Source organism: Adiantum capillus-veneris, chromosome 19 (assembly GCF_014529385.1).
Source record: "Adiantum capillus-veneris isolate H3 chromosome 19, ASM1452938v2, whole genome shotgun sequence".
Lineage (NCBI taxonomy): Eukaryota > Viridiplantae > Streptophyta > Polypodiopsida > Polypodiales > Pteridaceae > Adiantum > Adiantum capillus-veneris.
Window position 1 is genome coordinate 60,101,382 of NC_140949.1, and position 72,089 is coordinate 60,173,470.

The 72,089-nt window shown below is 41.2% G+C and overlaps 1 protein-coding gene and 3 pseudogenes across 2 annotated transcripts; 1 reads left to right on the plus strand and 3 right to left on the minus strand.

The window, feature by feature from the left end:
- Nucleotides 1-5,301: 5,301 nt before the first annotated feature.
- Nucleotides 5,302-5,849, minus strand: LOC147434098 (uncharacterized; annotated as a pseudogene).
- An 81-nt stretch (nucleotides 5,850-5,930) lies between these two features.
- Nucleotides 5,931-6,281, minus strand: LOC147434099 (oxygen-evolving enhancer protein 3, chloroplastic-like). Its single transcript, XM_086489886.1, has one exon. The coding sequence runs from the start codon at nucleotides 6,276-6,278 to the stop codon at nucleotides 5,931-5,933; it is 348 nt and encodes a 115-aa protein (XP_086346012.1). The 5' UTR covers nucleotides 6,279-6,281.
- Nucleotides 6,282-34,268: 27,987 nt separating this feature from the next.
- On the minus strand, nucleotides 34,269-36,464 carry LOC147434100 (desmethyl-deoxy-podophyllotoxin synthase-like; annotated as a pseudogene). Its single transcript, XR_015185237.1, has 3 exons — nucleotides 35,580-36,464; nucleotides 35,390-35,461; nucleotides 34,269-35,307 (listed from the first exon to the last, which is right to left on the minus strand). The product of XR_015185237.1 is annotated as a desmethyl-deoxy-podophyllotoxin synthase-like (transcript).
- A 1,764-nt stretch (nucleotides 36,465-38,228) lies between these two features.
- On the plus strand, nucleotides 38,229-39,346 carry LOC147434101 (uncharacterized; annotated as a pseudogene).
- The last annotated feature ends 32,743 nt before the right edge of the window (nucleotides 39,347-72,089 follow it).

Here is a 72,089-nt window from a genome sequence, read left to right on the forward strand (position 1 = left end):
TAGATAAATTACCATGGAAAATCAACTCTCCACATGTCTTTACCAAAGACTATGGTCCATCTCTACAAGTCTTCTATGCCCCCTACATAGGTGGCCCAATATCTCTTAAGAATATACATATAGTTTTTCTCCTTTCAAAAAGACTCAAATTGTATATTCTTTTCACAAGCAAATAATATTGGGCCCTCCTCTATTTGTTTAAGCATCATACCCTTTTGAAAAAGCATGATTCCCTTGGATGCATACAAGCAAAGGGCCCATGCAAGAAGACTTGGAAGCAAAAGGTTCCCTAGCCTAGTGTGAACCTTCCAAACCAAACTCCTTGGTGCATGGACGTAAAGAATAGTCCAAATGTATATCAAAAATGTTGAGAAGGTCAAATTTACCTTTTGAAGCATGTCATTCCGAGCTACAGGTAAAAAGTTATGGTCAAAATAGTGTAAATCTGTCAGATTCGCAGCAAAATGGAACTGTAAATCAAGTAAATCAAGAGGGTGAGATCTTATTTTTTCCCTACTCATCTTCTAGAAGAGCAATGAGAGTTCAAGGTCACTTGCATGTGATGGGACCAACCTAAAGATGCTTTCTAAATGCCAAGACAAACAAGTTGAGATACCCCGCAGGAGCCATCCGTAGGGCCTCATGGTGGGGCCCACCTACATTATGCACCCCTATGGAGCCTTCACGGTCTAAAATGATATTTTTGGTGAATAAATAGTCTCTTTTATGTCCAATATTCAATGAGTGGTCAAAGGACACTTAATTAGGGCTAATCACTCACCCTAATTAAGTGTAGCATAATCCCACTCCTACACAACTATAAATAGCCCCCCTTGGAGAGACTTAATGATACACACCTATATTTTCAACTTCATGTTGTTTCTTGATCAATACTAGAGAAAACCCCAACTCTCCCTCTTTCACATCCTCCCTCCTAACCCTCCTCTTTGGAGGAAGTGCAACTCTATCCTCCACTCTTTCTATTCTACAATCTCTTACTCCATCAACCCAATAAATCATTTGTAGCACCTCAATAACTTGTAAATACATCATGATCTCTCTGAGGGTAATGTTAATGATCATTAAATCATCTTCAAAATTTTCAAGTGTCGCAATTCGTGATGGTTAGCCAGCGTCTGTCCTCTCCTTAAAAGGTGTGCGAGAAATCAAGTAAGTGTTCTATTCTCAATTTACCATTGGTTTATTTCTCCACACTTATTCAATTGATCTAAAGAAATTTCTCACTCCAACTCTCTTTTGCTTCATTACATATGCATGTGGCTACCTCTCATGGTGATTTTATTTGTATCACGGCATTGTATAGATGGAGATAAGCTCTCTATGCAAAGTGTGTTACTTTGATGTAAGTGATTCTCTTGTGTGTTTGAGAGGCAAGTCTTGTGCGCATGATTTTTTGATGAGTGCTTGAGAGAGGAGGAGTTTGGATGTATTATGGGTATTCTTATGGGGAGAAGGTGAATTCTATTCCACAAATTGCATATTTCATTTGATACACGGCATTGGGTTGCATAATCGTTGATGGTGTTCAAGTGTCCAAAGTGTATATAGAGTGAGGGAGGTTTTCAAAGTGTGTTTCTTGAGTGGGTGAGTGCAAGTGTTATTTTGATTGGTTTCCTTCTCCACTCCCAAAAGAAGGTGGTGCCCCAAGTAGTGTGTACCTGTTTACGAACATTTTGTGAGGGTAGTCCCATTGGTTTGGGTTTAGAGGCCCCATTTAAAAAAGCTTTCCCTCATAAAGTCTCTCCAAATATGCCTTGGTTTGCTATTATACGACCAGATCTAAGGTTCATATAAACTTATGAAGCCCTGGATAGAGTACTTACCGTCGGATTGACTTGTTATCAGTTTCTTCCACTTGACTTGAATGCAAATCCTCTCAAGCTTTCAATTGCTTGTCTGCAACCCGATTCATGTATCAATTTTAATCAAGCTAGCTATTCTTTCACAAAGTTGTACAATTTTTGCTAACTATTGTGACTGGTCTATGTACATCACTTCAATTTGAGCTAAGTGAGTCAACAATTAAGAGTTTCAGTTTCTACTTTTACAAAAAGCCAAAGGACTAATGTACAACCTGGAAACTGAGTGAACATGTACTAATTTGGATCCAATTAAAACCAAGATTGACTAGTGGCCTTGTAATATGTTTTTCTAACATTGTACAAGTTTAAAAGTTCAAAATTATGTCTCTGTGTCTCAGAAGTAAATAATCGTGATTATTTACTTTCCTCAATTTTTACACTTTTTAAACTTGTGTTGCCAAGTATTCAACTTGTTATGGTCCTTGGACAAGTTTCACTGAGTTTGAACAAAATTTGTCCAAGTTATCAACTTTTCGTGTTTTCAGACTCAGTTTTTGAAAATCTGGCTTAAGTCTCACTTTTGTGATCCAAATTTAACCAAATTTGATTTGTGGACTCTACTTGATATGCTTGTCTTTGAGGTATGTTCAAATGTGCAAAAATGTCTAATTTTGTAGTAGATGTGGATAATCGTGATTATTTACCCCGAGGGATTCACTATTAGTAATAGGGGGATGTCACCTGCATGCATAAAGATTAGAGAAACCCCCCTATGTACGGTATCTTACATGCTAACCTACCCCCCTACATACGCACAAGATACGGACGTTCTCACAATGAGCCATCCCCCCTCATACGGATTTCGTACGGAATGTAATGACTCACTCTAGTAACATAACAATTTTAGAAGCACATGCTTTTGCAAAAATACATATTGAACTACAAATGAACAGAAGTGTACATTGTATTGTGTTTTCATTTGCAATAGATGTTAAGAGAAAAAACCATGAGAAACAACAAATATAATGAATACTAAATTAAAATAAACCAATCGTTTCAATGTAATTTGTCAAAAAACGATTAACATTTGCCTTGTAAACTGATACAAATCGCAATCTCAAAACATATAATACTAGCCACTTACTTAGTAAGCTTCCCACATAAGATTTAAGACACACATATGAAATGGATTGTTCTCTAAATAACAAATAATGCATACTCTTAAACAACCATGAAAAACTTCACTTTTCAAATCCAAACACATTACAAAGCAACTCGTTAAAAGATTAATCTTTTTGAACAAAAACAATTATATGTGATATGAATGCACGTCTATGCTTAAGCAAAATGCCCTTTAAAAAGCACCATCTGTATTTAATTTTGAGTTTGTACATAAAATATAAATCTTAAAAATTTTGCCAGAGCCTCCTTTGTAAGGAGACCTCTTTCTCAAAAAAAATCAGTACACCTTTTTTTTGGACTCCCACATGGGATTTTCATCACATAATTTCTTTTTCCAAAAAAACTGTCCACCTCATTTTGGGCTCCCACGTGGGATTTAAGGATTATCTTACACATTAAAATCAAGCACATTTTCAATAGAGTCAAAGTAATCTAACTTCAAAGTGGTATTATAACCTGTATATCATAGCATATAAGAAACCTTCAATCACATAGACTAATCACACGATTACCAAAAGACCATGTCCACATCGATAGGTGATCATGTACAAAACAAACAAAAAATGAAAACATAAAAGTATACCTAGATAAATCTAGGATAAGCCCGCAGTTACAATTGCTTGAAGACCGCACTTACAATTGCTTTTTCAAGCATTTTATCCATGAGTGTCTGTCTCATTTTGCACGATACTTTTTAATTGCTTCTTTGGCAATTCACTAATCACCTTGCAGAGAGTTAACCTTAGAGACTAAAGAAATGCCTTCTTCTTACCCTCTGTCATAATGACTATATAGATATCCTATTAAAAAAAAGAAGCATTCAAGTCAAACTACATATATATAGATATTTTCGATTCTATTTCAAACTATCACATCAAAGCTCCTGCATTAACCTAATGTGACACATTGGTATACCATATTTCACTTTGAAAGCTAAAAGAACTGAAGGTGAAAATCGATAGCTCAAGATGGCACACCCGCTCAAGTCATATGACCATGTGACAAATTGAGACTACATTTGTAATTATATACAAAATAAAGACATTGTGTATGTGTGACACATAGACCCAAGGTATGCTAGACGTGTCTTGGCAAGAAACTATAGCTCAAGCCATATGACTATGTGGGAAATTGAGACTATAGAATTTGTAACTACATGGGAAAAAAAACTAACAGTCTTAAAAACTTTGACGCTTTTTATCGTAAAAAGAGGCACAACTACACGTTTGGTAAGAATGGATAACTCAAGAGACCCAGTCAAGCCATATGCATAGGTAGAAGAACTAAAGGTAAAAATCGATAGCTCAAGATGGCACACCCAGTCAAGCCATATGACCATGTGACAAATTGAGACTATAGAATTTGTAACCTGAGGAGAGCTAAACATGCTCATATGATTATCTTAACCATTATATTGTACCTGACTTATGTCCCCTTTCCTAAAACCAGTTATATAATAGTTCTTTGCCTCACCTTTACAGCGCACCTTCCAAGCAAAACTAGCATGCGAATCGAACTCTGGAATTCTCGTAAACAAATCATACTAGCTAACCGCTGCATCGAAGCGCCTAGACTATGAAGGCGCTTTGTTTGTTATTATAAAAAAAACGTTCGTCTTGTGCCATCCCTACCCGGCTCTCTGAGCCTGTCGTGCCTAGCCTCACTGCTCGCCCTATGCTCCATGGTGACGTATTCTCCTCCCCGAAACCTATGATCAGTCTCCACCTTTGCTTTAATTCTCTTTTGCTTAACACCACCAGGACATCTCCAAGGACCTACGTACTCACCTGAGAGAGCATTTTCAAAGATTCTGGAGATTTTTCAATTATCTTGCAGCTAGTACCACCTAATTCATATCTATTCCTAATGGATTCAAAAAATAAAAACCATTGATTTGTTTAGAGATTCCAATTTCAAATAAGGGGTGGCAAGCGCATACATCTTCATGCATCATGCCGCCATCGTCATCCGTTTCGAGTGCCAACCCAACCTGATCGTAATGAGCTTAGTCTGGCATTTTTATGCAGCGCAAATAGCAGTCATGCATCTTGGCCTATCCCTAGATTGCTATGGCCATCACAAGCACGACCACAAGTCATGCATCGCTTCGCTTGCAAGGTGATGGCCTCCCATTGTGAGTGTGTGTGCCCTTCCAGGTGGTTGTAATCAAGGTCCAATTTTAACAAGGCTGTACAATTGAATAATTGTGGGGGTATATAACCTGCAAGGTTGTTCATGCCTATGTCCAACTTTTGTAGCTTCACCAACATGCCCGTCTCTGTTGGTATCGATCCATTTAGCCCATTGTTCTGGCCTCAAAAACCATTAAGTGGGAGAAATTACCAATATCTGAGGGAATGCCGCCATACAAGTGGTTGTTTGATAAGGAGAGAACCATCAGCTTTTGTAGCATACCCAAGCTAGAGGGAATGGTGCCAGTCAGTCTGTTGCTCTGGAAATCAAAAACCTGGGCTATAGAAAGGCTGCTAAGAACTGAAGGGACAGAACCTATGAGAGAAATTGCAAGTTCGGCAAATAGGCAAGCTCGACCGGAATGGGCCCAGAAAGATTTTTCCCTCTCAGATCCAGAACTTGCAAGGCCAAGAGCTTCCCCAGAGATGAGGGTATCCCACCCGTGAAGTGGTTCCCAGTCAAATTTAGCACTCTTAATGAGCCAAATGAGCCTAAAAAGAAAGAAATGTTACCCGATAAATTGTTTTCTGCCAGGTCGAGGACTTGAAGATTGACGAGCTTCACCAACAGACTAGGAAGACTGCCATTGAAAGTATTTGAGGAGAGCACAAGGCTTTTCAGATTGAACCATGCAGACAAGAATTCTGGCATCGGACCAGACAAGTTGTTGCGGATGACATCCAACGATTCTAGAGAACTAATGCTTCCCAGCTCGTCAGGCATGGTGCCCTGTCAGGTGGTTGGAATCTTCTTCAATGGAAGGTCCGTGTCTCGGGCTTGATAGGCATTATCGGTACCAGGCAGGCCACCGGAGGGAGGAGGGGGACCTTCCACCTTGATGATGGTAGCAACAGCGAGAGCCTCCTTGGCGAAGATGGCAGCAGGGGTGGCGGTTGCGAGAAGAAAGAGGAGGGCACGGCGGGAGCACTGACAGGCGGGTTGGGAAGAGCTGTTGGCGCGGATGGGTAGCATAGTGGGCTTGAAGGAGGGCGCCACAGAGGTGGAGACCTTGGCGGTGGAGTTCAAGGCAGGAGTGGTGGGCGAGACAATGCCAGCCATGGCTACTGTTGTGCTTGCCATCTCCCCCCCTCTTAGGCTGTTGCAATCACTCGTCTTCTTCTTCTTCTTCTTCTTCTTCTCTCTCTCTCTCTCTCTCTCTCTCTCTCTCTCTCTCTCTCTCTCTCTCTCTCTCTCTCTCTCTCTCTCTCTCTATTGATTCGCCCAAGGAATGGGCATTCAGCAATTTACTCCTGAGTCCTGGCTCTAGCTCTAGCCTCTCAGGCTCCAGCTGAGTCTTTCTCTCTTCCTTTCCTTGGAAATTGGAAATGAGCAGCACCCCATCCATTCACTCTTTAATGAATTGGAAAGTTAGGGCCCGGCTTTTGGAAATTGGAACTCAGTTAGGCTCGTGTCACACACGTTCGCCCGTATGTGTGTGCAATTTACATGGCAAAAAAGTATTGGCTAGAGTGTGCGTCCGCTGCAACGAATGCTCACCCAGCCTAGACCCCTCGGTCATCTTCGCCTAGTAGTGGACATGAAGAGCAAAAAGGGCGCGACATGTGAAAATAGGCGACAAATTCTTGCTCGTGCTTGGAGAAGCGGAAGTGGAACCAGCTGATTTGCTGATGTAGACGTTCGAAAGGAGAGAGCCTCCGTTGTGTGTGACAGCCAAAGCACCCAAGGAGGGATTTTTGGGCCCTGTCTTGCGCCTACGTCTGACAGAGACCTTACTAGTGCCTAGGGAACAAGTGACAAAGTCACGAGGCCTACCAAGTTTAAGGTAGATTCCAAATGATATGTACAGTTGATCTCTATTCAATAGAACTTGCAGTGTTCGGGAAAAATCATTTTTCCAAACATACAAAATTTCTTTCCTTAAATTTTTCAAGAGGAGATTTTAGAAAATTAGATTTTTTCTTGGATTTTTACACTATTTTTCTCTATTTTGAGGCGGAATTTCTCCTTTTCCCCTTGCCCTTAACCGGAATTTTTGAAATTGAAAACGGCACGATATTAAGCTAACACACATCTTTCCCGAACATTGAATAGAAGAGCAAGTATATTTGCCAAGTACAACATCCATAACTGATCTCTATTAGTATGGGTATTCAAGTATGTCGTATGTGTGGTCAATTTTGAAAGTGGTTTATTAATGGTATCTAAGCAGATGCCACCAAATGGAAAAGGGGAAGGCTTCACGGAGATAGCGGGGAGCCAGTCAAGTGGACGAAGGGAGAAGAAGACACGTGGGCAGAGCAGGCAGATAGGAGTCCCAGACAAATCTGTCTCTCTCTCCTTCCTTTCAAAGCACACATAGAAGAAGATTAGTCAAGTTTATGGTAGCATTGACCCCAACAAATCTAGAAGCTTGTTGAACAAGTATTAAAGATGTTAGCTAAGGGAGAGGATAGGGAGGTACCATATTTTTTCATTGGTATAGCTCTCTTAGTTTGGTAAAGGAGTAAATTAACTCTTTGAAATACCAAGAACAACACCCTCATGTGAAAGATTCTTTAATTGGCTTGTTAGGGCATGTGTCTTATGGCATAAGCACTTAATACCCCTCCCTCCCCCCCCCCCCCCCCCCCCCCCCTCCCCGCAGGGTAGGTCCCCCCTCCCTTATGCATACGGTACGAGCATGAAATAATGGGGGGCTACCCCTATTGTATACGCTTATGTCTTACCTCTAAAAACCCCCCTCTTGTACACTCACGTGATACCATACGGAAATCCATAGTGAATCCCCCGGGTTATTTACTCCTAGTATTTTTGTGCAAATGTTTCCCACAATGTTGACTCAGAATGGGTTAGCAGCTCAACTTAAGCTCCCTAGCCAAGTTTCATTAAGTTTGGATAATCTCTATTCAATTGGTCAACTGTTTTGTGTCTGCAGATTGACTTTATAAATTTGGCCATAATTTTCACTTCAATGATCCAAATCTTACCAAATTTGATTTGTGGTCTTAATATAACATGCTAAACTAATGGTATGTTGGGTTGGTCAAGAAAGTTAAGAAATGGGACAAAAGTAAATAATCTCGATTATTTGGTTCTGGCAAATTTTTGCATCATTTTGGTCAACAAAGCATGTACACTTGTTTAACACTTCACTATAAGCATCTGAGTCAAGTTCTACTGAGTTTGAATAAGAGTTTTCCAAGTCACACTTAAGTTCTCAACAAGCAGTACAATCAATACAGATTTCAGTTTTTATCAAGGTTTTGGTCAATTTGGTGATCCAAATTCTATGGGCCTTTACAAAAGATGTCTGTACACATGCATAGAGTCTCTAATATCAACCTTGGTCACTTTTGAGCTGAAAGTCAATAATCGCGATTATTGACTTTTGGCCCAAAATGAACACTTTTTCAACTTTTTTAATGGACACTTTTTATGATCTATTTTAAGCCTCTGAGTCAAGTCAAAACTTAATTTGGCCTAAAATGACAAGAAAAAGTAAATAATCGGAGTTTTTGCAAACTCTTGAAAATTTACCTCAAATGCATCCTTAAGCTTACCCATTGGTTCATACAACTTCTATAGCATAATCTCCAACTGGATTTAGTGGTTGACAGTCTTGGTGTTGTTTTCAGTCGTAGACCTAAACTTCTGCAACTTCACATAAACAACTCACAATTGATTCTTCTGGAGAGAGCAATGTTCTAAGATTCCACCTCGGATTCTACTTACCCTACTCCTAGGTTCTCTACAGCAATGGGGTTGTGAAAAGTGTCCACAAACACTTGTTTTCTTGTTTTTTATGGTTTTTTGAGCCTTGATCTTAAGACTTGTCTCGTCCATCAATCATTCTCAAAATCCTAATCTAATCCTACAATCCTAAAAGGTACTTAGCAAGGACACTTACTTCCAAGCTACCTCTACACAGCAAAAGACGACAATCTTAAGCTATGTGGTTTTAAAGAGAACGTTTTGACTATAGGTGATCCTAGACGAAGTTAAAGGACAACTACACAAGACACTCGTGTTTTTCCTAGTTTAGGTCTCTTCGATCCTCGGCAACGGCGCCAAATGTGAGACGGATTTCTAACCTCACTCCTATCTTATTGCAGACATAGCGAGAACCACGAACATAATTGTCAATCCATGGGACGAAGCTGACTCGACTAGTGTATACAAGCTATAAGAGGTTGTCAATATCTTTTGGAAAACAACAAAAAACTCGCATCTAACTCAAGCTACACTCAATTGACCGAAATCACCAAAAGCTAGTTGCTAATCAGCAAACAAATTATAATGTTATAGCATCAAACGACATCCAAACATTATGAAACTTCTAGGACATGTTTATAAGACATAAACACACATGCTGATGGTCTCAAATCCCACTTTAAGTCAACTGCAAAAGTCACGATTATTAACAGCACAACGAGTTTTTGACCTAGTCATTTTCAACCAAGAATGCATCTAAATGCTTAGCAATGATGCCCCAATCTCCCACCTATACTTATTTTATTATTTTTTAGCTTAAATTCCTACTTATGATGAAATCAATCCGTGGACGGTGACGCCAAAAGCTACTGATTACCATGAAATGTTTATGTCAACGTGTAGAGATCTTACCTGCGGTTGCAATGCAATAGACGACACTGCAACGTGACAACCAGGGAGGAAGTAGAAAGCGTGAGAAGGAGAGAAGTGAGCATTGTTAGCTCACGCTGTGTTCCCATGGAATCGTAGGGTCCCACTCCCATGGCATCACAGGGTCCCACACCACTCCATTCAAATACTACTTCACCATAACGCTGTCGACGCACTTCTTCTAGCGACGGGCATCGACACTTCGTCTCAAGGCAATGAGCACCGAGAGAGACAAAGCGGTAGGGGATCTTGTGGCTTTGTTTGTTTTGGTAGCGGGGGGAACGGAGTCCCTTATTTCAGAGTGTGCTGCCCCTGAAGCACGGCAGAGGACAATGATACTGATGCACCCGTGCCAGACACGCATAGGCGCTACTACAGGGTAAAATATAGCGGGGAGGTGGACTTTGGTACAGCACAGGGCAGGGCATTTTGATGCCATCTTGAGATTCTTATACATTCGACGTATAAGAATTATTTTGTAAAGTTTAGAGACCAACTGTCGGATCATTCATGCTTCATCGAGGATATTTCCAAATGTCCCCGATCAATGTTTTCCACAACAGTGGTTGGAGAGCTACATAAAAACTTTTTGCAAAACAAGCATTCTAGTGTACGGCATGCAACGGCCAACCAAGTTGATATTTAGTTAGGAGCTATCGCAGTAGCAACATGGCAGACGCAGAGTGAGAATGGGCAATGCAAGAAAAGAGTAATCATGCTGCAATGGGCTCATCCTATAGACAACACAAAGTTCACGCCAGACAAACTCCCTCGCACTATGGCTCACAAGGCAAAGCAGCATTGGAAGGATAAATATGTAAGATTGATTAAATTACAACCTAAATTGGTGATTATAAACATTATAGATGATGATTTGTTATTGTTATTTGCTAACTTATAAAAATATCACTCTTAGTCGACCAACCAGAGAGATGGTCAAGTTTGGGGAGCTGCATACATAATTTGATATGAGCACTACAAGAGGCTCTTCACATTAGCGACGCTCACACAGCGACGCTCAAAAAAAAAATTCCCGGCGTCGCTATGAGCGTCGCTATAAGCGTCGCTATGAGCGTCGCAAATTTCTTTGTAAATTTGCGACGCTCATAGCGACGCTTATAGCGACGCTCATAGCGACGCCAGCTGGGGTAAAAAAAATAACCGAGCGCGCCCAAAAACTCAGATCTCAGATCTGAGTTTTTCGGCGCCCTCAAGCAAAGAGCAGGTAACGCTCTCCCTCACTCTCTCTCTCTCTCTCTCTCTCTTTTTCTTTTACACACACACACACACACACACACACACACACGCACGAGGAGAGGAAGGAGAGACAGGTATGCTCCTTCCCTCTCCTCATTCTCATGTTCCCTTCCTTTCTTTCTCTCTCCCTCGCTCTCTCTCTCACACACACACACATACACACACACATATAGTGTTTTTGAGAGAGAGAGAGAGAGAGAGAGAGAGAGAGAGAGAGAGAGAGAGTGCAAAAATGCACACACATACATAAACAAAGAATGCACACACACATTGAGAGAGAAAAAGAGAGAGAGAGCATGCATAAACAAAAAACGCACGCATTGAGAGAGGAAAAGAGAGAGAGAACATGCATAAACAAAAAACGCACACATTGAGAGAGGAAAAGAGAAAGAAAACATGCATACGATCCAAAAAAACGCACACACATTGAAAGAGAAAGAAAGAGAAACTAAAGGAGCGTCGTAGGAAACTAATTAAAATTAAAAGACCTAAAGATCTAGCCGACGAGGAGTTGAACTGAAGACCTATTATTCAAGAGAGAAATGGCATAATCAATCTATCATACTTGGCATAGGTGATAGAAAGGTTATACCATTTATCTCTTTTTATTGGCACACACATCCACACACGCGCACACACACAGGAAGAAGAGAGTTATAACGTCGTAGGAAACTATTTTAAAAGACGTTAAAGATTAGGTTATATGTAGACTTACATTAAATTAGATTTAGGTTTATTTTTAACTAGATTTACATTTATTTAAGCTAGATTTAGATTTATGTTATATTAGATTAGATGCGGGTCTCCATAGACTGCGATGCCTGCATGAAGCGGGTGAAGAAAGCCCTCAATGGAATATAGGGTATTGCTGCCTTCACTCATAGTGGGCTCCGTCGATCCAAAAGTACTGGTGAAATGTCTTCAGAAGATAGGGAAGAAGGTGGATCTTCAGGGCGGCAAGAGTCACTACATCCCCGACACAATGACCATCTAGACAACCTCTAGTCATTAGACTTACGTTAAATTAGATTTAGCTTTATTTTTAGTTAGATTTACGTTTATTTAGATTTACGCTTATTTACGTTAGATCGAGTCCACGCAAGAATTACTTACGGTTTAGGGTTTAGAGTTAGACGAACAGTGAAAAGATCTACTGTGAAAAGATGTTAAGATGAAGTGAAGTGCTACAGCTAGAGAAGAGGCAAAGGGATTTTGTCCACTACATGCAGTATCATGTAGACGTGGGTGTCTAGATTTCTTGTACCCACAAATATAGGTATTGACCAATAAAGACGAGATTATAACCCGGTGGTTCTGATCTCCGTGCACCTCTAGACCGAGGTGTGCGGGGATTGGACATGACTAGAGAATGTGAGGTAAAGAGAGAGAGAGAGAGAGAGAGAGAGATAAGACGAAGAATGCCAATAGAATATTAAATTTGTTGTCTAGGTTATAAGTTTTTTATCCTCATTATGAGTAGCGACGAGGATGTGGGACCGTCCAACCGAAACACCTATCTCTCAACGAGGGTCTTATGTCCTTGTAATCAATGCAAGCATGCTGTGCGACGGACAAGACGTGTTTCTTTGCAGCACGTTCGTGAATTTGGCGAGTTCGATCCATCTATTATAGATCGAGTTGTTGCCAATTATAACTCGTCGGACTCTGACGCTGGCCAACAAGCAGCAATCTTGCAACCCAATAGACGTATTCGCAGGCGCTTTGGTCAAGCAGCATATGTGAGGCCACAAGATGTAGCCTCTGACAGCTCGGGGGATGATCATGCAGAGCACATTCCCAACGAGGCAATGTTTGAGCCCGAGATTGATGAAATGATCGAGACGATCATGGATTCAGAAAGGCTTATCTATGATGATATGAAAAGTGAAGCCGATACATCATTGTATAATGGAGCACGTATGTCTAGATTGAAAGCACTCCTGGTTCTTCTCAACATGCAGGCAAAGTTTGGATGGAGTGACACTAGCGTCACAGCGCTTTTCAGGTGATCTATTACAATTAGTTTACTTTAATAGAACTCATGGTGTATAATGATCTGATAGATTTTTACACGACTGTATCATATTTTTATGTTGTGTAGATTGCTGAAAGAGCACATTCTACCAGCTGACAATGTGATGCCAGATTCCCGAGATGAAGCAAGAAAGATTTTGCGAAACTTGGGGATGGATTACAATTCTATCCACGCTTGTCCTAATGACTGCATTCTTTTCAGAGGGGAATACACAGACATGGAGAAGTGTCCGAAATGTGATTCCGAAAGATATCGAGTAGATCTCCACGGGACAAAAATTCCACAAAAGGTTTTGCGACATTTTCCTTTGCTTCCTCGCATCAAGCATTTCTTCGAATGTAAGTCCATGGCCGCCCTAGCATCATGGCATGAGGAGAATAAATCTTCGGATGGTGTGCTACGAATTCCTGCAGATTGCGCAGCCTGGAAACATATAGATGGAACATGGTCGGATTTTGCCAGGGAAGCTCGAAATTTGCGCTTAGGCCTGGCTATGGATGGCGTAAATCCATTTGGTCAAAGATCAACATCTTACAGTGTATGGCCCGTTGTCATCGTCAACTACAACATTCCCCCGTGGTTGACTACGAAGAAGGGGCACCTATGGCTAAGCTTGATTGTGCCAGGGCGATATAAAGTGGGGAATATGGATGTGTATCTTCGTCCACTATTGGAAGAGCTACAACAATTGTGGATTGGCATAGAGGTGGTGGATATGAGCCGACACACAGGACGACGGAATGCTTTGATCAGAGGTATTCTAATGTGGACCATGCATGACTATCCCGGGCTAACAAAATGCTCAGGTGATCTATTGACACTCCTCTCTCAGACACTGTAAATCTGGTTTTTCCCCATAGTTGATCTATTATCATGTGTATACATGCAGGGCTTCAAACAAGCGGATACAGAGCATGTGTCACATGTGGACCTAGACTGAATGCACGTAGGGCACCCTCACTGAAGAAGCAAATCTACGAAGGTCATCAAGCGTATCTTCCGGAGAATCATGTGTTACGCGACGGCTTTTTGGGAAGAGAGCCACCAAGGATGTCTGCACAAGCATGGTTAGAGCAGAAGGAGATGTGCGATGACGGATTGCCTCCAGGGATGAAGAGACTATCTCTATGGTACGAGTTACCATACTGGCCTCGACTCGTGATCAATCACTTGCTCGATCCAATGCACATATTCAAGAATGTGGGTAATCTACTATGGGACCATTTGACCGGCAAGAAAGATACTTTGGGAGCCAGAGTTGACCTTAGAAATGTGGATCGTATGGAGCAATATTGGCCGCAAACAGCGTCTGATGGATCGATAAAACTTCCTAAAGCACCATGGATTTTCACAGGAGCCCAAGAACGCAAAGTAAAAGAGGCCATTCGATCTTTGCGGACCCCCACTGGCGTAATGCACTCGCTCCGAACGTGTTTTACTAAAGAAGGAAAGCTTACCGGTTTGAAGTCACACGATTGGCATAAAATGTGTCAGGTACGTTCATAGTGGACTTTAATATCATTGCATAAAATGTGGACTTTAATATCATTGCTGCACATACTTTACAGTTTATTTTACCGGTTGCCATTGAGGGATGTTTGTCTCTCGACATCCGTAACACAATCTACAAACTTGCAAAGCTGGTGCAATGGATCTCACAAAAGGAGATCGACGTAGACTCCATACCATTCGCCAAACTAAATGCTGCGGAGCTTGTGTGCATGTTTGAGAAACATTTTCCTACTACAATGCTAACCATTCAGGTGCATCTTCTTATTCACATAGTTGATGAGGTGGAAATAGCTGGCACAGTTCATTCCAGATGGATGTTCTTCTTAGAGCGTTTCATGAAAACGCTTAAGGGATATGTGCGTCAAAAGGCACGTCCGGAGGGTAGCATGGCAGAAGGTTGGTTGGTATCAGAGTCCCTAGTGTACATTGGAGAGTGGCTAGACGGATTTGATAAATCCCGGGACACGCTATGGCGAACCATAGATGATGAGCGCATATCTGGGATTGTCATGTGCAATCTCGGTGTTGAGAAGAAGATGACGGAAGATCTTGGGATATAAGTCATACACAGCAGCATGGTGTAAAGGTCGACATTTTAGGGTGGAACGAATCGACAAAAAGCGTTTTACTCAAGATTGTGGAATCATGGCAAAATTTGAACAGTCTAGTCGACGACGTTCCTCTGATGCAGATCCCGTGGTGGCGGAACTCACTTACTTCGGCACGCTGCAAGAGATTTTGAGGATCGATTACAGAGGATTTTTTGTCGACTTGTTCGACGTGCAATGGTTCAAGATAATCATGGAGGGTCGAAACGCTACTGTGCGTAGAGGAGAGTCTGGTTTTCTTGAGGTGGATTCTACTAAGAAATGGACTGACCTAAGAGACACTTTCGTACTACCCGAGCATTGTGAACAAGTAAGTATATAAATAGTTAACATCCCCCTTTTACAAGTTATGTGCTTGAAAGCTCTCATGTAAGTTATGTGGCTTTGGCAGGTAGTATTTCATCCTACAAAGTCTACATCAAACTGGTGGTACGTCATAGAGTTAGCCCCTCGTAGTGCAAGGACGTATGAAGGCTACCATGTGCCAATCACAACGACATCAATGGAGGAGATCAGAGAAGATGCTCAATCAGAAGCCGCTGCGGTGGTGCCAGACGAGCATCAAGATGCTACTGCTCTATATGGGGTGCATGCAGAGGAGCTACAAAATGAAACAGAGGATATGTGTTTAAACGGAGAGCTCTATATAGATATAGGAAGTTATGCTGAGTTATGCGAGGATGAGAGAGAGATCTCTTAAAGCCACAAATATTGTATTTGAACAATTTTGCTCCGTGCTGTAAAAGCTCTAGCTCTCTAAGTAGCTTCCATGGTGTGTAACGCTCTTTTCTACTCGCGCTCACATCTTTTGATTGAAAATTCTGAGTTTTCGACTTGCCTCTTCTACCACTCGATTCATTGCGTCATTGTATTTATATGCGTCATTACGTCATTGTATTTAATGGTCTTTGCGTCATTGTCTACTCTATTCATTCAATATTAAGTTTAAATATTCGTGTGTTTAATGCAGGTATGGATGATGAGGAGTTTCTTTCTTCTTTGTCACCGCAGCAGAGACAGTGGTACGTGGAGCGTCATCGCTCTGGCGCATCATCGCGCGTTCCTACACCATCCGCATCTCCCTCTCTTTCGGAGCATTCGGCGCGCTCCGAAGCTTCGGCGTCGACGAGACGAGCGTCACACTCTTCTAGACACCGGCGCTCTAGTGGTGGCGGTGGCGGTTGTTGTGGGGATTCCACCACCGATGCCTCCACACCGCCTCGTGTTCGACGAGGCTCTTTACCCTCCCCTTCTTTGCCCGCCCCCACACCAGCCACAGCATCGCCGTCTACGCCAGGTTTTGCACGGCTGACTGTTCCTAGAAGCTACACACCTCTACCTACTCCGCCAGGAGCCACCCCACTCGACACTCCTCGCTTCGGGGCCCAGACGCCGGTGGAGACACCTGACGTCCGTACCCCCATCGACACGCCGCTAGAGACCCCTGCCGGGACACCCAGGTTCACGCGTCACCGGCCAGAGGGCTTGCCTTACTCCGTCGACATCAGCGGCGGCATCATCATGGATGATGACGGCAAGAAGGTGATCTCGCGCATGCGTGGTCTTTGCTCTCAGCTGTTTAGACACTATATACTAAACAAATGGAGTGAAGTACCAAGTGATTTAAAAAACAGAGTCATCAGCATACTTCATGATGAGTTTCCCGTTCCAACACGGGATCAGCGCTTCAATGAAGACCTGATGAAGATTCGAATGCGCAAATACTGCAAACACAAGCGTTCCGAAGTGCAAAAAGCAATCAAGAATGGGTGGAATAGGCCAGATTGGCTGGCCAAAGAAGATTGGAAGAATGCGAAGAAAGCAGCGCGCGAGAATCCCGACAAGTGGAAGCAACAAAAGGATGCAGCTAGAGCGCGAGTAGAGGCAGGGAGCTCGCACCACTTGGGGAGCGGTGGATGGGCATCATTTGAGGCCGATTTTGTAAGTCTTTTCACATTGCTCTTTATGCATGTTCGATAGTTTAGGGTTTATGAGTTTTTTAGTTCTAACATAATGAAATCTTTGTATGTTTTGACAGTGGTCGATGACAGGACGTGATCCCACACCGTACGAGCGCGAGTACGCAGGCAGGAAGGGCTTAAACGCCCTGATGGACATTCTCAGTTCTCGCAGCGGCATGGTTAGTATTAGGGTTTACTCTTTTTTATTTTTTGTATTGTTTTATAAATGTCGTTATATGTTTATACTTACTGAAAACTGTCTTATTGTCTTTTTTTGCAGAATCCGACAGATACGCCGCTTGGACGCGATGAGACGTCTGATTAGACGACGTCAGTTTAGCCGTATCTAGATAGCATTAGTTTAGGGTTTCTCATAGCTTATGTATCATGAGACGGATTTTATACGTCTTTTTGAACCATGTATATTATTACATTTGTCACCGCAATTCCTTTTGCCAATCAATTCTTTATGCCTATGATGTTGTACAATTGTCATTATTACATTTGCCAATCAATTCAGTTTGTCTATGATGTGTACAATTGTCAATTTTGCAAACAATGCGTCTTGTGGGTGACTATTTTGGGTCTATTATTTACCTTTGCACTTTTTTTAAAAAGTGAATCAAGTACAATATGGTTGATGGGTGGCAGGCATTCAATGCCCTGCCACCAAAAAAATATTCTCTCAGGCGTCGCTATATGCGTCGCTATTTATGGCTCTGTAGCGTCGCTATATGCGTCGCTATACTCTTCTGTGAGAGCGTCGCTATAAGCGTCGCTATAGGCGTCGCTATGAGCGTCGCTATATAGCGACGTCTATAGCGTCGCCTATAGTGACGCCTATAGCGTCGCATATAGCGACGCTCTCGTAGCGACGCTTTTAGCGACGCTTATAGCGACGCCGGGGGTTATAAAAACCCAGTGTATTTCCGTCGCTAAGAGCGTCACAAGAGCACATAACCTCTTGTAGTGGAGGCAATGGTTGTTCAAGAAAAACCACATCTCGTACGAGCAATTGGACGCAGCGGTTGGATCACTACAAGCGGTAAGTTTAAACAAATATTTTTGTATCAATTGTTTTGAGTTGTTGATCTTTGTTTAATTTGGTTTGGGTTTATGTAGAGTCAGGTGAGCAAATGTATGTGTCTTTGGACGACGACGACCAGGAGAAGGCTGCTAGCAGCGGCTAACACATGCTACACCATTTATGCACCAAGTTGTGGATGTGCCATAGTGCACAGTATTTACTTTCATTGTATAGGGCTTGGGCTCATTTAGGAGTTCCAAAGTTGTATGAGTCTAGGCTAGAGAGCTCACTTTATCCCATAGTTGAAGGGTTTGAGGCCCAAAACTATAAAAGAGCCCTATGCTTGATGGCTTAATGAGAGGTCATTCTTGAGTGGTCCTTTTGAGAACTCCCTCCCTAGAGGAGGTCTTGATGGCCTAGCCTTTGAGCTTAATGCCCATGCTTAGAAGGCTAATGCTAATCACATGTAATTAGCGTAATCCTCTCTTAATTAATATAGTCTTCATTATGTTGTCAATCATGTTTATCTACTTTCCTTCATTGTTTTGAAGTGTTGATCTTCTCTAATCTAACTCTTACTTATGCTAAGCTACTCCGATTAGTGGAGTCCTTATCTAACTCTCTCCATTAAGCGGAGTGGGCGTACTCGTGATTGAGGGATTAGAGTTGTCTTCTAATGGTGTTCTTGTGTGTGTGTAGGTTTAAGAAGCCTTGAGCTTAATTTAATTATGTGTGACTTGATTTGGACACCATGATGGGCATGGTTGGGGTGGCCGACTTGAATGTGATCTTGTGTGCTTAATTGTCAATGCATGTAATTAGAGTTGTTCTTGAGAGATTCCAAGATTAGTGTGTTTCACTTCGTTGCTTGATGTGTGTAGATGATTGCTTGAAATTGATGCTTGATGTGCGATTAGCATTAGTTGTTAACTTGTTTGGGATGATTTCTAATTTCATTGGAGGATGCACACTCTCGAATCCTCTCAATCGTTGCATCCAATGACGCTCTCGTACATTCTTTGTGTGATGCCTCCAAGCCCTAGCCGGGTCATGCTCTCCCTCTCCAGATTGATAGATTTGTGGGAGATTGCCTATGCTATGGTGAGCCTCCAACATTGGCGCCGCTGCCGGGGATGGGTTGCCTACGCTAGTGGAGTTGAGGTTGCAAAAGATAAGAGTAATTTGATTACCGATTTCTTGTAATTAGGTAGGATTTGATTTGTGTGTAGTGTAATTAGGTTTAATTAGATGTGTATAGAGTCATTTCACCCCAAAAACCCCTAAATTCTCTTTTGATTTTGCTAATTTTTCACTAACCTTCACTAGTTTTGCATCCCATTAATGTTAATTTCGTGCTAATTGTACTAATTCCATGCTAATTTCATGCTAATTGTTCTAACCTAACCACTAATTTTGATTTGGAATGTATGCTAAATCCCCTTAATTGAGGAGGATCATCACTCTTAATTGCTCTAATCTATGCCTAATCATGTGATTGAGTGTTGATTTTGGTCAATTTTTTGATCAATTTTGGACCGAATCGGAGTTGCACACATGTGTGTGCAATGGAGTGTCTACGCGAGGAGCAAGGATTAAGCGAGCAAGTAATAAATTGTAAGTCGATTGACCTACTCCGTTCAATTTTTGATTGATTATGTTGATCTCATTGAGTTGCTAAATCATTGCTAAAATTAGGTGTGTGTGCCTAATTGATGGAATTTATGCCTAATTTGATGAAATTGGATGCCTAGATGCTTGAGGAATGGTAGTTTTGCATAAATTGTGTGTGCAAATCACTAAATTGATGTGTATGTGAGGCTATTCCGGTCATAGAGTAGGCCTAATTGCCAAAGTTAGGGCAAGATTTGGATGTGTGTGCCCATTTTAAATAACTTTGATGAGAAGATTTATGGTCAAATTGAACACCTAAATGCTTGGAGATTGATGATTTTGCAAGAAATGTGTGTGCAAACATTAGGAATTGGCCTAATTTCGTTGCTAATTGAGCAAAAAATTGGATTTGTGCACCTCACAATCGTGGACAAATTCCTTGTATGCCATAGTTATGATTGAAAATTTGTATGAACATGGCAATGTGGTATTGAAATTTGGGAATTTTCGAAGATGAAATGAGCAATAATGTGGAGCTCATGTATGAATTTTGATTTTATGTTTCTTGCCAATCCACACACACGCACACACACACACGCGCCCTTCCTTGTTGTGGGAACCTCCTCTTGAGGTAATTTTTCTAAAAGAAAAATAAAAGAAAAAGGGTCTCACTCACACACACACACACACACACAAGCGGATATGCCGGCATGACAATGACGCCAAGTATACACAGGTGCATAAAGTTAAGCTTGTGGGGGCCTTCTCCTTTCAAAACCAGTGATGACGGTGATGTTGAGCGTAGCCAATTAAAGTATGTTGACTTCGATTCTGCCTTCCGCCTTGGCGTTTTTGCCACTTGACACACACACACCTCGGCAGCCCAACTCCGAACCCTGGTCCCCGACTCCTAAGCCTCAAAAGGCGCAGCCAAAGGCATCTACACCTAACCGCTATTTTGCCACTGTGCAGTCCCGGCACTTTTGCTGGCCCCGGCCATTGGCTTTGCCTGCCCTGGCCGCTTGCCTGTGTCATGGGTCTCACGCTTTCCACTTGCAGAGCCCACCTGATCGTTTAACAACTATATTCAATGTCCGCCAAGCCCTGGCTCGCAACACACAACCACTCAAACACACACAAACAATCTTCTGCAGAGCCGGTTGACTCGCTACCTACACGCACGCCGTTTCCACTCCACACACACACACACACACCATCAACTACTCCAGCCTCCAACCAGCGCACAGTTGGCACGCATCCGCTTTCTGGAGAAAAATCCAGGTCCTCTTGCAGAGCCTAGGATCTGTCCTTTTTCATACGGACTTGAGTGTGGTGTCTCTATAGTTGCTGCCATGTCTTGGACTGAACAATCCCACTCTTGTTGCTGCTCCCGGATGTTTGTTAATGCCTTCAAGATTCCTGCTCCTGCGGCGGTAGCTGAGGAAGCGTCGATGATGACTAGGAAACTATCAAAATTATGGAGTCATTCAGGATTTGCTATGACCGTAGGCCCTACCGAGTCCTCCATTGCTCTCTCTCGCTTCTCCCTCTTCTTCTCGCTCCTGAACGTTGCGGCTCTACAACACACACACACACACACACAATCAAGTTGCATGCATACACTGCCCGGCTCCATGGCCAATCACAGGTCCAAATCCTCATTCCTCACACTACCTTGCTCGTCGGGTTTGCATCTGACCACGCGATCACTTGCTTGCCTGTACGACTGTTGCTCCTTGCAATCTGCAAGTGATGGCACAGTCACTAAAATCTTGGTAGTTGATGTTACGGCTCTTGCAAAGCTGATGCATGTGCCTACACTCCTCCATGCGATCTGCCACTGAGGGCGCAAGCAAGAAATTCTTTTCGCTCTCTCTGTCTCCCAAGAGCTACCACCAAGCTCAAGAAAAAGCTTCCTTTTTTCAACAAAAAAAAGAGACATTTTTCTTCCTGTAAAAGAAAAGGGGAGGCAAGAGGATGTTCCCACACCTCTTCCCATTCAAAACTTTATAGGATGCACAATAGAGAGCAGCTTGGGAAAACATGAGAGGTTAAAACAAATTAAGTAGGATTGAAGCGAAAATCCAAGACAAATCTTGGTTCAAAGGCTTTGAGCAAGACGTAATGGGGAATTGATTTTAAGCTCTCACTTTGTACATTGCGACTTAACCTTAACTGAGCCACTATAAACTTCAAAACGAGAAGAGAATAAAAGAAAAATCTTTCTTGAACATGGCATTCTTTTTTTCTTGAGAATTGTCTTAATTTTTGAAAATTTTAAAAGAAAAATGTGAAATTTGGTATGCATGAGAGCTTCCCATTTGAAGATATCATTGACATTACAATAATGCTTGGTCGAGACTTTGAGCTTGAACTGGGTATTGTTTGTGCATTTTAGTGCTTGATTTTAATCATTGCATAGCACTACGCTTCTTGAATGGCCATGAGATAGCATTGAACATGATTTTTAGTGCTTGTGTTGTTTTGACCATATGAATGTATAGCACTAATCAATGATCTTTTTTGAAGGGATGATGGCCAATGATACAAAACAAGGTTTTTATGCCTCGAGGGAGCTTCAATTCACTTCATCTTATACTCTCTTTTTTCCTTGCTATGCATGCTGTATGAGTGCTAGTTGGATGTGATCATCGAGGGTGTGCATTGAAAGTTGGGTTTGGCAGCGATTGTACATTTTTAGTATTTGATTTAAATGGAAAATCCTTGCATAACACTAACATTGATCTTGTTTGATGGACAAAAGAGAGCACCAAAAATTTTGGGCTTGGCATTGATTATGCATGCTTTTAGTGCTTGAGTTGAATTTCCAAATGCTTGAGAAGCACTAATGATTTGAGTTGTTTGAAGGGATGAGGGCAGGTGTGTGATTCCAAATGATCCAAGAAGGGGTCATCATTGCAATATTGCAAAATTTGGCTAATTAGAGCCATTCCAAATGTGTGGATTAAAGTTGTAATGCTAGATCATAGCTTGGTCTGGAAATTCATTTTTTTCATTTGAGCTAGTGTTTAGCCAACTTTTGAGCTTTCAAGTACATACTTTGGCTAGTAAGAGCCATTCACTTTCATTTCATCAAGTTGCAGTCATCTCTAGCTCATAGATTGCACTCAAAAATGTAAAATTTCAATTAAGCTAGTTGTTAGCCAACTTTTTGAAAAGCTTAAATTGTAAAATTTGGCTATCAAGAGCCACTTCATTTCATCAAAGTTGCATTATTTTTTAGCTCTTGTCTTGTTTTAAATTCCATATTTCATTGAGCTAGAAAATAGTCAACTTTGAATCATGCATGAGAGATGATAAAAATTGCACTATTTGCTTATGTAGAATCTCATTTTATCTCTCATGGTTGTTATGTATGCATAAATTTGATATCAAAGAGCATCATGTGCATAACCAAAGGCACTTTTTTCCCTTAGGTTTTTTCCCTTTGGAAAATTCGGGTATGCAAGACCCTAGCTTTGACCCTAGCTTTAGGTTTTCATTAAAGATTTTTGTGTGGCTTTTCAATAATTGGCTTTTGTAGCTTGTGTTCACACTTGGCTTCAAAAGGCTTCTTTTTGCAAATAAAAAGGATCAAGAGGCTTCTCTACACAAAGGATGCTTGCTCATGGATGCTCAAAGAGCATGAATAGGTGTAATCCTTCCATAATTTGGCTCTCTGTTCATCTCTCCATTCTCTTGCTTGGTTTAAGTGAAATTTTGCTTCTAAGTTATGGTTTTTTTTCATCTTAGAAAACTAGGCATCGTAAAGTTTCAACACCCTACTTTGTGAAAATCAAACTCACCAAAAAATTAGGTTTTATGAATGCAAATCATAGGTAATTGGCCTTGACCTTAGGTGAATGTAGGTTCATTTCTTGCTAGTCCTAGATTCTTAGTGATAGTCGTAAAACTCCACTCATTTTTTGTCATGACCTAGGGCTATGATTAGGCTTTAATATTTTTTAGTCCAATTGCCATAAACATCTCATAAAAGAAGCAATAAAAATGTGCTAAAAAATGAACCATGAAGCAAAGAAGTGTCCAAAAAAAAGTAGCAAAAATGTTACGAAGGCACATGAAAATAAAAATTCTATGTTATGTTGTTTCTGAGTGAGGCCTAGCGCCTTATTGGCACTTGGTAGGCGAGGGTAATCACCTTGGCTCGCTTGGTCAAGGCCCGATGCCCTGGGCTGATAGGGGTTAGCCTTCGCCTTGGTAAGCTAGTAGGCTTTTGGAACACCTTCTTGAGGGTTCAAGGAGCTCAGAGTCGCACCTAGACTTGCCTTGGGGTGGTAGCCTTGTGATTGTGCTTTAATTTTAGAATGAACGACTAAATCAAATCTTCCATGAGCTTCAAAAAACTTTGACAATGTACTAATAGATTATGAGTTTTTTTATAGCCCATAGACATGATAGACTTGAATGATTTATTAAGATTGTTCACTTCACATAGTTTTTAAGCTAGTAGGTTTATGAACTTGCATTAGCCTAGGGTCATAATTAATTGCTTGTGTTTCATGCATAAAACTGAAATTTCAAGTGGTTTAATCTTCATAATAGTTTGAGTATTTTTTTGCTTTATGTTGTTTAGTTTTTGACTATGATTGACCCATCTTTTCGAAGCACAAAATCACTTTGCATGATTGTTCATTTATGCTTCATGTTTTATTCAATCTTGGTGGCCTTTGATGCCCATTACGTGTTCTTATGTTTTGCAGCTCAACATTTCTTCCTTGGACTTGCTTTCTACCATGTCACAGTGTCTTGCTTCACCGGCACACGAGGACATGCACCAAATTAGGAAGGGGGGAATGTTAGCAGCGGCTAACACAAGCCACACCATTTATGCACCAAGTTGTGGATGTGCCATAGTGCACAGTATTTACTTTTCATTGTATAGGGCTTGGGCTCATTTAGGAGTTCCAAAGTTGTATGAGTCTAGGCTAGAGAGCTCACTTTATCCCATAGTTGAAGGGTTTGAGGTGAAAAACTATAAAATATCCCTATGCTTAATGAGAGGTCATTCTTGAGTGATCCTTTTGAGAACTCTCTCCCTAGAGGAGGTCTTGATGGCCTAGCCTTTGAGCTTAATGCCCATGCTTAGAAGGCTAGTGTTAATCACATGTGATTAGCGTAATCCTCTCTTAATTAATCTATTCTTGATTATGTTGTCAATCATGTTTATCTACTTTCCTTCATTGTTTTGAAGTGTTGATCTTCTCTAATCTAACTCTTACTTATGCTAAGCTACTCCGATTAGTGGAGTCCTTATCTAACTCTCTCGATTAAGCGGAGTGGGCATACTCGTGATTGAGGGATTAGAGTTGTCCTCTAATGGTGTGCTTGTGTGTGTGTAGGTTTAAGAAGCCTTGAGCTTAATTTGATTATGTGTGACTTGATTTGCACACCATGATGGGCATGGTTAGGGTGGCCGACTTGAATGCGATTTTGTGTGCTTAATCGTCAATGCATGTAATTAGAGTTGTGCTTGAGAGATTCCAAGATTAGTGTGTTTCACTTCGTTGCTTGATGTGTGTAGATGATTGCTTGAAATTGATGCTTGATGTGCAATTAGCATTAATTGTTTGGGATGATTTTTAATTGCATTGGAGGATGCACTCTCTCGAATACTCTCAATCTTTGCATCCGATGACGCTCTCGCACATTCTTTGTGTGATGCCTCCAAGCCCTAGCCGGGTCATGCTCTCTCTCTCCGGATTGATAGATTTGTGGGAGATTGTCTATGCTATGGCGAGCCTCCAACAAAGGCTTAGGTAGACAAATATTTGACCAAACTTTCATAAAGTCCCAATGTGGCACAATTATATACAACTATTTTTATTTTATTTGTAACGTTTTTAAATAGTTGATATTTTGCACATTAAATTGTCAAGGTAAAGTAAATTCAATTTCAATTTTTATATTTTTTTTGTACACTCTTTCAAAAAACAATTGATGTTTCATTGTTTTATGCAGGTCAAAAATAAAGGTGTTGATTTGGTGGGTGGTCCAAATGAGCACCTTTATTTTTGAATAGGCCCTTAGCGAAAATATCAACGACAAGTACTGCGGTAATAGCTGCGGGTATATTCCCGCAACTATTACCGCGATTATTGCTTGTAAACCACTACCACAGTTTTAGCTGTGATTATTGCTTGGAAACCACTATCACTTTTTTTTTTTTTGTACACTGTCAAAAAATAGTTGATGTTTCATTGTTTTATGAAGGTCAAAAATAAAGGTGCTCATTTGGGCCACCCAATTTTGGGTGGTCCAAATGAGCACCTTTATTTTTGAATAGGTGCTTAGTGGAAATATCAGCGGCGACAAGTAACGCGGTAATAGCTGCGGGTATATCCCCGCAACTATTATCGCGATTATTGCTTGTAAACCACTACCACATTTTTAGCCGCGGGTATTACCGCATACGCAATATTTTTCTCTTTCTATTTTCCTTTGTTTTTTTGCGGCAATGCCAGCAGTTGTGGATTACTCCTCTTATAGTGTCAACATGCATGATGCTCCAAGCTTAAATTGTTTTTAGCAATTTCTTCACTTGCAGACAAAGGCCCTTCAATTTTGGATTTTTGTTTTTCCGCACTCCCAGAACTTGCTTAAGCACTAGCAAGGCATCACCCCTTATTGCTTTTTGCATCAAGCTTTAGGCTTTTCTTCCTAATCAAAAGTCTTTTGCGATCATAAATTACAACGCCTCCACATGTTGCATCGTGACTTTTCCTATATGAGCCATCAAAATACATCAAGCATGCATTTTCAAGCTCTTATATTCTCACCCTTTCTTGCTTCATGGCTTCTTCTTTGATCAAAATTGGACTCTCTTTATACGTAAGAAGATGTGCCAAAGTAGCTCTAGTGCTTTCTTCGACCATAAATGAGAACTGAAACTCTTGAAGCTCAATTATCCATTTCATCATTGTCTTTGACATGTTTGAGTTATTGAACAATTGAGGAAGTAGAGAATAGCTTGTCAAGAAGGTAAAAGGTTGTGGTAGTAGATAACACATGAATCTTCTACAAGCATATACAACACTAACCATAACAAGCTCCACTTCAGAATAACCTCTCTCAGTAGCATTCTTAACTCAAATGGCACAATATATGGGCCTCATATATTGTGATCCTTTCCCTTTTTGTAAAATCATGGAACCAATAGCATATTCTCCCACTGATGGGTTCACACCCTGGGGGATTCACCATGGAAAACTCATCGTACCACGTAAGTGTAGGGGAGGGTTTTTTTTGGACAAGTTACATAAGCGTATAAGTTAGGGGCTGGTATCTCCCAAGCTTAAAAACAAGGGAGGGGGTATCATATTTATGGGGGAGGGGGGGAAGAAGTGAGAAAAGGGAAAAATGAGAGGAAGTTTTTGTGTTTCAAAGTCATGGCTTCCCAAAAGAGTTTTTTCTCGAACTTGTGAATCAATAGCTACAAAGATACATGCAAGAACTAACACTGCTTTGTATCAATTGCTTATTTTGTGATTATAGTTCATTTATTTTTTGAGGGATGAAATCTATAAGGAGTTTGTGTAGATTCAAACTTATGCGGAGAACCTAACAGAACTTTATAACCATGTACTTTGAGTAATTTAAATGGGTCAAAACTAGACAAGTAGCTAGAGTGCAGGTTGAACGGGCACATAGTTTGAAAATCAAACTAAGATAGATCGAGGGTACATCTAGTTATCAATAGAAGTGGTTCCTTAGTACATTGCAAGTCACTATGCTGCACGCTCTTTGACTAGTTTTACTCATTTAGATCATGTGAGACCTAAATTTTATATGTAAAATAGGGGTATGATAGTTTTCTACATTGATTGTCATATAAGCGTATAAAGAGGGTCATATTTCCTAGTATGAGTCGTATATAGGGGTTTTATCAAAATTGTTCACTCGTAGGTGGCGTCCCGTTTTATATATAATGTGAATCCCTCGGGGTTCACACAAAACTCTTTTTCCCAATATGGAGCTTGTATAGTAGGAAGACAACCCAAATCTCTTTGACTTTCTCAAAAACCTCTTCAAAATCATTAGTCCAAATTAAGGGGTCAACCTTTGTAGCTTGCTGTAAAGGATAGAGAATTTGTGATGCTAGGGACATGAATCCACTCATATACCTAATTTTTTGGATAAAAGTGCATAATCGCTTTGTATCCTTTGGGGATGGTAGAGACACTAATGCATTGACCTTCTTACAATCTGGATCTATTCCATTCTATGATATCACATTTCCCAGAAGCTTGAATCTAGGTTGTGTCAAATGACATTTCTTTGGATTCAATTGTCCTCCACATTCATCATATCGTCTAAATGCCATCTCAAGCTTCATACAATGATCTAGTCGAGTACTATACACACAAAAATCATCGATGAAATCTTTGACAAACTTCCACAATTATAGAGTGAACACCCAATTAGCTATTCTGTGGTATTTGACATGTCTATTGGTAAGCTCAAATGGTAGGACATAATAGCAAAAGCATCCCCATGGAGTTATGAAAGTAGTATTCTTCCAATCTTCAAGAGAAATAGACATTTAGAAATAACCTGAAAAACCATCGCACACACTATATTGTTAATGTCCTGCAATTGAGTCCAGAACTTCATCAATAAAAGGAAAGGGTTGAGGATCCTTCTTTGTGGCTGCATTGAATGGCTTATAATCAACACAGACTCTCCATCTTCTATCCTTCTCGGGGGTCACCACAATAGGACTTACCCATTCTACATTATCAACAGGGCATATGAAACCTCCCTCCAAAATTTATCCACCTCTTTCGTCCTCGTGCTCTTCATCAATTTCTAGTTGTAGCTTGATGGTCATATCAAAACTTCTTCTTACTTCCTTTCTTGTTATAGATAGTAATGGTTCCATGTCCCCAATCCTGGATAGCTCCCACTCCCACTGGTCTTAGCCCGGTCTTCCAAGAATAAAAGGAAAAGCTTCAAGGGCCACAGGCATGACATGACAATTGACAAGTATCTTGACATCAAATGCCTCTACTTCAAGGTTTTTGATAACTCCCAAACATTTGACTTTAGCATGATTGGCCAGCTGTATTCTAAACTTTGAGCCACATAAATTGATAAGTCCCAATTGATCCACACAAGATTGTGTGATTATGCATATTTGGGCACCACCATCAATATAAGCCTCTCCCAATCCTTGCCCTTTATGCCAAGTATCTACAATTGACAAATGTCTGGAAACTCACCAATACATAAGACCCTCATAGATCTGTGCCTTGGCTCCTTCTCAATTGGATTTACAAGCCCCTTCCATACGCGTTTGAGCTTAGGAACCATGTTCATGAGTTGCCCAAATGTGACGTTTGCTTTCCTTCCATCAAGATCCTTTTGAATGTTATAAGCATACTCTCCCTCAACCGCTAGCTATTCCTAAGTGGATTGAAATGACCAACTTATAATGGACTCAAACAGTCAGACGAATGTGGCCATAATCCGATTTAGAATGGCCAACCTTAAGCAGCTATACATGGCCCTAAGCTCATCAACCTTAAGTGACTTTATATGGCCAACAATAAGCGTCGTTACACGACCAAACTTAAGCATCTTTACCTGTCCAACTCTTAGCGACCAAACCAAAAGACACTAATCCCAAGGAGCTAGTCTTAAGTGATTGACTGTCCAAACCATAAGCTACTAACTCCAAGTGGCTAGCTGTAAGTGAATTGAAATGGATGAACTAATGCGATCCTAAGCCGCTTTAGAGCGGCCAACCCCAAGAGCCTTCACACGGTGGTGCAGCCAAAAGATGTTGATGCGAGATGGCATGAAAGCAATATCAAAGGTTCTTATAGATGTGTGTTGAGATGTCAAAGCATATGTGAAGATCTAGTGTCGATGAAGGAGTTCGTGATGTGTGAGATCTATATGGCTATATGGACTAAGATGGATATTTGATGCATCAAAGAGGATTTTCTATGTGAAAATCATCTTGGGACATGAAGATAAAGTGGAGGAGGAAGGACATGTGGTTCTTGATAAAAAGAGGAAGTGGATGTGTGGCAAGATTTTTTGCATATGGACAGCCAAAAAGTCTTCTTCTGTAAAAATTTTTAAAAACATGTTTTTTCTAAAATCCGTTCCCGAATTCAAAAGGAAAATGATATTTCAAACATTTCTGCATCATTTGAAAAATATTTTAGTTTTTATAAACTTTTGCTTTTCAAGGTGCGGAAAGGACAGAGTAGGGGACAGAGCTCTGATAGAGCCTGTTGATGTATACTCCACCATAGCCAATCACTTGTTGAAAAGAAGGAAGCTTCGATTGCATCGTCTCTGGTGTTGTCTCCCCATCCCTTCTTCTTTTCTCTTTTCTTATGCAAAGGTGTGAGTGTGTGTAGGCTATGTGTGAGCCCCCCAAACCAATTAGTGTGTGTGCAAAGAGGGAGGAAGAGAGAGGTGTTGTGTTTGTGTTGAGAATCAAGAAGCAATTGTGATGGTTGAGATGCAATAAGATTTACTTTTGTGTGTGATTGTGAACTTGGGTGTACGCAGTCAAGTGTTTGCAGTAGAGTTTAATCGTTTGGTGTGTTTCTTCGAGTGGATCGGGGTGTTGTGATTCCATATGAGCTATAGAGAGGCGTGTGTGTGTTGTTGGGTGCATTTCCCTTTCCTCCCTTCCATCTTCTGGTGCCCCCACGGAGGAGCATTGGATTGCTCCTGATTGAAGGTGAAGTTGTGGTTTTCGGAGTTGATGAAGTGCGAGCTTTGAAGAGCAGGTGTTGTGCAAGATGGCATGGACGGATTTTCTAACTTTCACTGCGGTAGAAGATGCAGAAACTTGGTTACAAGATTATGGTTTATTTGTGCTGGAGAGCAGACTGACAAGAGAAGGAGCGGTTCAAGTTTTTCCACTTCTAGTTTGATGTAAAGCAAAAATATGGTACGAGGGATTTCAAGATGAAGAAAAGGCAGATTGGATAGCTTTAGAAGCAGCTTTTCAATGACAATATGTGTCGGATGTGCAGATGCATGAGGTAAAGAGAAAGCTGGATGATCTAAAACAAAGGATGAATGGAGATTTTGAAGCATTCACATGGGAATTTGAAGCCTTTTGGAGACAACTAGTGGAGGTAACTACTTCCCAAAGTGTTGATTATTTAAATTGAGCAAATTTTTGGATTTCCTGAATGAGGATGTTCGAGACAAGGTTAAAGCCGATGGACCAGTGACATATGCGGAAGCGATAAATTTGGCAAGAGGTTGGCCCAAGAAGACCTTGAAGAAGAGGTAAGCTAGGCAGGGTTTGTCAAATACGGTGGTGCCCAGGCAAGTTGAAGTGGAGCCAAGGGTGTGAGGCAAAGAGACATAGTGATGCAAGAGGAAACGAGGGTTTTACTGTTGCAAGGAGGTGGAGCAATTTCAATTCCAAGGATGCCAGTTAGGGAAGCTCCAATTGTGAAAGAAGTGCAAGTGGTTCCAAATCGAGTAGAAGATGCACGGGAAAAATCATGTATGGTTGGTCAAGCTCCATTGGAAAGTGCTAGGGATAAAAGAGCAGTTTGTAGACAATGTTGAAGCGGTAAATGTAGAGGAAATCCCAGATCTTGAGACGGAAGAAGAAGTGGAAATAGAGGATAGCAGTTCCATAGATGCTAACACAATGGGAAATCGATTCTTCCCACTCAAGGTATGAGGAATTTGATCTTTTGCACGTAGATAAAGATGTGAAAGTTGGGCTTGAGGAGCAGGAGGAAGTGCAAACCAATGTGCTTAATGAAGTCCAAGTGGAGGAATCCAGGCCTACAGAGGTAGACATGCAAGTAAAGATGTTATGTTGTGCCATATTGATGGTTGTTCTTGTTAAGGTTGCTATGGAGTGTGCCACAGTAGCGCAACAGGTACGAAGGTCTGCCATGAAAGAGGAAGCAAGCTCGGCTTTCGGAGAAGACCAAGGCAGTGCAGTAGGGGATGATTCTCTATCTTCTTTGGCCGAGGATGAGGCCGAAGATGAAGTGAAAGAGCAGGCAGATGCAGTTGACAAAGCGATGGTGCTGATTGATCTTGAAGGGCCAATCGATGATGAAGGGCTTGATGACACTGGAATTGAGTTCGAAGAGGAGGTGTAGGACATCATGAAACGGACGGTGGTTCCAATGCAGAAGGTGTGCTCTATGGAAGATGAAGAAGATGCACAAGATGTGTATAAGCTTTCTAAGGAGTTATACAACTCATGGCTGAGAAGTTTGCTGGTAAGTGAAACACTGCACTATGTTATCCCTCGAATATAGGCTTCCTTTCTGAGGAGCTCTGTTTTACATGGTTGGGAGGGAGGGTCAGATGCGTCTGTTGATTCAAATGATGTGCTAACAGAGTCAGATATGTTGATGAGGCAAGATGAGGTTCGAAGAGGTGCAAAAATGCTATGGGCTTTTTGTGTGCATGATGGCTACATGCTCGGATAAAGCACTATTGGATGTTGTTGCAGATGGATGAAAGTGAACAGAGCCACGTGCTTGATCCAGGAGGACAGACTATGCAAAGGGGGGGGGGGGGGGGGGGAGGGCAACCCACTTGAGAATTGGAAGCAGGCAGGATGTAGGGCCTTGTACATATGGTAGTGGTTTTTTGTGGTTTGCTCATAGTGTTGTCTAGTCTTACAGTTTTCAGTTTCAGTAGTTCTGTTTTCTGGTTGAACATGAATATTCAACAATGGTGTTGGGCAATGATGGTGCATCCAAAAGGTGTCGATGTCAGAAAGCGTGAAAAGCAGTATCAAAGGTGCTTACATATGTGTGTTGAGATGTCAAAGCATATGTGAAGATCTAGTGTCGATGAAGGAGTTCGTGATGTGTATGATCTATATGGTATATGTAAGCCTCGACATATCTGACACGAGGCAGTACGACAGTTCAAAGAGGGATGGGTAGCATCAAGTAGTGAGAGAAAGAGTAAGGCGCAGACGAGAGAGAGAGAGAGAGAGAGAGAGAGAGAGAGAGAGAGAGAGAGAGAAATGGCATAGTTTTCAAACTATGCCTAAAAAGGCATAGTCACAAAACTAAGCCAGTGAAAAGCTATGGTTGTCAGTGATGGTCGGCTCAGATTACAAAACTCTAAGCCTCGTGTGAGCACCGCCTTAATGAGGGAGAGTGACATCAAGTCGACTACTAATTTGAAGGCACTCATAAAATAGAGTAAGATGTGGTTAATCTCATCAACCATCTCCAAATCAAAATATAGAGGAAGAGAAAACATGACCCTCTAGGTGCATCCGTGCATGCTACTTTTGGTCCGATGTCTCCAAAAAAAAGGGAAGCTCGAAGATGCTCTTGCAGACATTGCACTTTCTTTGAACTAGTGGGAGTATGTGCTCAAAGAGACAAGCCACTGACTGCCAAGATTTAGAGCTGGTTGAGCACTAGAAGACAGGGAAATTGAAGGCATTGAGCTATGCACATACCCAAGTGGCTTGATGGTTATAAACAACGCCATGCTTACATGCCCTTATCCTTTAAAAGGCCAACAAAAATTTAATCATAGCGGTAATGTGAAGTAGAGTGGTTCCTTTTTTTGTAGTGAAATGTATTTTCCCGTGTGTGGTGATACAATAGGCATCCATGAGCACTAGTACCAAGGTCACTTGACCACATTTGAACCCATGACCTTGCTCATTAAGGACAGGGAGCACTTCGCTTAACCAACCAAGCCCGCTCTTTTGGACAAAAATAGAGCAGTTCTTCTTTCAAATGCCTTCTCCTCCTATTTATTTCAAACAGCCAAGTGAAGCCTCACAGTGACAAGTGACAACTGTGAAAACAAAACGTTGAAAGGTCTTCAAGATGGCCTTACATGAAAGAACCCATTTACAAACAAAGTAAAATTAAAGAGTCTTTTTATTAAAAAAACCGAAAAAGGACTACCCTTTTCGCCGAAACTCACTAACACTCTTTGGTGTAGAGCAATTGTTCTAATTTAAACACTCATCCAAGATGATGTGGATTCAATTCGCAAGAAACCTCTAAACGGGTGAGTGCCGTAGCCAATCGGCCAAATTGTGGGATAGTAAGCTAAAGGGTAAATGTCCTAAAAAGGACTTCCCTTTCGTCGAAACTCACTAACACTCAACCAAAAGAGTCTTAAAAGATACGTTGGCCCTTTCTCCCTTGTTTTAACATGCCACAAATTCAATCACCAGTGAGAGAAAACGTCATCAATTGAAAGCAATTCGACATAGAGCTCTCATAAACCGTTTTTTTTTTACCTTGTTGGCTATGGAGTTACGCACAACAATGTATGTAATGAACCTAAAGTCCTCTAAACTAAAAAATGGAAGCTTGAGAAAAGCAATGTGTGGAGTCTATGCCTAATACATACAAGTTTCCTTTGTTTACATACATTTATGTATGTAAGGATGTCCCATGCCTTCAAAAAATGTCAGTGTCCCATGTGCATTCAATAGGAGTGGTATAATTCACAGAATTTACTGTACTTTGTTGTTGAAGTAAAGGCTAGAAACAACTTTCACGTTTAACAAGAAAAAGGGGTCATTTTATTGCCTCACAATATACATAAGTATCGGGTTTTCTTTACTAGCATTTGAACAATATATAAGTACCAGGTTTTTTTTAACTAGCATTTGAACGCACTCGGTGTAGATGATCTAAACTAACATAATATGGGAGAAGGCCAAATTCCAAAAAGAAGAGTAGCTCCTAGACACGCGATAAAGAGCGAGAGAGAAATAGAGAGGCCACCTTCGGCCGTACTATCTCTTATAAGTGCAACCGGCCAAGAGCATACCTCAATTGAGCCTGTGTAGTAGCTTGAGTAGTGTAGATGAGCTGCTACATACGTTCGTAACACAAGTGCTTGTAGTAGGTCATGGTGCACCTTGTCGAGCCTTCGGAATAGCCAACAGCGGCGACAATCTCATGGTAGTGAGGCCCCTCTGCTCAGACATGTCCACATCCATGTGTGTTTGACCATTAGGAAGCTCCCATTGGAATGTTCTCACAAGGTTAGCCAGAGTGATATGAAGCACAGACAAAGCCAGGCGCAAGCCTGGGCATACCCACCTCCCTGATCCAAAGGGAAGGAGATCATAATGCTGCCCTTTAACATCCAAGTCTTTGCCATCGAACCTCCCCGGAAAGAATTCCTCTGCATTTTCCCATACGTCTGGATCTCTTCCGATGGCCCACACATTCACAAACACGAGTGCCCCCGGAGATAAGGTGTACTTGTCCAACTTCACCACCTCATTTGCAAGATGGGGAAACATCAGAGGGACCGGTGGATGCAAGCTGAACACCTCTTTCACCACTTTCTCGAGATATGGTAGTTTTGATATATCCTCATCGGTTATGAAGTGATCACCCTCCTTCGTCATTATCTCATCGATCTCCTGCTGAAGCTTTTTTAGCTGGCAATCAGGGTTTCGGAGAATCTCTGCCATGGCCCATTCTAATGTTAGAGCTGTTGTATGAATGCCAGCAGACAATATGTCCTGTTAAGCACAAAGGCCCAAAGCTAAATCAGAACTGTAGAAGAGTGAAAAGGCTTTCAACAATTGAAACAAAGACTTAGGCGAATATGGTACTCAGAAATTCATTTTGATCATCAGATTTTTTCTGGTCAGTTGCTTCTCTGGAAAGGAGAACCTGCATACAATATACATACACAATATATATGAGCATTGAAGCTTCAATTCAACCTAAGCAAAGATGGCTTCTTGCTTCATTTTCTGGTTCCCATTTGCCTTGATCTTCAAGCACAAACCTGTAGCAAGTCCTTTGGAAGATCATCAGCTTTACAGCCCTTCATGAACTGCATTCTCTGCCAAACCATGGTTTCAATCATCTTATCCAGACGCTTATGATTGTTTCTCATCGCCCGCTTCCGTGGCAGATCAAGAAATTTGAGCCAGGGCATGAAATCCCTTTCAGCATTGACGGAAAGGCATGGCCGCTCACCCCGGCAAGTGTTTCCGAATGGACAACTCGGCCAAGGGTGTTGGCATTCATCGTGACGAAGGCTTCGCCAAGATCAACAGTTTGCGTGCCATGGCGAGACTCTTCGAAGAGGCTGTGAAGCAAGTTGCGAACTTCCTGGTAGCGCAAGTGCTGGAGGGCTTCAGGCGCTTGGCGGTGAAGAGCGCCAAGGTGCAAAGCTTGCGGAGGATCGCCCATCGCGGGTTGTAGCTGGCGAGGACGAGGCGGCTGCCATATCCATATAAGACGTAGTCAGCAGCGAGGAGACGGGGGTGATTGGCAAGGAGTTTGTCATGGGTGTGGAGGACCTCCTTGGCAAGGCGGGAGCTGCAGACGACGATATTGGCGCGCTTGGAGCTGAGGCGGAGGCCCGAGGCGGCGAGCGAGGTGGGCGAGGACGTGATGCGGGCAGCCGGTGCCAAGGAAGGGCAAGTGACCCAGGAGAGGCCATGAACCAGGACGGCCAGGAGGGAAGCAGCTATCGCGCCGAGCTGCTGATTTTCTGAGTTTGAGAGGCAAGATGGCAAGTACCACAAGAGCCACTGCTAATAATATGGCAGCCACATTCTGGAGGAGTTCCATAATCTGCTCTCTCTCTCTCTCTCTCTCTCTTCCTATGACGTTAAAACTCTGTTCTTCTTTTTCTTCTCCTCTTTCTCTCTCTCCAAATTATACGCCATATGTTCCCTTATCTACTACCAAAATATGGCGGAAGGGCTTCCCTTTACACATGTCGCAATCTGCGATCTGAAAGCTAAAGTCCGAAACGAAAAAAAAGCTCAGTTGCACGCGATAAAGAGGGAGAGAGGGGAAGAGAGAGAGGCCGCCGAAGGCGGATGGCCGTACTAGTATGTTTTATTGTTACTCCAAAAAAGTCTTTGGTTGACCATGTCATGTCCAAATTTATCTCGGATACTTTTATCCCTCGGCTCTAAGCCTCTTGATCAACTTTTATGCTCCTTTGGTGCACACATGGTGCCATTGAGCTTGTCGTTCCACCAAAAGCGATTGCCACATCAGCAAGACCCGCCACGCCCTTGTGCTCAAAGACCTGGATTGCAAACAATTGTAACGTAATGGAATCCCCCCCCCCCCAAAACACCTTCACGTTCACAAGGCCTCCTCCGTATTTGTAATGTGGGAATGAGAATGTGGGTGGCCCATGTCTGCAAAAGCTGCCACGATCGTCGCATGGAGCATCGGTAGCCCTATGTCTACCTATAGAGCTCCTTTGGCAAAAAAAATAGGAAGGCAGTCTATGACTAAACGCCTTCCATGTGTGCAAATCACTAGTCGGATGCAGTGTTTGGGAAAGTAAATTTTTCATAGACATCTAGGTTTCCTCCTTGCCAAGATGCAAACCAAAAACACTACTAGAATTTTCTCAATTTGCAAGATTTTTGAAATGTTTTCTTGTATATTTTATCAGTTTTTCTTCCCTTTACCTTGGCTTGCAACCGCCTAATCTTGATTTTCAACTAGCTCGAGGCTAAGCTGAGGCAGACCTTTCTCAAACATTGGAACTGACTTGGATGTCTCCCTTGAAGAGTGAATGAGCTGCTGTGTGAATAACGAACTACATCTGTCAAGAGGAAGATTATTAGCCTCCTAAGGTATAGAATTACACAAACCATGCTCGATAAAGTCCTTGGGCAAATGCCATCTTCTCTGTCTCGCCACACATCTTCATCATGACCTTGTAATGCTTAAGGCCAGGTTGCAATGGATGGTGTAGAGATAGAAGATTATATTCTACAAACAAGATTTTCACTACTAGTACGTTCACACATCGTGCAAGCTTGTCATCAGTGAATGACAATGAAAAGCAACAGCTTACACGATTCAATTGACGGCTTTCTTGTTGAAGTATTGAATCAGTGTAATGTATCAACTATTAAATGCCATATCAACCATTTGACAAGATTAATTCCCAACATTTGTTGGCACTGCCGTAAGGCAAGGTCTATAGGGAGAAAATTTGCTCGCATGGCCATAGGGGATTAAGCCAATGGGGAGTGGTCCAGTAAGGGTGTGTTTTTTTGGATGGAGGGCATGCATGAAATTTCTATTTTTGTTAGCTGGATTGGGTGCATTTTGGGCGTGGAAATTTGGTTGTGTGTGTGTGTGTGTACTTTTTCCGTGCTGTAGGTGAGATAGCGAGGTTGCGAGAGGGAGGACGGGATCGTGCAATTTTGGAGAGTTGTAGCCTCTCTCTCTCTCTCTCTCTCTCTCTCTCTCTCTCTCTCTCTCTCGTGTGAATTGTATCAATCAAGATGATAAACAGGACCCAAAAGTGTATAAACCCAAAGTAATTATGCAAAATTACGCAGATATAGGATGACACGATCTCCACAAATTACAACGGCAGTTATATCCCCTGTCGTTGCAAGAGTGTAGTCTAGCTAGGCAGAAGCCCCTGTTTTTCAGAATAGTGCCGATGCAGACTGCAGTTGATCATAGGCTTCAGCTCGAAAACTGTAAGGTGGAGAGCACCATGAGAAGCTCACCATTTATTCTGAGGCACCCTTCTACACTCTGTGCTTGTTCTTCGTAAGAAAGCCTTCTGATTTTTTATGTAATTTCCTTTCAGCTATCTCAGCTAGTAGAGTTGGAATTCAAGCACAGATGCAAGCAAGCATTAGAGTTGGGCTTTCCAATGCATGAAGTCTCAAAGTTGTTTGCCCCTGATTGGGAAGGCGACATTACAATCGTCATGCCAGGCATGTTAGCACAGGTAAACTGCTGTTTTGCATTGGATGGACTCCAGTAATTTAGATTGAGTAGTGATATATGCTTATGGGGTGCAAGCTTTCTTGTTGATGGCAAAGCTTCCTACAGTACAAACCAATCGTGGCATTGAGCTTATGTAAAATGAGTGTATTACAGTGCTTAATCAGCAGCGCTAGCTACAAAGAAACTTCAAAAAGTGTCCGATGCCAACTAACAGAGGATGGACAGTTTCAGGATTTGCAAAGCACATCCCATCTTGGATTTTTTTATCATAGGACAAGTCGATAGGAAATAGTAAGAATAAGGGTATTGAGTCTGCCTTACCAATTGATAGTCCTTGGACCAGTGCAGGGACCTTCTTCGAAAACATGGCTTTCTGTAATTCAAATGTTGGAAGTGATGGAGAGAGCAGCTTGGATAGCTTTGATTAGTCTTGGACAAACGCTGGCGGTCCTTTCAGGCGATCTCCGTCTGCCAATAAGCTCATTGTAATGATGGGATTTTATAACGATGCTACAAATATGAGGGCAAAGTAGGCACAGATGTGGAATCAAAAGGGCCTCAACAACAAGTATTTTGTCTTCATGGGATTCAACACATATACTGGGAAGATGGGAGCAGATGAGATCATTTGGAGTAAGGTTTTGTGTGATGTTCTATATAGCCTCAAGAACCATGCTCAAGCACATACTGGAAGTGTGATATTTGCACGATTTGTGTAGGTCTCTGCATGGAAAAGCTCTAGCCTCTGATGGGGCAGAGCTGTGTATCTACTTGTCTTTATGGTCTTCCACGATACTATGCCCTTTAGTTATGGGTGAGTAACAGCTTCGACCCTCATCTTTTGGGGATGCCTGTTGTTAAGGATTGATGGATATGGCCAAGTGAAGGCCACCCTTTTTCCTTTTCCCGGAGGGTCAAATGTCATGGATTTCCGAGTGGCTCTCACCAAGAATTTCCATGCAAAGCTAAGAGAGTACCCATGTGCTCTAGAGCTCAAGGAGCTGGTAATGCATTTTCGTTATAATCAGAAACTTATAGGGCTTATCCAAGCTCCTTTAGAGCCATTCCCACAACCCTACTAAACCTTGGAAACCATCTCAAAACCTAGTGAGTCGCAAACCTTGCATGATCTAGTGGTTCCACATTTTGAAGGACTCCACTTAACAGAAGGAACCCTTTGAAAGGTGACAATAGGCCTATTAGACTTTTTAAAACCAAAACTATTTAACACCGTTTTAGATGAAATGGGAAAATCCCACAACTTTGGGACTAATTTCAACGCCTATGGATTCCTATTTTCCATTAAATTTGGAAAAAATTCATTTAATTTGAGAATGTGACAAAGAGATAGATTCTCAAGAAAATGGTGGTGTTGAGAAACACCTTTTAAAATTTTTATTTTTATGTGGGTGTTTCAAAACACTTCATAAAAGAGATAGATTCTCAAGAAAATGGTGGTGTTGGGAAACACCTTTTAAAATTTTTATTTTTATGTGGGTGTTTCAAAACACTTCATAAAAGAGATAGATTCCCAAGAAAATGGTGGTGTTGAGAAACACCTTTTAGAATTTTTATTTTTATGTGGGTGATTAAAAATACTTCATAAAATCATACATAAGCTAGGGAAATAAAACAATGAGCAAGATATGAAATGCTATTCAATTTTTCCTATTAAGCTAGTCTGTGCCTTCTCCATGACATTTGATGGGATCTTGATTGTTTCCGCAATTCTTCCACCCCTTGGAGTGACCATACAATTGTATCAACACACTCCCAGCGCTTTGGGTCAGCAAGATTGCAGCACCAACACTTTTTCCAACAATCCTCATATTGTTCTTGGATTGTGGGATTTCGTTTTTGATGTTTTGGTGCCCAATACTCAATCAGAACTTTCTTGTAGTTAGGAGATGATTTGTCTACATCAACGTTTGACTCTGCCACTCCTAGCCATGTCGGATATTCAAGATCTGCGGGTCTCACAAAAACAAGATCCCCTTTTCTTACATCAATTTGAGGCCTAAAGGCCTCTTGTGGCCTTGCACTTTGAGGACCAACATAGTGATCATTCAATTCTTCATATCCTTGAAACTCATCTCTGTCTTCCTCTATCTCTTGCATTCAATGACTCCCTATAGTCTTTGGCCAAAATGTTGTATATTCACCAATGTGTTTATTGGTTGGTTGTTCAAGCTCATTGATTATGTTTTGCCAATAAGTGATAATAGTCTCCATGTATTTTGTGGAGTCATGGTCCTTTCCCTTTAACAGAGAACATCTTTTCCAAAATTCAAGATATGACTTAATCCCTTGAATAACAAGCGGACTATCTCTCACATAGTCTACTATAGGTACCACATCTGGACAGCCTGTTGGTAATTTTGGTTTTCCCTGGTCATCTTTTTTCCACAACTCAATTCCTAACTCCTTTGGCATCCAATCGGGTGATTTGGGATGAATTTTGTACTGCATTACTGGGACTTCACCTTGCATATAGAAACGAAATTGAAGTGGCTTAGAGTGTCCGACTAGAGCATCTTGTCCGTCACACATGTACCCTTGCACAAAGGATTTAAATTCGGGAACTTGTGTCATCAAAAATGGTGCTGGAGCTGAGCTTTCACATTTTTGAAAATGTTCCATCAGATGTGGAAAAGTGAATGTCATTCCTGTTCGCAATCTTTCTGAGAACCTACTAAACATTGCATCTATGTCCTCATGTGTATGACCCACCATTAAGAATCCCAAATGCACGGTTTTGAAAACTCCTTTTGCTACTAACAAGGATAAGTATGCAAATAAATATCGATTTTTATTCTCTCCTACACAATTATCTAGCTGTAGCAAAAGATTCTCAGGCAATTTTTGAAATAGAGGAGTGGATATGGTATCCACAACACATTGAGAGGAAGTTGATTGTATGTGTACAATCTCTTCATTACATCCTTGGATGGCCAACGGTGGTATCATTGTTGATGCATTCCTCTCACGCTCTTGCTTTATTTTGTTTTGGAGGTCTAGAGCTCTCCTTGAGTTCAATGCATTGAATAACGTTACATTACTGCATGGCATATCGTCATGGCATAAATCTCCTAGTCCATGGTTTTCTATTCTTTCTAGATTCTGTAAGCATAATGCAAGGGAACCAATTGTAGCATTGGGATCTGAAGGCCATAGACCATTAAGTGAGAAGTGACCATACATTCCATGACCATGTCCATGTATTATCATACCTGTTAATGATACTTGCAATTGACATGCATTCGCATAATCTTTTGAGTTCACACGCAACCTAGGTATTGCTGTCTTTTTTTGATCCATTTTATCATGTATAATGCATAAATACTTATCCTTTTGCAAATGGGAGAACTTACGCCAGGTGTAGTCCACATTCCTACAACTTTGTTGTTGCAACATGTGAATTCGACGTTCATCCTTGAAACGCGCAATCATCTCGTCATCCTTTGTTGACTCTAGTTGAGACTTTATCCAACTACACACAACACATTTGGAGAACTCACTTGTTTTTTACAATGTCACATTAGCAAACTTTGTATTCCAAATCTTATTGAATGTCGTGCTAGACATTGGCTTGAGACTCATGCTGTCAAGTGTTTTATTGACATCATGTAAAATGTCTACTTGCTTGTACATGTTTGGTATTACAAGCAAAGTTTCCCTAGTACCATCTTCCATGGTTCTACTCTTATGTGGCATTCTCTCCGAGTTTTCATCAACAAAAGAGCGCATCAATGTCCTTCCCATTTCTGTATGGTCTCTTCCTTTTCTCATGACACCATCATTACCATGCACTGAGCATCTAACCCCATTCTCAAAATGTTGACGGTAACAATAAAATGAAGTTTTTGGATTGCCATGAATTTCGTACCAAGCTCTACTGCAAACCTCACTGCCATTAAAAGAAAACACATAGCATGTCTTTGTAGTTGTTTTGTTCTCACGCCATGCAGTCAACATTGTATCATACACATAGTTTGTTCTATTTTGCAAACTCTTTCCCCAAAATTCATTGCGCATAGCCATGACCTTATCTCGATTGGCATATTGATAACACCTTTTGGAACAACAATCTATGGTTGAAACAAGCTGAACAGATGCTAGAGATGCTTGATTGGATCTCTTAGAAGCTTTCACTGACATTTTTGGCTTCCTATTTACAAAGCAATATTTCCGCTTTTTTGAAATAGGCTTTACCAAATAAGCCGATTCAATGCATGTGTCTTGTAACGCATGCGTAGCATGTAGATCCTCATAGCATAACAATTCTTTTCCATCCATAGTTGTCACTCTCTTGATAGTCCAACAAACTAGATTGATGCTGCATACACTAGCTTCTGCAGAAATAGTAGCCTCATCTGCATAGGATGTTTCGATACCAATACCAATGTTATCTTCACCTAGCTCACGAAAGTTTACAGATTCAAACGGACACACATACATGACAACCCCTTCGGCTACTACATGTGTTTTTCTTTCATCCCAAAGTTGAACCCTCTTATCCTTCCAAACCTCTCTGTAGCTCATTCCATTACATTGTGCATCCAATGCTCCTTCTGCTTTGTCAGCCTCATGCATAGAAGCCCCTTTGTACTACATCTCATTTATATGTTGCAACAACCCACTACTCCATTTCACAATACTATGAAAGCATCTCCCACTGTCAATGCATCCATTGTTGGAAAAGGGATGAGTGCTTTCTTTTCAAAACACAAATCAACTGGCACCGATACATTGCCTTCCCCAATAAGCATTCCAGAACAATATGCACTTGGATTTATTTCAAATATAGTTCCAATGGCAACCTTTTGTGTCGCTACAAACATGCACACTCTATCACCATGATTGAAATTAGCCATACCTGCAAGAAGATTTGCAAGAATAATTGTTAAACAAACCGCTTGCAGAGTATATTGATTTACGTAGCATAAAGCATAACAAGTATGTATGTGGGTGTTTCATGAGAAGCACCATGTGGCCTGAAGGTCATAGGGTTCCCTCTATGCTACTAAGAATCTCTTTGTGATCTATGCTCTGTGATCTATATTGACTTCCTATGGCCCATAGACCACAAGGCGCCCTCATTGTTTCCAACAAACCCTCATTGTTTTGCTATGGCCCAAGGGCCATAGCTCTATATGCTGGTATAGATCATATTTTCTCTATATTAGCTCCCTAAGGCCTGAAGGCCATAGGGTTGTCCTCAAGATCACCTCACGGAGTTTCATGTCAAGTATATATACATCCTATGGCCTTAGGGCCATAGGGAGTTTCATGTCAAGTATATATACATCCTATGGCACCCCATGACCCTAGGACCATAAGATCTCCAAATGAACCCTAAACCGGCAATGTATGGCCCTTGAGCTTATACATTGCAACCCCATGACCCTAGGGCCATAGGATCGGCATATGAAACATACGACAATGTATGGCCCTTGAGCTTATACATTCCAACCCCATGACCCTAGGGCTATAGGATTTCCAAATGGAACATAGGGCAACGTATGGCCCTTGAGCTTATACATTGCAACCCCATGACCCTAGGGCCATAGGATCGGCATATGAAACATACGACAATGTATGGCCCTTGAGCTTATACATTGCGACCCCATGACCCTAGGGCTATAGGATTTCCAAATGGAACATAGGGCAACGTATGGCCCTTGAGCTTATACATTGACACCTTATGGCCCTAGGGCCACAAGACTTCAAAACATACAAAAAGACAACCTATGGCCCTAAGCCCAAGGGTGTGAGCATTGACACCCTATGGCCCTAGGGCCACAAGACTTCAAAACATACAAAAAGACAACCTATGGCCCTAAGCCCAAGGGTGTGAGCATTGACACCCTATGGCCCTAGGGCCACAAGACTTCAAAACATACAAAAAGACAACCTATGGCCAAGATGTCAAAGGTGGCCAAGATATCAATGCAGTCCCATGGCCCTAGGGCCATAGGATCTCTATATGGAACATGTGGCACCCTATGTCCCTTGAGCTTATACATTGCCACCCCATGACCCTAGGGCCATAGGATTTACAAATGGAACATAGGCAATGTATGGCCCTTGAGCTTATACATTGCCACCCCATTACCCTAGGACCATAGGATTTCCGAATGGAACATAGGCAATGTATGTCCATTGATCTTATACATTGCCACCCCATGGCCCTAGGGCCGTAGGATCTCCATATGGGAATGTGTCACCCTATGGCCCTTGAGCTTACATATTTCCATCCCATGACCCTAGGGCCATAGGATCTCCAACTAGAAAGTAGAGCAACATATGGCTCTTGAGCTTATACATTGTCGTGGACCTAGGGCCATAGGATCTCCAACTGGAACATAGGGCTATGTATTGGAGCTTATCCATTGTCGCCCCTAAACCCTAGTGCCATAGGATTTCCAAATGGAATATAGAGCAACTTATGGCTCTTGAGCTTATACATTGCCACCCTATGGCCCTAGGTCCACAAGCTTCCACATTGCCACCGTAGGGCCACAAGGATCTCACCATAGGACATAGGATTTTCAAATGGAACTGAGTGTATGCTTTGATCCTTGACCTCCAACATTGCCGTCCTATGGTGTGAGCCCAGGGGTGGCTGAGGTGCCTTCATAATAATTTCGGCCATTCAAGGGATATCCGCAAGTGGCATAAATTAAAAAATAATTAATTTTTTTTTTAAACGCTACGACAAACTTAGTTATAATGGGTTTTCAAATACACTTATTGATATTGAAAAAAAAAATAGCGCACAATTTTCGTGAGAATTTTTTTTTAATTTAGCTATTTTTAGTGTATTTTTTACTATACAGATTTTGATTCTGGAGTCAAATTTTGTTTCATGGGTGTCGTTCCACTCGTACTACAAAGATATGGACATTGACAAAGCCTTGCACCAACTTTTTTTTTCCATACTCTTTTTTTCCCCCCCTGAAAAGCTCTTTCAATTTCGGAGCTGACGAGCTATGTCTCATTTTCGTACAAAGCCTATAACTCTAGTAATCTCGACTGCAAACCCGTGAGAGCAACCCCTACATTCAAAATTCGAATTTTGAATTTCTAACTTAACCTAACTAACCTTATCTCTCTCTTTCTCTCTCTCGTTTCTTGCTCGAAAGCTACACAGAAACCTACACAGAGCTTGTCTTTCTCTGTCTCTCTCTCCCTCTCTCCCTACGCATACAGTTCTACGCCATCGTTGTGACGCGCACACAGATCTATGCGAAGCCATCGTCACAACCTTCAACAGAAGGACTGTTGTCGCGACCTCCCAAACACAGATCTGTTACCATCATCGTCGCGGCCTCAACACACCTAAGTGACTGCTTGCTAGTGCTGCAGTTGGTTTTCATCAAACACAGATTTACTCAGAGGTAACCTGTAGAAATCCTAATCTGTTTGCTTAATTCGGTCTTAACTATTCTTAATCTAATTATATTTTAGCTAAGTTGTGAATCACCTCTCTCTAAAACAATAAACAAAAATCATTACTTACATCTCTAAAACTGTAAAACTGTAGACTGTAGAACTATAAAATAGAAAAATCTCTAATTAGAGATCTAAAACTGTAATACAGAATACTCTAATTAGAGACCTAAAAATATAAAACAGAAGACACTAATTAGGGACCTAAATTTGTAAAACAAAAAACTCTTATTAGGGACCTAAATTTGTAAAACAGAAAACTCTTCATAAGTGACCTAAACTGTAAAATTGTAAAACTCTAACTGCAAAAATCTCTAATTACAAAAAAATAATATAAACCTGCAAATACAAAAGACAATAACTACAAAAAACGCTGAAACTATGGATACCTGTAATTGGGTTGTGGGGAGTTGGGCACACGTTGTAAGAGGACGAGTAGAGCGCGCTGTTGTTCAGTTGCAGGAGGATGGGAAAAAAAAAGAGGCAAAAAGGTGGGAAAGAAAGTGTACACTATATGTGTTTGTAAGATATGGTGTAATATAGTTTCTTTAAATTCATTTGTAGTCACTAAAATAAAACTAGACATCGAATCTTTAGAAGGGCAGACAAGGTGTGGCTACATAGGGTTTCACCTCATACTAAAGAGTAACATATGGCCCTAAGGCACCCTATGACCATAAGGCCATAGGGTGGTCTCACATCATACTATAGGGTGACCAATGTCCCATCTGGCCATAGGGTGCCAATGTACAATCTCAAGGGTCATAGGGCTCCCTATGTTCCTATTGAAGATCCTATGGCCATAGGGCCATAGGATCTCCAAAACATATATATGGCACTATGGCCATAGGATCACATGGTGCTCTATGTCCGATCTAGAGACCTTGTGGCCCAAGGGCCTTAGGGTGGCAATGTACAATCTCAAGGGCCATAGGGTTCCCTATGTTCCTTTTGGAGATAAGGGTGGCACTAGGGCCATAGAATCTCCAAAAGCAACATAAAGAACCTTGGGCCATAGGATCAAAGGGTGACATATTGGAGACCTTATGGCCCAAGGGCCATAGTGTGGGAATGTACAATCTCAAGGGCCATAGGGTTCCCTATGTTCCTTTTGGAGATCCTATGGTCCTCGAGCCATAGGATCTCCAAAATGAACATATGGCCCTACGGACATAGGATCACAGGGTTCCCTATGTTCCTTTTGGAGATCCTATGGTCCTCGGGCCATAGGATCTCCAAAATGAACATATGGCCCTACGGCCATAGGATCACATGGTGCCCTATGTCCCATCAAGAGACACTGTGGCCCAAGGGCCATAGGATGGCAATGTACAATCTCAAGGACCATATGGTTCCCTATGTTCCTTCTGAAGATCCTATGGCCCTAGCACCATAGAATTTCTAAAAGGAACATAAGGAACCTATGGCCATAGGATCAAAAGGTGCCCTATGTTCCATCTTGAGACCTTGTGGCTCAAGGGTCATAGGGTGTATTTGTACAATCTCAAGGGCCATAGGGTTCCATATGTTTTTTTTGGAGATCCTATGGCCCTATATCCATAGGATCACAGGGTGCCCTATGTCCCATCTAGAGACCTTGTGGCCCAAGGGCCATAGACTGACAATCTACAATCTAAAGGGCCATAGGATTCCCTACGTTCCCTAGGGTCACAAGGTGCCCTAAGTTCCATCTGAAGACCCTATGGCCCAAGTGCCATAGGGTGGCAATGTAGAATCGCAAGGGCCATATGATTCCCTATGTTCCTTTTGGAGATCCTATGGCCCTAGATCTGTAGGTGCATGGGGCTGCCATGGTGCCCGTTAATATGCACCATAGTGTACCCTATGTACGTAGGCCACCCTCGGGCCCTTGGATGCCCTCTGTCCCATCTAAAGACCTTGTGGTCCAAGGGCCATAGGGTGACAATCTACAATCTCAAGGGCCATAGGATTCCCTATGTTCCCTAGGGTCACAAGGTGCCCTACTTTCCATCTGAAATAATGAGGGCACCTTGTGGCCTTCGGGCCATAGGATCTCTATGTAGAGCATAGAGAGCTTCTTACTTCCATAGAGGGAACCCTATGGCCTTTAGGCCACAGGGTGTCAATATAGAGATAACAGAGGTTCTTACTAGCATAGAGGGGACCCTATGGCCTTCAGCCCACAAGGTCTCCTCAATATAGAGAAAATAGTGTTTTTTACTGGCATAGAGAGCACCCTATGGACCTGGGTCCATAGGTTGCCAAAAAACTGTCATGAATGGTTTCTTTAAAACATACAGGGCACCTTGTGCCCTTAGGGTCATAAGATGTGTAGAGCATAGAGAGGTTCTTACTAAAATACAGGGGACTCTATGGCCTAAAGGCCACTGAAGGCCACAGAGTCCCAATATGGAGCATAGATCGGTTCTTACTAGCATAGAGAGACCAAATAGTGCTTTATACATGGGGCCTTAAGGTGTCAAAACAATGAGGGCACCTTGTGGCCTTGGGGCCATAGGATGTCAATTTAGAGCATAGAGCATAGAGCATAGAGAGCTTCTTACTACCACAAAGGGAACCCTATGGCCTTTAAGCCACAGGGTGTCAGTATAGAGAAAACAGAGGTTCTAGCATAGAGGGGACCCTATGGCCTTCAGCCCACAAGGTCTCGTCAATATAGAGCAATAGTGTTTTTTACTGGCATAGAGAGAACCCTATGGCCTTGGGTCCATAGGTTGCCAAGAAAACCCCCATGAAGGGTTTCTTTAAAACATACAAGGCACCTTGTGCCCTTAGGGTCATAAGATGTGTAGAGCATAGAGAGGTTCTTACTAGCATACATAGAACCCTATGGCCTGAACGCCATAGGGTCCCAATATAGAGCATAGAGAGACCAAATAGTGCTTTATACCTGGGAGCATAATGTGCCAAAACAATGAGGTTTTTTACAAAACTATGAGGGCACCTTGTGGCCTTGGGGCCATAGGATGTCAATATAGAGCATAGAGAGCTTCTTACTATCATAGAGGGAACCCTATGGCCCCAAGGCCACAGGGTGTCAACGGAGAGAAAACAGAGGTTCTTACTAGCATAGAGGCGACCCTATGGCCTTCAGCCCACAAGGTCTCCTCAATGGCATAGAGAGAATCCTATGGCCCTGGGTCCATAGGTTGCCAAAAAAACCCTCATGAAGGGCTTCTTCAAAACATATAGGATGTGTAGAACATAGAGAGTTACTTACTAGCATAGGGGGGACCCTATGGCCTTCAAGCCATAGGGTGCCAATATAGAGCATAGATCGGTTCTTACTAGCATAGAGAGACAAATAGTGCTTTATATATGTGGCCATAGGGTGCCAAAACAACATTGAGGGTTTTTTCGAAACAATGAGGGCACCTTGTGGCCTTGGGGCCATAGGATGTCAATATAGAGCATAGAGCATAGAGCATAGAGAGCTTCTTACTAGCATACAAGGAACCCTATGGCCTTCAAGCCACAGGGTGTGAATGTAGAGAAAACAGAGGTTCTTACTAGCATAGAGGGGAACCTATGGCCTTCAGCCCACAAAGTCTTCTCAATATAGAGCAAATAGTGTTTTTACTAGCATAGAAAGTAACCTATGGCCTTCAGCCCACAAAGTCTCCTCAATATAGAGCAAATAGTGTTTTTACTAGCATAGAGAGCACCGCACCCTATGGCGCTGGGTCCATAGGTTACCAAAAAACCATCATGAAGGGTTTCTTCAAAACATAGAGGGCACCTTGTGCCCTTGGGGTCATAGTATGTGTAGAGCATAGAGAGGTTCTTACTAACATACAGGGGACCCTATGGCCTGAATTAGGGTGCCAATATAGAGAATAGATCGGTTGTTACTAGCACAGAGCGGACCCTATGGCCTTCAGGCCAAAGGGTGCCAATATAGAACAAAGATCAGTTCTTACTAGCATAGAGAGACCAAATAGTGCTTTATACCTGGGCCATAGGGTACCAAAACAATGAGGGTTGTTCAATGGCATAGAGAGCACCCTATGGCCCTGGGTCCAGGCCCTGGGTCCATAGGTTGCCAAAAAACCCTCCTGAAGGGTTTCTTCAAAACATAGAGGGAAACTTGTGGCCTTGGGGTCATCGGATGTGTAGAGCATAGAGAGGTTCTTACTAGCATACAGGGGACCCTATGGCCTTCAGGCCAAAGGGTGCCAATATAGAGCATGGAGAGGCTCTTACTAGAATATAGGGGACCATAGGGCTTTCAATTCACATGGTGCCAATATAGAGAAAATAGTGTTTTTACTAGCATATAGAACATCCTGACCTAGGGGGATTGGTTGTCAAAAATCCATCATAGAAGGGTTTCTATGGCCTTCAGCCCACAAGGTCTTCTCAATATAGAACGAATAGTATTTTTCATTGGTATACAAAGCACCCTTGAGGCCCTTGAGGCCAACCCTATGGCCTTCAGGCCTTAGGGAGCTAATATAGAGCATGGTGCTTTATATCGGCATAGAGAGCTATGGCCTTAGGGCCATAGCAAAACAATGAGGTGTTTTTGGAAACGATGAGGGCACCTTGTGGTCTTGGGGCCATAGGAAGTCAATATAGATCATAGAGCATAGACGATAGAGCATAGAGCACAAAGAGATTCTTAGTAGCATAGAGGGAACCCTATGACCTTCAGGCCACAAGGTGCCATTATAGAGTAAACAGAGGTTCTTACTAGCATAGAGGGGACCCTATGGACTTCATCCCACAAGGTCTCCTCAATATAGAGCAAATAGTGGTTTTTACTTGCATGAAGAGCAAATAGTGGTTACCAGAAAACCCTCAATATAGAGCAAATAGTGGTTACCATAGGGTTTTCCTCAATATAGAGCAAATAGTGGTTACCAGAAAACCCTCATGAAGCATTTCTTTAAAACATTGTGGCCACCTTGTGGCCTTGGGGCCATAGGATGCCAATGTAGAGCATAGAGAGGTTCTTACTAGCATGCAGGGGACCCTATGGCTCCAAGGGTCCCTATGCAGGGGACCCTATGGCCTTCAGGCCACATGATTCCATATGGTGTTGGTGTAGAGGCTCTAAAGGGGTATTTAGTCCATTCAAGGGATACTTCTTTGAGGGTCCTCTAATGTCATATGGGAACATGTGATCACACTACCATAGAGTGGCCTAGGTACACTTGTAGAACGATTTTGTTGGCACCCTTTGGACCTAGGACCACATGGTTTAACATAGAGGTGACTGTATGGCCCTAGGTCCATATGGATGTAATAATATCCATCTTGTCTAAATATATGTCATTCTTTTTACAGAAAATGTCTCAGAAGAGAAAGTCAAAGTCAGTTGATGCAACAGGCTCAACACCAAGTTCTTGATATCTAGATTTTCACTTACCAAATGGTGGAAGTGATGAGAAAGTCCACTTGTTCTTTCAAGATAAAGAGCAATTGCCCTGCAAGGACTGTGGTATTGTCAAGGAGATAAAGAAAGATTGTTCAGATCTTGAAATGTCTCCATGCCTTGGAGTAAAACTACTCAATGGTGACTCCTACTTGTTGGAGCCTGTGGCCGTTGCTCAAAAATTGGTGAAGGTTGATTATGAAGGAGTGACAATGACAAAAGCAGGGTGGGTGGAGCTTCAAGACGACACTCCAAGTGAGAACTTTATAGACTTATATATTGAGGGCTTTAAGAAAGTCAATCAATATTTAGGTAAATTGAGTAGCACAAAGAAGAATAAGAAGCGAAAGAATGAAGACACAGGTACAACAAATCAATCTAAGACGCTCAAGGAGAGTCAGACTCCCTCACTTGGAGAAAATAGTGGAAATGTGGCCAAAGAAAATCTTTCAGCTATACCCTTATAGACTCAAGAATTAGGAGATTCTAGTGGACTTGCAACCCTAACAGTTGGAACCCCCTCAGTGGCAGTGGTTGTGGACTCAGCATCCTTAGCTGTGTTGGACTCGTTTATACAACCCAAAGAAAAAGATCTTGATAAAGAAGTTTCCAAAACTTCTAAGAGTGGGCTAGATGGATACGTCGGAATTGACCACTATTTTAAATTTGGTGTACAATTTACCCAATTGATCCCAATTGAGCAATGCAACCTTGAACCAGATGGCTGTAGATGCAAACCATTGTCAGATGTATATGTGAAATATCTCTTGAAGCAATTTGCAGGATAATATAGGCCAGTCTCCAGTGCAGCAGACTTGATGCCGTATAACCCAATTACAAAAATGCCTTTACAAACAGCTGAAGTGCATGGAGACAAGCTATCAACATACCACTACTAGATTCTAGCTGGTCAGCATTCCATCATAGCGGCTAGAGCTTTTTTGCGTAACAACACACTAAGTATGCTTTGAGAAAAGAGTTCTACAAGTTTAGAACTGCAAGGATAGTGGAGACGCTCCGAAAGAGGTTGCTGTTCGAATTTCCAAAATGGAGAACATAGAGAGAATAACAGCAACAATGAAACACCAGCCTTATGTGGAGGACTTAAAGCATGGCCGTAGTCAATGGCTTGCATATTCTAAACCAACACAACCCAAGGCACGTGTTCTTGTCAGTCATCTGAGTTGAGCAGGTTGGGATGTAAGTTCCACTTTCCTATGCTTATTTTTGTTACAAATATGTTTTGAAATAAATTTAATTTTCTTTTATTTATTTTGAAGGCCTTTGTAAATGTGGCGAACATTGTGTTCAACCATAAATCATTTGCCAACAAAGAAGCACACATGGTCATGTACGATGATGAAATCTATGATTAGTGGTTACACATCTTGGAGAAGCATCAGACATCAACTGCTCGTGGGCGACAACCAAGCATAACAACCTTTAGATGACCAGCTGGTTTAGAAGATAATGATGTCAAGATACTACAACAAGAGCTGGCAGATGAGAAGATCTGCTTAGTGAAGCAACCACGTCAAGCCGGCATGCTCGACCTCACTGCACGTGCAACGATCTTAAAGAAGACCAGGGTTTTTGAGCCTCAAATGTTGATGGCATTTAAAGAGATAGATCCATCAGCAATAGCAATTACTTCATGGGATAAATGTAAGTCTCATTATAACATTAAAGATGAGATTTACAAATCTCTCTTCACGAGTTGTACGCAATGGCTAAATCTCCTACTACAAAAAGGAAAGGAGAAAGAGCCAATTCCTGAGATCACTAGGGGATATGTGTAGTGGATCATTGCAGAAAAGAATGGCACTTCTAGTTTGCAATTCATTTTACCATGGACAATCAAGTGTGTTGGAAAGAATTTGGAAGGCATTGAGTTTCTCTGCAGTGAGAATAGCTCTAAAATTTGTGTTGGTGTTTGCATCATAGACACAACACACAAAAGTCTTACATCTAGTGATTGGAGTGATGCCCAATTTGGTAAAGTAATTGATGGAGTATGTGGGGTAGCACATCAACCATCAGAGTTTTTAATTGTCGGCTTAGTCAAGTATCAGCATGCTGCTTCCCTAGAGAAGGCAATTTTTGAAAAAGCTAAATGGTATGAAATGCACGTTCTACTTTTGAGATCCTTAATGGGATTAGAGACCATCCAAACATGTTCTCTTCGCGAAGTAATTTTTGGGGTTTGTGCATTTTTCAGTCAAGGAGAGCAGTACACCAACTACTCTAGTGTTAAAGAGTCATTGTTGGAGCCAATGCATACTCTCTACATCAATGACGACGAGTATGATTCTGTGACCACGGCCAAATCCTTTTTTTTACGGCATGCAATCAAATGCATCTGTCTCAAAGAAGATGATCAAGTGATAGACATCTTCTCATTAGGCTATGGGACTAAAGAGGCACTACAACAATAGAGAAAGGTGATATCAGTTGCATGTAGTAGTGATCAAATGACGCAATTGGAATCTCTTTGCCATTCCATAGTGGAAGAAGACCTTGATCTTAGAAGGTGGGCAGGTGTGGATAACACAGAGAAAGTCAATGCCAAGGATTCAGAGGAAGAAGAAATTGAAGAACCATTGGATGCAAGTGCTGAGGCCATTCTAGAAAGTCTACAGGAAACAGATTAAGCTAGCCACCCATGATATTACATTACTGATATTTAGATTATTATTGTTGTCATTTTATTTTATTTGTTCCATCTCAAATCTGCCCATGATGTTAAAAACATTGATGTTTGGCTCGTTATTTTTCTCAATTTATTTTCTTTGAAAAAATGTGAACTTGTGAGTTTGAGTTTTTTCACAATAAATGAATTAGACTTAAGTGTATGATATTATATGGACATGTTTTGGTAAATAGAATTCTACATTTATATATGGTCATAAGATATATATTATGGAATACTTTAAAGTTAATTGATCATATGAGGTTTGGGAAGAATACACTATGACTTGAGGATCATAGAGTTCTTTGTAGACTTGAGGATCATAGAGTTCTTTGTAGACATGACACCCTATGGCCCTAGGGCCATAGAATCCCCCAAAAGAAAATGGGATACCCTACAACCTTACAGATGTAGGGTGATTACACCGAGTCTCTAAAAGGGCACATAAGCATCTGGGTTACTCTATAGCCTTAGGCCCATAGGGTGTCAACATAGAATCCCCCAAAAGCATTTGGCTACCCTACAATCTTACGGATATAGTGTGATTACATAGAGTCTTTAAAAGGGCACATAAGCATTTGAGCTAGTCTACAACCTTAAGGCCATAGGGTGTCAACACAGCTATCCTACAATCTTATGTATATAGAGAGATTACATAAAGTCTCTAAACGGGCACATAAGTATTTGGGCTATTCTAGAAGGAAACATAAGTTATCCAAGAGCATTTGGGATACCCTAAGGCCTTAGGGCCATAGGGTGGTGACATAGAATCTCCATAGGGGCACTTAAATCACCCCATGGATGCAAATCATGTAGCTCTTATGGACACATCTTATAAAACATCACATGACACCCTATGGCCTTTAGACCATAGGTTGGTTATTCTAGGTCACCTAAAGACTCTTTAAGTGTTTCAAGAACATTTTTCGTTGGCCTTATATCTTGTGTCCATATACATTAGGGACATATATTTCTTATCTTGTGATTAAAGTTTAATATTCTATTGAGAATGAAATAAGCTAGAAAAAACTAAAAAGTATTTAGTCCTCAAAATTCCAAAATGAGAGTTTGAACAATTGATGTATGATCATTTTTGTTGGATGTAAGTTCTTCTATTGTGAATTGATGGTGTAAGCGTTTGAAATAATTATATTTGTATTGCAACTAACTAGATTAAACATATTTGCTTTGAAATAATTATCTTTGTATTGCAACTAACTAGATTAAACATATATTCAACATTTGTTGTAAATGCCAATTATTTGCTTAGATAGTAAACATCGAGTATAAATGGTTATTGAAGCATTTGTCCTTTGGATTATGTGAAGATCTGGTTCTTTGATTGTAACAAGATTTTATTCAAAGATATAAAGTGCGAGTATTTTGTTCCAAACTATGATTTTGTTTCTCATCTAGATGATGCACAGAATTGGAATTTATATCTTGAATTTTTTTCAATAGAGGGAAGCTAGCACTAGTAGAATTTTTTAGCTTGTCATGTAGCAATCGGAACATTGTATCAAAGTTTATTGCAAAGAAATGATTGTATAATGTATAACCATTGTATAAGTTTGTAAATTGAAAGTAGAAGGCAATGCAAGTTCCAAAACATGTGCAATGCCATAAGGAGAATCGAGCACAAATACTTTTGCCCCTCAGGATTTGTAAATCAAAGTGCATGGTGAGCCGGACCTTCCATCCACCAACAGATCAATGCATTTGTGAATTAAAGTACTTGCAAATTTGATTTAAATGTTTGAATGTTATGATGATATTTGAAGGCAAAGACCCCTTCAACTGTGTGGCAAAGCAACAAATGTATGATGTATGATAATGATTCAATTTTGTATATTGTGTTGCATATTTATCGCAGTATTAACTTACACATTTTGCTAGCATAGAGGACACCCTATGGCCCTAGGACCATAGGATGCCATCATATCCTATGTACAATTTCTCTTTTACCATAGAGGACATCTTATGGATCTAGGGTCATAAGACGCCAACATAGTGCATAAATGGCTTCTTATAATTATACACATAAAAATAGTGCATAGAGGGAATTTTACTAGCATAAAGACCGCCCTATGGCCTTGGAACCATAGGGTGCCAACATAGAGCATAGAGGGCTTTTTATTAGCACCTTGTTGCCCTTGGGATGCCATAGTGCCATAAAGTGGTTTTTGTATATATAGTAGAGAATTCTCACACACATGATACCTTGGTCACTATCTAGCCCTTGAACCATATGATAGTAGCATAGAGGACACCCTATAGCCCTAGGGTTTCCTTCTATCCCTAGGGCCATACACTGCCAACATATAGTATACATGGTTTCTTCATAGTGCAAACCTTTTAGCCCTACACTATAGAGTGGAAACCTAGACCATATAATGTATCCTACTAGCATACAAGGCACCCTATGACCCTGAGGCCAAAGAGTACCAATTTAGGACATAAAGGGTCTCTTCCTAAGTTCAAGGGCACCTTCTGGCCCTGGGGAGCACACTATGGCCCCAGGGCCATAGGGTGTCATCAACATAGTCAAATGGGGTGTAAACTTAGAGCATAGAGGGTTTCTTACTATCATGGAGGACACCCTGTGTCCTTGGTGCCATAGGGTGCAAAAATATAGCATGGAGGGTTTCTTGCTAGCATAGAGAGCACCCTATGACCTTGGGGCCATATGATTCCAACAAACAGCATAAACGATTTTTTGATAGCATAGAGGATAGCTTATTTCCTTGGGGCCATATGATACAAAAATAAAAGAGTCTTAAGAAGGGCACCTAGGCCACTAAATCACCATGGGGCCATCAGGTGGTCTTTGTGGAATGCTCCTAAAGGGTTCCTTGGCTATCCTATGGCCTTTGGGCCATAGGCTACCAACATAGAGTTTAGATGGTTTCTTACTAACATAGAGCTCACCTTGTGGCCTACGGTCTTTAGATTCTAATATAGAGTTTCAATGGTTTCATACTAGGCGTAAGGGGCACCCTATGGCCTTGGGGCGATAGAGTGTCAATGTAGAGCATAGAGGTTTCCTTTCTAGCATAGAGGGCACCATGTGGCCTAGGAGCCATTTGATGCACTCTATGGCCCGAGGGCTGTAGGTTGCCAACGTAGACAAGGTTTCTTAGTAGCATTATAAAGGGTACCTTGTGGCCCTCAAATCTCCATAGGGTGCTAACATAGAGCGTAGAGGGTTTTTCTTACTAGTATAGAGGACATCCTATGGCCTTGGGGCTATAGGGTTTCAATATTGAGCATAGAGGATTTCTTACTAGCATAGAGGCTACCTTGTGGCCCTAGGTCCATAGGGTGCAAACATAGAGAATAGAGGATTTCTTACTATCATCGAGGGTACCTTGTGTCCCTAGGTCCACAGGGTGCAAACATAGAGCATAGAGGATTTGTTACTAGCACAGAGGGCACCCTATGGCCCAAAGGCCATAGAGTGACAACATGTAGCATAAACCGTTTCCTACTAGCATAATAGGCAGACCTTGTGGCCCTCGGGTCATAGGGTGCCAACATAAAGCATATATGGTTTCTTACTAGTGCTCATAGAGGGCATCTTGTGGCCCTATGACAACCCATGGCCTTAGGGCCATAGGGTGACACATAAATAAAGTACCATATGGCTTTGAAGCCATATATCTATTTATATGTTGAGACCTCCCAACAATCCTAACCCTATGGCCTTGAGGCCATAAAGAGACATATTTTGGATTATCTTAAAGTCATAGAGATATCTACAAAGAGAACCGTATGGCCTGAAGGCCATAAGAAACTTAGTCAAGGAAATCATCCAATGCAAGAAGATCATGGCAATAGAAAATGAGACTTCTGCTCTAGAGCTTAAAGGCATAAATGTTTCTCCAAGTATACTTCTAGGCGCCACCATCATGGACAAAGAACTAATGTAGCTAGATAAAGATTACGAATCTCTAGACAATAAGGAGCATAAAAATAAATTCATTGTAGATGTGTTGTCAGCTAGTAAATTTGCTATTTGCGATTAGTTTTTTCTAAGAGTGTGACAAAAAAGAGTTATCAAAATGTAGATACTTTGGAATCTAAAATTAGGTGTTCTTTAAACTTGCAGTCCTTCAACAAGATATTGCGGCTGACAAAGTTTTACTCGAGATTGTTGGTATAGAGGATGCTAATTCCATTGACCCTACTGAGAAAGATTCTATCAATCTCCATGTCAACCAAAGAGTTTCTGACGAAGATGACATCTACAAGTCTTTGAAGGTCAACTGCTACAACGACTGGAGATAAATTTAAAGAGTAATCCAATGGAAGAAGACAGTGAAAGTTCCAGAACATGTGCAAGGGAAGAAGAAGAATCTAATGAAAATATTCTAGTAGCCCAAGAGTTGGGAATTGGATTGCATGACACAACAATGGAAGTAGAAGTTTTTTTTTTCTTTTTTTTTCTGAAAAGGTCTTTCAATTTCGGAGTATTAACTTACACATTTTGCTAGCATAGAGGACACCCTATGGCCCTAGGACCATAGGATGCCATCATATCCCATGTACAATTTCTCTTTTACCATAGAGGACATCTTATGGATCTAGGGTCATAAGATGCCAACATAGTGCATAAATGGCTTCTTATAAGTATACACGTACACATAGTGCATAGAGGGAATTTTACTAGCATAAAGATCGCCCTATGGCCTTGGGGCCATAGGGTGCCAACATAGAGCATAGAGGGCTATTTATTAGCACCTTGTTACCCTTGGGACACACATGATACCTTGGTCACTATCTGGCCCTTGGACCATATGATAGTAGCATAGAGGACACCCTATAGCCGTAGGGTTTCCTTCTATCTCTAGGGCCATACACTGCCAACATATAGTATACATGGTTTCTTCATAGAGAAAACCTTTTACCCCTACGCAATAGAGTGGAAACCTAGACCATATAATGTATCCTACTAGCATACAAGGCACCCTATGACCCTGAGGCCAAAGAGTACCAATTTAGGGCATAAAGGGTCTCTTCCTAGGTTGAAGGGCACCTTGTGGCCCTAGGGAGCACCCTGTGGCCCTGGGGCCATAGGGTGTCAACATAGTCAAATGGGGTGTAAACTTAGAGCGTAGAGGGTTTCTTACTATCATGGAGGACACCCTGTGTCCTTGGTGCCATAGGGTGCAAACATATAGCATGGAGGGTTTCTTACTAGCATAGAGAGCACCCTATGGAATTGGGGCCATATGATTCCAACAAAGAGCATAAACGATTTTTTGATAGCATAGAGGATAGCTTATCTCCCTGGGGCCATATGATACAAAAAATAAAAGAGTCTTAAGAAGGGCACCTATGCCACTAAATCACCATGGGGCCATAAGGTGGTCTTTGTGGGGAATGCTCCTAAAGGGTTCCTTGGCTATCCTATGGCCTTTGGCTACCAACATAGAGTTTAGATGGTTTCTTAGTAACATAGAGCTCACCTTGTGGCCTACGCTCTTTAGATGCTAATATAGAGTTTCAATGGTTTCATACTAGGCGTAAGGGGCACCGTATGGCCTTGGGGCCATAGAGTGTCGATGTAGAGCGCAGAGGTTTCTTTTCTAGCATAGAGGGCACCATGTGGCCTAGGAGCCATTTGATGCACCCTATGGCCCGAGGGCTGTAGGTTGCCAATGTAGATCGTAGAGGTTTTCTTTCTAGCATAGATGGAACCTTGTGGCCTAAGGGCTATTTGGTGCTCCCCTAGAGCATACAAGGTTTCTTAGTAGCATTATAAAGGGTACCTTGTGGCCCTCAAGTCTCCATAGGGTGCCAACATAGAGCGTAGAGGGTTTTTCTTACTAGCATAGAGGACATCCTATGGCCTTGGGGCCATAGGGTTTCAATATTGAGCATAGAGGATTTCTTACTAGCATAGAGGCTACCTTGTGGCCCTAGGTCCATAGGGTGTAAACATAGAGAATAGAGGATTTCTTACTATCATAGAGGGTACCTTGTGGCCCTAGGTCCATAGGGTGCAAACATAGAGCATAGATTTGTTACTAGCACATAGGGCACCCTATGGCCCAAACGCCATAGAGTGATAACATGTAGCATAAAGGGTTTCTTACTAGCATAAAAGGCAGACCTTGTGGCCCTCGGGTCATAGGGTGCCAACATAAATCATATATGGTTTCTTACTAGTGCTCATAGAGGGCATCTTGTGGCCCTATGACAACCCATGGCCTTAAGGCCATAGGGTGATACATAAATAAAGTACCATATGACTTTGAAGCCATATATCTATTTATATGTTGAGACCTCCCAACAATCCTAACCCTATGGCTTTGAGGCCATAAAGAGACATATTTTGGATTATCTTAAAGTCATAGAGATATCTACAAAGATAACCGTATGGCATGAAGGCCATAAGAAACTTAGTCAAGGAAATCATCCAATGCAAGAAGATCATGGCAATAGAAAATGAGACTTCTTCTCTAGAGCTTAAAGGCATAAATGTTTCTCCAAGTATACTTCTAGGCACCACCATCATGGACAAAGAACTAATGTAGCTAGATAAAGATTAGGAATCTCTAGACAATAAGGAGCATAAAGATAAATTCATTGTAGATGTGTTGTCAGCTAGTAAATTTGCTATTTGCGATTAGTTTTTTCTAAGAGTGTGACAAAAAAGAGTTATCAAAATGTAGATACTTTGGAATCTAAAATTAGGTGTTCTTTAAACTTGCAGTCCTTCAACAAGATATTGCGGCTGACAAAGTTTTACTCGAGATTGTTGGTATAGAGGATGCTAATTCCATTGACCCTACTGAGAAAGATTCTATCAATCTCCATGTCAACCAAAGAGTTTCTGACGAAGATGACAAGAATCTAAAAGTCTTTGAAGGTCAACTGCTACAACGACTGGAGATAAATTTAAAGAGTATTCCAATGGAAGAAGACAGTGAAAGTTCCAGAACATGTGCAAGGGAAGAAGAAGAATCCAATGAAAATATTCTAGTAGCCCAAGAGTTGGGAATTGGATTGCATGACACCACAATGGAAGTAGAAGGCAATGGAAGTTCCAGAACGTGTGCAACGCTAGAAGGAGAATTCAACACAAATATTTTAGCACCCCAAGATTTGGAAATCGAAGTGCATGGTGAGTCAGACCTTCTATCCCCCAACAAACCAATGCTGACTATAATAGTGAGCTTTTGTGGATTGTTCCTGAGGAGATGCTGGCAAAAGTCCAAGAAAATGAAGAGCTTAAAGTTTGGACATGAGCATATTGTTCTTCGTCCAGGATGCATTGAGTTTTTAAAGGCTCTATTTAGCAATTTCAATGTAGGGATATGGTCAGCTGCTAATGACATGCATGTTGTGGACATCATCAAGATTTTAGAAAAGGAAGCTAAAGAAAAATTTCCATTCTTTATGATCTGGGGACAAAGCCAATGTCAACCATTCATAGAATCAAGGATCACTCGCTTAGATAATCCAGGAGTAGAAGCACTTTTCAAACCGTTGGCTATTGCATCATCAAAATTTGGGCTTGATGCAAGAAGATTGCTTCTTGTAGCTGATGAACCATTAAAGGGATGTGTGAATCCTACATTGAATTGTATTTTTCCACCATCATTTAATGTTGATGATGAGGAGGATAATATCCTCCTTTGGGAGCTGCTACCATATATCAAAGCTCTCAATCATGTTAATGACATTCGCACACAAGGTCTCATTTATATGGACAAGCACCCATTGCTCAAGGTCATGAGATTTATAACCGTATACACAAGGTTGTTGCAGAGTGGGAGGAGAGAAATCTAATTTTTCTAGGAAAAAACTACTCCACAGGAAGGCTACCAGAAATTTCTCGTCCTCTTCACGATGAGAAAGTTACAACATCTAGCACTAGTGGAATGTCCACTCGAAGTCAAGACAAGAAACTTTCAACACGTAATCGAGAAAAAGTAAGGGTCTTAAAGAATATCAAATCATTATCAGCCTTGAAAGGTACAGAAGCAATCATGATTGCCCAAAAATTGGGATACAAGGAGCCTGTGATCAAAGTACATGAAGCCAGGAATTATATAAAGCATCTAAAAATTCAGTATGATCTCAAATAGCCCTATATCAAGAAATGATGGAGCAATGTTTTGTAACATTTTGCCATTTACAAAGATCTTTATGTACTCAGAGACTTTGTTAGAGTGCTTAAGGTTTCAAGATATATGAAGATGTAAATGATTAATAGTTTTTTAAATTGTCTTTCAATACTATAAGTAACTTATGAGTTTCATGTGCCAATGCTATTTTTTTTAAAAGCTTTTATAGTTGTTTTCTTTGAAATTTGAGTTCACTGTGCCATCAAGGACAATCTACATGCTCATAAGGTCAAATCTTGCTCTATAACCTTGGGGGAATTTCACTTTATGGTCTCAACACCCATGAATCTAAGGCCATAGGGTCATAGTTTGGCATGTGTTCTTGCATAGAACTTACTAAGTGTAACCACAAATTAGCACCCTATGTCCCTAAGGTCTTCAACACACTTAAGATCTCTATATTAACTTTTTTTTTAAAATCATTTCAGGACTTCTAAGAAATTTTTTTTTGCTATTAGATTATCACAAAATAGAGGAGCTCCCTTTCATATTACATCAAATATCACATTCAAACCAAGAGCAATGGTTTCATTATCTACCAACATCTTTCAAACAGGACAAAAGAACGCTTATCTTGGATTTAGAGGGTGTGCTTCTTGCAACATTTGAGCTTCAATCAAGGCCAACTTGGACCAAGTACATGTGCATTGTAGAAGATAACAATGAGGTGTATGCGATGCGTTCAGATGCAGAGTATTTCTTAAGATTTTGCTTTGAGTTCTTTGAGGTTTGTATTTGGAGCTGCCATCGTTTACAAAAAGCACAACACATAATCAAGACCTGTTTTATTACACAAAGTCACAAATTCAAGATGATTATGGATAACGAGTGCTGACAAAATTCAAATTTCATGATCGGTTATAAAGGAGCCTATCACAAAAATCTTTCGACCATATGGAAGCTATTTGATTATTTAGATAGGGGCAACACTATAATATTTGATGATAATCCATATCGAGTGATGTGGAATATGCAAGGAACTTATATGATTTTTCCAAAGTTTTGGAACCAACCTACTGAATTGCTTCAAAGTTTTTTAAAAGATGAAATTGTTCCATGGTTATGTGGATGGTTATATGCTAAAGACAAGAGAGACTATACCATAAGAAATTTTGTAATGTTCCATCCTGATCCTGAGACTCACTATGTAATGCAATGTTATATATCTCAAAGGACTCAAAATCTCAAGAGAAGAAGGCCATTTTAAGTGTACTAGTTAAGTATTCTAAATAGCATCTACCAAGTATTTGGCAATGTGTACTTTTCAAAATTTAAACTTGATGGAATGTTGTGGGATATCTTGAAACATCTATAAACTATTTTTTTAATGAAGTGCATCCTATTGTCAGGAGACTTCTCTCATTCAAGTTCTTTGGTTTCATTGTTTGATGCTTCTATGGTATTGTTAACTTTTTCTTCTTATTAATTGTCTTTATTAACTGATCCAAATAATCAGAATTTCTTGACATTTGGTAGTGTTACAAAACGGTGTTTTTTGAACACCCTCAGTCTTGGAGATATCATACTCTTTCTAGTTAGTCTTTTATTGTACATGCGATGAAGACCATCATTTTTATGAAACTGTCAAGTTGGTGGTAATCTTTATGTTTATACTTTATACTATTTTGACATAATCAATGTATACAATTCGTATTATTCACATCAAATGGTGTTTTTAAACACCTCCTTTTTTTGAGACACCATCTCTAAAACCTTTGAGTGAAGTTTTAAAGCATGTACTTGATGTAAAAAATCTTCATCTTAACATTGATTCTTTGGCACAAACTTATATTAGGAGTTTCTATATTGTAGTTTTATGTTAAGAAATAATTTCAAAGTTAGAATTATGATAGTTTATCTAAGTAAGTGCCTCATCTAACTTTGTATAGTTAAATAAAATACTGTGCGCTCCTTGCCACACTGTCGAAGCAAGGGACTTGCCAATACACCGTGTGCGAGCCACAAACGGCTCCAAGCACACAACAAGCCTAAACTAGCAAGCTCAAGAGAACAAAGGGTGTGTCACTCACCGCTCTACGCTCGCCTTTGTGGTGGATTCCTCGCCGCGATGAAGAAGAAGCTGCAGTCGTGCCGCGCTCAACCGCTTCGCCGCCGTCGTGCCTTCGTAATGCTCGATCGCACACACACTCTCCCTCTCTCTCTCTCTCTCACACACACACACGAGGAGGTGAAGAAGAAGAAGATGGAGATGGAGCAAGAGCACTCTTCTATTGCACAAATGAGAGAATGAGTAAAAATTAGGTTTAGTTGGATTTTATAGGAGCTCACCCCATTCACACTTGGGCGCCCATGCTTAACCAACTAATCCCTTGAATGTCCAAGTTAAAGTGCGCCTCTCATCGGCGATCACTCTACCTTTCCCTATTGGTCCGACAAGCCCGGTACCTGACTCTAAATAATACAACGTTTATAGATCATAGGGTGTCCGTGTGCCGTGAGGGTTAACATGCCCCCCTTCCTGATGTAGATTCCGTCCTCGGAAGCTATTGAGTTGAAGCTGGGTCGTCGAGGTGGAAGATCATTTGAGATGAATGTCCTTAGCCTTCTTCAGTCACTGCAAAATCAAACAACATTGGCACAGTAATTGCATTCTCTTAAAAAGCATATGCAGTTTTAGGTAGAAAAATTGATTGGTAAAAGAATTTCAAACAATTTGTCAGCAATGAACATTAAATTGCAATGTAATCAAATTCATAAACAGATGTAAAGGTAGAAAATTAAACAAGTCTGGGGTCGCTAATTTGACGGTCGAAAGGTACTAGAGATCGAATATTAATACCATGGGTAAGCTTCTTAATTTTTTGTGGTCAATTAAGTTGTTTAATCGCGAGAGCCAAGTATTCATGTTCGAGGGCTGACTAGAGGCTATATCTAGAAAACCTTGTAGTTAAGCTACTATAAAAGGAATTTCTCACGAAATCATCGCCTGACTGATTACTTTTTTTTTGATCCCCCAAAGTCTTTTCACATTGATTCAATTATGATGTGTGTGCTTATTTTGTATGCCTTGGGTTTTTTGCTTTTCAAGGAAAAGCGCCCACACTGGGAACCTCTAGGGCTCTAGTACCATAGGCAATACACGTGAGTGAAGTACCAATTCAAGCTGAGATTTCTCTTCCAGCGTAAGATTTTACATTGTGGCACTTTGATTTTTTGTTTGTTCATTTTTAGCATTTTAATTTGTAACTTTGGGGGGTCATATAACACTGTTACATTCCCCAGGCTCATCACATTAGTAAACTCCCTTTATAATACTTAAGCTAAAGGTCAATAGGGTTAAGCCCACTAGAAAGCCCTAGTACATTTCATACAATGCTGCCTAAATCGGATTAAGAACCTGAGTAACCATTTCTTATTAGGAAGGCATTCCCCATGGTATTAAGAGAAGATTTCTAATACCTAGCTTGGTCAAACTAGCTTAGTCGGACTGCTTGATTTTTACACCTAAACAAGTGATTATGACAAAACATTACATTGAATTAAATGTTTGATACTAAGCCAATGCGCTGAATATTATGCTACCAATCCCAATCAAAGCAGACAAACATAGATGCAAAAAGATAAGGGCAATGCTAATGGATAAGAAACACCTGTTTGTGTTGATGGTCGCGCTTGATTTGAAGTGCGAACGAGAGAAAGGTTCCATGAAGGTCCAAATCCTATCAATAGCAACACGCTCCTATACACACTAGGAAACAAAAGGAATACCTCCAGGAGGCACATTAGTGGGAAAAGAGAACTTCGCTAATCTCTCAACTCTAAAACAGAAACACTCCTATCGTACTAATCTTACCTTACCCTCCATCACTCAAGTGATGAGGATCAAAGGTGTTTCATGGCATAGGTTTCTGTTTCACTGTACCAGATGTGACATGTGTAGGTCTGAGTCAATGTTTTGACTTTAATGTGCATACTCGTTTGCTAATTGCTCTTGCTCTTTATTTTTATTTTTTTGTGAGTATAAAGCTTTATATGTACATTCCCTAAGATTGGTGATTGAGAGGTCAGGGAGAAAGGTTGAGAGGGAAACCAGTGAATGATGACTGTCAGCAAACACTCCCCCCTTCCTTGGGTAGATCATACCGTTTGAAATGAGCTTGTCACCCTTTGAAACCAATTGTTCCAGTTGGTAATAGGTGAGGATTTTTGCCAGTAGTTTTCTATTACCCCAGGTGCCTCATCAAGTTGCAAGGGTGGTAAGGTACTCTCCCAGGATCGAACTTGCAGTGGTTCATCAGGTGATTCTTGAACACTGGGAGGTGTGGATTCTTTGGTAGCTTCATGGAGGTCCACTACTATAGATGGAGGCTGTGTAGAAGCTTTTACCTCTATGGATGTATTACATGAGGAGCTAGAAGCTTCATGGGACTCCCCCCTTCCTAAGCTAGGTGGAACAAATCGTTCTTTCTTTGGTACCCAAACTAGCTCGGGAGCGGGTGTGTAGCATTCTGTGATTTTTTTCTTTCCACGATCATTGATTCGTTTTGGAGCTACGGGATTGGGCTCACTTGGGTCAGGTGATAGGTAAGAGCACAATCTACGTTTTGGCACCTAGATTTGATCATTTCCTTGATAGTAGCCTTGGGCTTCCAATAGTCGTTTAGGGATCCATCGCAACATTTGCTTACTTTTCTTGGAGCGAGTGGTACGTTTCTTACAAGGCTTCTGTTTTTTTGCACTAGCTATGGTCACTAAAGAAGCTTTAGGAACCCACTTGTATGTTTTCTTCCTTACATTAGGATGAGTCTTGTCGGAAGCGATATGCATTGCTTGTAGCATATTTAAGGGTATAGGAATTTCATCCCCCTCAGGTGTTACCCAGGTCGTCCCCCTATTTCCCCAAGTGTCTATGGTTGATGCTAGGTGGACCCAATCCACATTGTCCGACTCAGGGTTGATAATGTATGTCGGCCCCACCATGATGTCCCTCGAGTGGCTCCTGCAGAGTGTCCCCATCCTTTTGTTGTGTCTCTGGAAGCATCTTGAGCCGACCCCTCCACATGCAAGTGGGTTTTAACTCCCCATTGGTATTTTAGAATGTTGGAGAAGTCAAGAAAACTTTTCACCTTTGTGGTTTACCTGATTGTAACTTTGACCTGCAGTAATAGTGACCGCAGCACCTTGTTTTCACCATAACTTTCAGCCTGTAACTCAGAATTGGGTGCTGTAAAAGGCAAAGTTGACCTTCTCAAAGTGTTTAAGCTGATTTTGGAGTGTTCCTCAAGTATACCCATGAGCTAAGGCGTTCAAGATGCATCCAAAACACCTTTTGAACCAAGTCTCCTTGTAGGGGGCCCTTTAGGATGCATCCAAGGTGTAGCATGCTTTTTCAAAAGAGAATCCACCTTAAACAAATGAGGTAGGCTCCAATAAAGTTTGATTTATTGGGGATATACATTATATTTAAGATTTGTTGACCAACACAAGTAAATGATCCAAGAGTTGGGTCACATAGTGGTGGGGAAGGGAAGGCCTACAAGGTTAACCCTACCCTTGAGAGAAGATGGGTAAGATAAGTGCCCATAAATTATTTATTTACAAATTATGGGATGTAGATAGTTATTTAAATTAGTAAAGGTAATTAGTTAAGATAATATGCAGTAAAAAACTAGGAGAGTAGAATTAAGTTTACTATTTACATTTAGCATGAAGAGAGAAATATGATGTAAATGCATAAAGATCTAAGAAGGGTAAGGTGTTTGTATGGAAAAAGGTTATTACGGAAAGAGAGAATGAACACTAGGTTAAAACTTTGATAAAAAATATGTACATTTGAGTAGAAATGTAGTTCAAATGCAAGGTTACCATTTAACGCTACTCATATTAGCCCTCCCCCTTCATCTAGGATCATTCATGATCCTAGATGAAACAAAAGAGTTTTTTCCTTTTCCTTTTTTTTTTTCTTCTTTTTTTTCTTTTTTTTCTAAAAAAAGAGGAGCGATATACACTCTTTTACTCCATTAGACCTGCTCTTCATTACCTCAATCCCATAAATCGGATATGGGAGGGTTGCCTTGGGTATGTTGAGATTCCAAGGCTGGTTCTTCTTTGCACATCAAAGCTTTAAAAATAGGTGGAGCATTTGCTAAGCCGAAGGGAGCCATGCCAATTTGGAGCTTAGACGATGTAGGTAGATGACTTCCTATCAACGGATTGATACGTTGAAAGTAGGGCTTTAATCTCCATCCATTGACTCTGGTCTTGTGGAGTTTTCCTGATAAATCTGCTAATCTGTAACTACCATTCCCAAACTTTGTTTTTATCATGAAAGGTCCCTCCCATCTTTGCAAAAACTTTTTGTCAAGTCGAGTATCAAGTCGGTTATCATAGCGAAGAACCAACATACCTTCCTTCAATCCTTTCCCCTTGAGCTTCTTATAGATTTTGTCCCTTTGGCTTGTGGCTTGGGCAATGTAATAGTCGATGGACTCTTCTCTATCAAGCTCAAGTCGTTGAAGATCTAAAATTCTTTCCTGCAAAGCTTCTTTTGGCCTCTTTTCTTCCCGTGAGAGAATGCGTAGGCTTGCAATCTCCACCTCAATAGGAAGGAGTGCCTCCTGTCCATATACCAAATGAAAAGGAGTGAATTGAGTGGATACCTTGAAAGATGTTCTGTATGCCCATAGAGCTGCGGTCAAATGACTATCCCAGTCGTTTGGTCGATCTGCAACCTGCTTAGAAATGATCTTACATATCATTCCATTCACCTTTTTAACCAACCCATTGCACTGAGGGTAGTAAGGTGTAGAATGCAAATGTTTGACTTTTAACTTTGTCAAAAGATTATCTAGGAGCTCTGCTCTAAACCCTGGACCACGATCTGACAAAATCTCTAATGGTGTGCCGAATCTATTGCATATGTGATCAAAGATAAATTTTGATACCTCCTCGGCTGTAATTCGTGTTGTACTTGCTGCCTTCGCCCATCGTGTCATGTAATCTACTCCCACAATGATGAAGACCTTCCCGGTAGATGTGCGAGGTAAGGGGCCTATTGCATCCACACCCCACTTCTCAAAAGGACCATACGAAATTATTGGAACTCGAGGTTCGTAAGTGAGTCATAGATTTCCAGCAATCTGACAACCTTTGCATGATTTACACCAATGCTGGACATCACGGTGTAGACTTGGCCAAACAAACCCTGCTTGCAAAATCTTCCTGTTTGTAATATCATGAGAAAAATGACCCCCACAGACATCATCATGGCATGAAAAGAGGATTCTCTCTATTTCTTGAACAGAGGGCACCCTTCTTAGCACCAAATCTTTCCCTTTATGATTCAGATCATCTCCTATGAGTTGGTAAGGAGTTGCCTTTTTTACCAACCTATGCCTTTGTACTTTATCCAAGTGTTTAGGGCACTCACCAGTTTGGAGGAAAAATATGACGTCCTTCAATTCCTCTTGGCCTTGGTACTTTGGTTCGTAGAGCTTCACACCTCCCACCATGATCTGAAGTTTCTCATTGGCGAGATAATCTGCTTCCTTGTTGAGGGTTCTCACAACATGCTGTACCTGTGTAGCTTCAAAGTTCTTTATCAAAGACTTCACCTGTCTAAGCCACTCCACTAGAGTAGGGTTCTTGCACTTCCATATCCCTTGGATTTGCCTAATAACTAGTAAGGAATCACCTCTTATTATAAGTCTTTCGATGCCAAGTTTTCTGCATTCTTCAAGCCCCAACTTTAAGGTGACATACTCAGCCTCATTATTAGAATGAACATTTTCCAAGGTGATACCTTTATTAACAAGAACTTCCCTTTGTGGACTTAGAATAAGAACCCCCCCTGCTACCTGATCGTGTTGTCGTCGGTAAGCTCCATCAAAGCACAAAATGTGTGCATTGTCCATCTCCTCCTCATTATTTTGTGGTGTAGCTTTGTCTCCTGCCTTTGGTGACTCTTTCCTTTCTCTCACTTTGTATGTGAGAATGTCTGCAAGACCTGCCCTTGTGCTATCTTCCACAAGAAAAGTGTATTCGAACTCTTGAAGTTCTAGAACCCATTTGGCTATCCTAGATGAGAGGCTCATGTGTTGCACAACATATGGTAAATTGTTTTCCATGGTGAGAATGACAAATGGTGCAGGTAAGAGATATGATCGGAACTTTCTTACCGCAAACATAATTGTGAATACCACCTTCTCCATATCGGTGTAGCCCTTCTCTGCAGCGGTCATGACTTTGCTTGCAAAGTATACTGGCCTCATGTAGCATGTTTTTGGGTCTTTTTGCATGAGAACTACACTGATGGCCTCCATTCCTACACTTGGCGTGATGTAATATGTATCCTTTGGATTTGGTGGCATTATTGTTGGAAGAGAGTTGAGAATACCCTTTACTTCAGTAAAGCATAATTCGTGTTCCTCTTTCCATTCAAATGTGGGTTTGTTTGCTAGCTTGTGCAAAGGTGCAATAGCTTCCGCTAGAAGGTGAATGAAATGAGACATGTACCTTACTTTGTGGTTGAAAGTCATGAGCTCCTTGGTTGTCGTTGGTGGTTGTAGTGACAAGAGAGCATTTACTTTTGATGGATCCACTTAAATTCCTTGCAAAGAAACCACATGACCTAGCAATACCACTTGTGACTCTGCAATGTGACACTTCTCAGGAAACCACATGACCTAGAAATACCACTTGTGACTCTGCAATGTGACACTTCTCAGGATTAAGCTGTCCCCCAAATTGATGAAGCCTCCTAAGCCCCTCCTCAACTTTTTGGCAATGAAGTCTTTGGCTACTATAGATACAGAAGTCATCCATAAAAACCCTAATTGACTTTCCAAAGAAGGGCTGAAAGACAAGATTTGTAAACCTTATAAAGGTACTAGGAGCATTTGTGAGCCCAAATGGCATCACTCTATAGGCAAAGCAACCCCAAGGTGTGATGAAAGTGGTTTTTAACTGATCTTCTTCTGCTAATCTGATTTGAAAATACCCTGAATACCCATCACACACTGTATAACATTCATAGCCGGCTACTTCGTTTAAGATTTCATCTTGGAAAGGAAGAGGAAAATGATCCCTCTTTGTTGCAGCAATGAGCGGTTTGTAGTCAACACAGACCCTACATTTCCTGTTCTTTTTAGGGGTTACTACAATTGGGGACACCCACTCAGAGTTAGACACAGGGTAAATGAAACCAGCTTTGAGGAGTCGGTTAACCTCTGTCAAAAGTGCCTCTTGTTGTATTTTTCCTAGGCGCCTTAGCTTTTGAGCTACAGGTTTAGTACCTGGTTTTAATTCTATGCCATGCTCTATAACATCCACACCTCTAATTTGTGAGTAATCAGTGATAAACAAATTGGGATACCTCTTGAGCATATCGATGTAGGACCGCTTCTCCTCAGGGGTACGATCTTTTGCAAGCATCCTCTCAAAGTCTTCAAAGTGCTTGTGGTCACCTTTGTCATCCTTTGTTTGCTCCTTTGTTGGGTCAACCTCTATTGATGGAGTTTTTGATGTGTTGAAGATGATTCCCATTACCTCCAAAGATGATTGTTCTTCGCTATTGGATGTAGTGGTTGAACTTTCCTCGTCGCTTGAGCCAAAAATCTCTTCACTTTCTTCATCAGCTATGGTCTCATAGTTGATGTCGAGTTGCTTTCCTTCATGCCAATCGTATACTACATGTTGCCCCTTTTTGAGAATCAATTGTCCTCGTCCCCATTTTAGATCTGCATTCACAGCAATGAGCCAAGGCCTCCCTAGGATGATGGGATAGCCCTCCCCCTTGGCTGGCATAACATACATGTCCACACGTGCATCTATATTACATACAGAAACTTTTACATTCTCGATGATCCCTAGGCACTTCACACTTGCATTGTTGGCCAGCCTAGCTTGACAATTAGAGGATTTAGTGATTTCAAGCCCTAGTCTATTCAT

Excerpts from the sequence above, each read along its gene's own strand:
- LOC147434099 (XM_086489886.1), bottom strand. The coding sequence starts at position 6,278 with ATGGCAAGCACAACAGTAGCCATGGCTGGCATTGTCTCGCCCACCACT.